Source organism: Talpa europaea (assembly GCF_964194135.1).
Source record: "Talpa europaea genome assembly, chromosome: 7".
NCBI lineage: Eukaryota > Metazoa > Chordata > Mammalia > Eulipotyphla > Talpidae > Talpa > Talpa europaea.
Window position 1 is genome coordinate 19991119 of NC_140074.1, and position 72089 is coordinate 20063207.

A 72089-nucleotide genomic window follows, 5' to 3' on the forward strand; every position below is an offset into this window, starting at 1 on the left:
GAAATTGTCTGTTAACTGTAACCCTTACATTTCCAATAAGTCAACAACCCAAGGCCCACTCAGTAGCTTCCGCTTTGTTGTCATCAGTACAGCTTTTTCCTGTAGAAAAAATAAATTTCTTTGAATTCATGCTATAATGACTCAGTATCCTCAAATGTGATAACAGATTCCTCAGCTTCTAGGGAAATCATAAAATTCATAAACAGTCCAAATTTCACTTACTTGAAATAAGTTCACTCTAGAAATGAGGTAGAATGCCACAGAAAGAAAGTCAGTATGGTATGTGGTGGATATGGGGTACAGCCCAGCCACTCAAATCAGTCAATTGTCTTTCACGGTAAAGACAAATGCAAATACACAGAGAAGCAGTCTCTACCTGGTGCCAACATTACACAAGTAGAACAGGTGCATCCACTCCTCCTGGTGCACAACCCAGCTAGACACACCCAAACTTTCCCACTCACGGGGCCACCAGGGCAACTCTGAATTCAAGTCAATAGAAGCTTATTGCCATAGGGATAGGTGAGAGCTCATGTTGATGCCAATCAATAAATGCATGATTACCCAACAAGGAAAATAAAGAAGTAAAGCAAACACACGCACCCATACCTACATAATTCTTTTGAGAAAGACTTGAAGTGGAGAAACTGGAGTTAAGAAAGAATGGTATTAGTTCAGTAAGTATGAAATAAGCACCAACACTCTCTGATGCAACTTTCTGAATCCAGTACGACAATCTGCAATGATGAACCAGCAAAATAAAATTCCAGTTGCCCTCAACAGCACTCATTGTTTACTGTAAATATATTAGTTAGACCTCAAACAACTGGAAAAAAACTAAGAGAAGTTATAGTACTATATTGATGATAATAATAATAATAGTTACCATTTTTAAGCCCCTTTAAAACGCAAGACAGTTTGCTCTATTTGGCTGCATAGTTTAATCTCAAAAAAAGTTTTGTAAGATTTATTATCTCCATTTTACACATAAAGAAACTACATCAAATCAAAATAAGACTCTTTCTCAAGAATAACCACTAGAGTTAAAGAGCCATAATCAAACTCCAAATGAACTCTTTCTACTATTCTAAAGGTCAGTAAACACTGACCCTTATGTCAAGTCTGTCCTGCTGCATGTTTTTGTAAATAAAGTTGTATTGGAACACAGGCATCCTCATTCACTTACGAATCCTCATAGCTGCTTGGATGCTAAAACAGCAGAGCTAAGTCCCTGAGACAGAAACCACATGGCCCCAAAGGCTAAACAATTTCCTATATAACTTTTAGAGAAAAAGTTTGCTAATCTCTGCACTGGAGTATGCCTTTAGGAATTTTTAAGGGTCTCCCTGGTGGCACAAGGTGTTAAACACAGCACTGTGAATCTATCCGCAGTCTCTGCAGCACAAGTTTGATCCCCAGCCTGCCAGGGAGCTACCCACATGGTGCAGCAAACCTCTCCTGTCTCGCCCGCTACTCCCCTCAGCAGTGTATTTCAGTCAATCTGCCTGTTCTGTTCCCCACTCTGTCTCTGGTGGATCCTCTCACCCAACCCCCACCGCACCCCTGACCTGTACCCCAGTTCTTGTATGCATAAATAAATCAATCTTTAAAAAGAAAAAAAGGGCATCCCCAGTGGCGTAGCGGGTTGAGTGCAGCACTGTGAAGCTGTAGGCGGCCTCTGTAGCGTGGGTTCAATTCCCGGCCGGCAAGGAAGAAACCCACATGGTGTGGCAGACCTCTCCTGCCTCGCCCACTGCTCCCCGCAGCAGTGTATTTCTGCCGTCTGCCTGTTCTGCTCCCTGCTCTGTCTCTCCTGAATCCTCTTACCCTCCCACACCTCTGGTCTGTACCCCAGCTCTTATATGCATAGATAAATAAATCTTTAAAAAGAAAAAAAGTAGGTATGGATGGTTGGACCATGTAGCATCTCACAGTTCAACTATAGACAGTGATCTGCTGGCTGCATTCTGCAGAGATAAAGAATTTTCACCTAAGAAAGCTAACTTTTAACTTTCCAATCAGGTGTTGTACCAGATCATATAATTGTTATTATATATTAGGCTTTATGGACAGCTCTGTTTTTAATTACAAGGTTTTTATGGAAAGACAGGTTTCGGGGTGAGTCTGCCATCTGACTTGCCAGCACTTGTTAAAAGCTTTTATAGTGTGACTCATTTATGTGTGTGTTTGTGTGTGAGTGTGTGTGTGATTAGGAGCGTTATTAAATATTGCTGACACATAGTGAGGAAATTTGTGCTTCAATTTGTCCACATATACATCTACCCTACTATCCTACTACCCACTGTATCCCTTCATAAAACACCTCTCCGCTATTTATCAAGGGCGAGCTTCAGATTATTTTCAAGGTTTTATGCAAATAGAGCCACTCAGAATGTTCTTGCCTAATTTATTTTTTTAAAGATTTACTTATTCATGCATACAAGAACTGCGGTGTAAGAAAGAGTTGCGGGGGGTGGGGGTGAGAGGATTCACCAGGGACAGAGTGGGGAGCAGAACAGGCAGATCTACTGAAATAAACTGCTGAGGGGAGCAGCAAGTGAGACAGGAGAGGTCTGCTGCACCATGTGGCTGCTCCCTGGCCAGCCAGGGATCAAACTCAAAGTGCTGAAGTGGGTGGATAGCTTGAACGCACTTTCTTTAACCCCTGCGCCACCAGGAAGGCCCACTCTTGCCTAATTTCTACTAGCAACTTGTACATGTAGAAAAAAAAAGCAATAGTGCTCAAGAGTGAAAACCTTTTAGGTAGTGCAATGGGTGGGAAAATTAGAGGAAATTGGTGAGCTATTGTAAAGCATGGATGTTATTTCCTTGTGCTCAATGTTTTTAATTTTGTTGAGAGAGTACCTCAGAAAAAAATAATCTTCACACCAAAGGTAGCAAGTGGTACCATCAGTGCTATAAATTGCCTACAAGAGAAAAGAGACAGCACGCATGAGTACACAAAGTTCATAAAAGAATAAACACAATCTTACAAACAAAAAAATGTGAACAAAGTGAGATGGAGAGCAATGAAGCAACTCCATGATGAGTCATTAATACCAGCAGTCAAGCCTTCCTTAGTTACCTCCTTAATCTGCACATGAAGTCCAGGGAGGAGCATTGTGCAAAATTATAAATGATAACATTTTGCAGATGTGCAGAGATTTTCTTTTGTCTTGCTATTGATTTTAAGTTTCCCATTGCCCTATTGATTAAAATTACAGGAAAAATTAACAGGAAAGAAGGAAAGGGAAGAGAGAGGGTAGGAAGGAAAGAAAAAGAGAATAGGAAGAAAGAAAAAGGGCCAATGTTAGATTCAGTCAGCCATCAGAACTGTAAGCATGTAGGGGGGCCACCCTAGTGGCCTAGAAGTTAAGTCCCAGTGCTACCACCTTGAAGGACCATGGAGCAGCAGACCTCTCCTGTCTCACTGGCTGCTCCCCTCAGCAGTGTATTTCAGGAGATCTGCTTGTTCTGTTCCCTACTCTGCCTCTGGTGAATCCTCTCACAAACCCCATCCCCGCACCTCTGGCCTGCACCCCAGTTCTTCTATGGGAAAATAAATAAAATCTTTAAAAAAGCAAACAAACTAGGGGCCTCCCCCGTGGTGCAAGGGGTTAAGTCACAGCACTATGAAGCTCTCTGCAGCCAGTGCAGCAGGAGTTTGATCCCCGGCCAGGGAGCTACACACATGACGCAGCAGACCTCTCCTGTCTTGCCTGCTGCTCCCCTCAGCAATTTATTTCAGTCAATCTGCCTGTTTTGTTCCCCACTCTGTCTCTGGTGTGGATCCTCTCACCCCCCACACCTCTGGCCTGTACCCCAGTTCTTGTATGCATAGATAAATAAATCTTAAAAAAAAAAAAAAAACTAAGCATTTGGGACTCATGCACATTCAGTGTTCATTGATTCCACTTCTGCTGAGTCATTTCTGGAAATGACTCCAGTGGGTTTGTGTCACATATTGCTGAATAACAAATTTAACCATGCCCCAAAAAGAATAGTCTAAAATGCCTCCATGTCATGTTTCTGGGTATGGGCTTAACTGGTAGCCCCACCTCACAGTCTCTTACAAGACAGCATTCAAGGCATCCATAAAGGCTAGGGTCTCCTTGAAGGCTCTGATAGGAAGGATTTACTTGCAGTCACACATGACCATAGACAGAAGTCATTTCCTTGAGGGATGTTGAACTAAAGGCTTCAGTTTCCTGCTGGAATTGGCTGAGGCTGCCTTCAGGCCTGCCCTCCTGTGGCAAGACAGTCTCCCTCCTACGACAGCTTGCTTCATCAAAGTCAGCAAGAGTGAGAGGTTTCAAGATAGCAGTCACAGTCTTTTGTAAACTTAGCGGGAAAGTGCCACTTCTTCTAGGGTGTCACTGTCTAGTGGTTAGAAAACAGTCACTCAATAGGCAATAGCTGCCTGCTAAACACATGATTGAATGAACATAAATGTCATATTCTTCTAGAAACTTTCCCACCTAGTCTATGTTCCTACCTACTTGCCTATTGTTTAAAAATAGTTCGATTTCACCACAATTTCTAAGAATGAACACAAGACTACCCTTGTCTTAGAATTTGACCATCATATCTTCAGTTTAATGATGGTGTGTTCACATCAGCGCTTGTTGGAAGGTTAGTGAAACACATTATACATAGAAAAGGAAAAACGTAACCCAAAAATTAAAATAATAAATAAATATCTGAACATCCACAGTGATTTTATTGTTACCTGAAAAAAAACATGGTTTTACAACTCTGGCTGCTGTTTTGACTCTTGAGAACTCATCACTACAAAAGGCTGCTGCCTTCCTTAATCTCTCTGCCAATGGTGATGATTTGAAGCAGTTCTTTGACTCTCAAAGTGCTTCACTATAAATGTCTCTCTCTCACATACACATCCAAAAGGAAATTCACTTAGTTTCTAGTGATTTGCATGGAAAATCCATCACCCAATTTTAAAAATTTTTTAAAATTTATAAATAAATATAGTTTGATTTCAGCTAATAGGTTTTGATTTTCTGCTGTTCATAAGAGAACTGGCAAGCTTAGTAAAATCTAAACTTACCCAGGGCCTCCCTGGTAGCACAAGGGGTTAAGTCTCAGCACTATGAAGCTATCCGCTGCCACTGCAGCATGAGTTCAATCCCCAGCCAGGGGAGCCAACCCACATAACAGCGCAGACCTCTCCTGTTTAGCCCACTGCTCTGCTCAGCAGTGTATTGCAGTAGATCCACCTGTTCTGCTCCCCACTCTGTCTCTGGTGAATCCTCTTTCACACGCACACACACCCCCCCACACACACATAACTCTGGCCTACACCTCAGCTCTTGTATACATAAATAAATAAATCTTTTTTAAAAAATAAACTTACCAAGTAAGTAAATAGTTCTAATGTGAACAGATGAAAAAAGAAAGCTGAAGGAGGGGTCTTCGCAAAGCATGACTACTAGGTAGCTGAGACAAGCACAAGTTCTATAGGCTGCCTACTAGCACCTGGCAATCTATTCTTATACTCTTTGTTTGCTTGTTTCATTTTTTTTAAGATTTATTTATTTATGCATACAAGAGCTGGGGTACAGGCCAGAGATGCGGGGGGTGAAAGGATTCACCAGAGACAGAGTGGGGAGCAGAACATGCAGATCTACTGAAATACACTGCTGAGGGGAGCAGCAGGCAAGACAGGAGAGGTCTGCTGTGCCATGTAGGTTAGCTCCCTGGCCGGGGATTGAACTCATGCTGTAGTGCCTGCAGATTGCTTCACAGTGCAAAGACTTAACCCCTTACACCACAAGGGAGGCCCTCTTTGCTAATTCTTGACTTTCTTTTGAAACTTTCATTTCAATGCCTGGTTCCCACATCAGATACAAATTGAGATAATAGTGTTAAAATAAAATCCTAAATGATCATCATAATGATACTAAATGTTTACAAATAACACTTTTTAAACTTTCATTTCAATCATACTATGGTTTACAATCTAGTTTCAAGAGTGAATTATGAGTAATATAGGAATAGCAATATGTTATCAAATCTTTTTGCTAGAAAATTTAGGAATGAGTTTCTTGCACAAAATACTACTGCTTATGCTATTTTCTGAATATGTTTTTCTATAATTTGTGCTAGAAAATTTATTTCTACATTTGTTAGTATAAAGCAGTCTGAATTAGGACTATTCATTCCTCTCTGTGATCCAGATCCAACTTTCTAACATTGAACATCTCCACCTGTATATATGACACCATGTTTCAAGTTCAGGGTCTGTGAAACTGAACTCAAGATCTTCACCTCAAACTGTAAACTCATCCACTGCCCCTTATTATGATCAACTCTCCAGTTGCACAAACCTGCCTAACACCTTCCTCTCCCTCATTTGCCATCTCAAGTTATTGGTAAACTCTGTTGAAGTTAATATATCTTAAAACATTCTACTTTTCTCCATCAGTAATTTTTTCAAAGAGAGTTATGCAATAGGGCATTTTGGATATTTTTGGTGATTTTTTGGTTGTAATATGATTTAGAGTCCCTGCTAGCTCAAAGATGAGCCAAAAGACCCACACGCCTCATAGATCATTGAATTTTTAACAAGCCATGGAATTCAAGTAGATAAAAATATGTGTAAATATTTGAGCTAAGAAGTAATTATGTTTTGTATATAAAACTAAAGCCTCAAAATATGACTAAATATGTAGCAATATTTGATCCCCAGTACCCATGTGATTTTTTAAATACCATTTTCCCCTAAAAAGAGTCAGCACTCTTTTGAGAAATGTTGATAAGTATGTACAGTTCAGGGAATATATGAAATAAAATTGAATGTATTGTGATACTAGAAATCAACAACTCTTTCAAAAACTGATGGAGATATATTTAAAAAATTCAGGAACCAATGTGCACCGGCCAAAGATAGGGCCTGACATCAGTAAGAATGATAAATTATAAATGATAATTACAAATCCATAATTATACATAACTTAAAGCCATTAGTCACTTTTGGGAAATACTAGGGATTCATCTCATTATTTTGAAAATGTATAAATAAATTTGAAGACAACATATGTATCCTGCCTGTCCTATATGTACCTGAGGTCAACCAGGTAGATAATAGAGAAAACTTTTTCTTTATATTAGCATTCCTGCTAGTAAATGAAAAAAAGGATGATAGAATTAGAATATTACCACTTGCAACCCCAAAGAAACAATAGATCTAAGAAATAATTGCAATGACAGCTAGAACCGTAGAAAAAGAGACAGCCAAATTGTGTGCTTCTTGGTAGATTTTAATATTACTTATGCAGTGGGGTTTTTTTTGCCAAAATATAAAATTTGAATCACATTCAGACTCTAGATATAAATAACACATTACAAAAACATAGGCTGACAGCAAAAAATGTTAAATGTCATCATGATCAACATTCTGCCAAGTCCAAACTTCATTAAAACAGAACAATCCAATTCCAACAATAAATTGAAAGGAAAAGGAAAAAAAGAAACAGGGAACCCTATGGATTAAAAGACAAGGGTGTCAATTTCAACCAATTTCAGTTTTGTGTTGAACTTATTTTCATCCTCACTCAAATAAATAAATTATTGATAACAATTTAAAAAACTAAAAAGTTAAATGTACAAAAATTGAACTGAATTGTTTCTCCCTCAAACTGATATGTTAAATTTTTAACCTCCAAATGTAGAGGAATCAAATAAGGGATCAGGAAAAAAAATAACTATAATAAAGTAAAAATCAAAATCAGCAGGCAATCATAGACCAGAGACATTCTGTAGTGAAGGAGGAGGGAAAAGAATCAGGACAGAGGAAGGAAGAGCACAAGGGACTCTGGTGATGGTGCACAGGTGAATTGGTGGTGGGAATTTCACAGGGAAATTATACATTGTACAAAAATGATGGATGATGTAATAAATATATATATAACAAATAAATAAAACAATGAGTAGAGGAAGTAAAATAAATAAATAAATAAATAAATAAATAAATAAATAAATAAATAAATAAATAAATCTTTAACCTCCAATATCTCAGAATGTGATCGCACTTGAAGATAGGACATTTAAAGAGGCGGGTAAGTTAAAAAAGAGTCTGTCGGGGTGGGCTTTAATCCAGTCTGGCTGGTGTCTATATAAGAAGATGGTGTTTGGACACACAAAACAGATACCAGAGATTTACATGCTGACAGGACAACTATGTGAGGAAGCAGCAGGTGAACAACCATCTGTGATCCTAAAAGAGGTACCTCAGGAGAAACCAAAACTGTGAGAAAAACACATTTCTATTGTCTAAGCCACCTATTCTGTGGTATTTTGTTATGGCTTAAAAAATTAATATAGATGTTTAAAGATTGAATAGGCTCATCAATCAATGAAACTTAAGAAACTTATATGGGTACATACCGTCAATCCTGGGTCAATAAATCTCAACTGACACAATGAAGAAAATCAAGCTTTCTGGTGAGAGGTATGCCAAATATAGTTTTAAAATGCACAAGAATGATTCAGAATTTCCTTCTCTCCTCATTAGAAACACTGTCTTAGATCTAACTGGATGCAAAAGAACACACAAATGTGTGTTCTGTTATGTCACCACTTCTATTGGCAATTCAATTGATTCTACTCACACATTTACAGTGAGTTCATATATAGTTTCACCAAGTAGAATATAAACATTATCACTAAAAATCTGCATTATTTGTAATATTAGAACTGATTCTACTCATTCTCTTCTATCTAGATCCATGATTTCATGCCAGTTTACCATTTATTTACTATCTTCTTACTTATAAATTGTCCATACTAGTAAAACATCTAGGCAATAGTTCCACATTTCAGCTGCCCACTGTATTTGTTCCCTTCCACTTCATCTCTTAAATGTGTTTGAAGCATGAACAACAGGTTGTATTTCATCCTAGAGACAGCTGGGTTTCAGGGAGAGGTAAAATGTTTCATTATCTCACTCCATTGTACAAGACAAGTGTGCTATTGTATTACATGTGAAATGTCACCTTTGAAGTCAATTAAAGGTGTGCAGTGAGATGAGCCATCTGGAAAACACAGTGTAGACTGGAAAATAATTATAATCCAGTTCATTTGGGTGCTTTCTTCCCGCTTAAGCCTACCATGTAAGTTGCTAAAAACACTATGTAAAGGGTAGACAATCTGATGTCACACAACATAAACCCTATCTCCAAGGATAATTAGCTGTTATGCAAGTTACTTAACTTCTCTGATCCTTTTGTCTTGTCTGTAAAATTGAGGTACAAATGTATGTTGCATAGGGGCTTTAAGAGGGTTAAAAGAAATATTTGTACATCACTTGGAACTAGTAGACAATAAGTATAACTTCTCTGTTCTTTTAATATAGAAGGTACTTAAAGCCATTACACAGAGAACATCAAATAATCCAATAAACATCTGGAAACCGTTCAGCAGGCTGGCTTTGTAAAGAAATCCACTGAGCTTCCATGCGTTTCCTTTGAATTGCAGAGAAGAAGAAAAGCTTTGGAAAATAAAGTGTGAAGCTTCTTCAGTGATTCTCTCTCTCATTGTGGAGTGGGTTAGGACCACCCCGACACGCTTAATGCGGAGGCGCTGTCCGTGGTGCTAGTAATCCCGCAAACCCCTGGCAACACGTATCCCACCCTAATTTCTTTTCCAGTCAACGTGCTAAAGAAACTCCCATCTGCTTTGTGGGAATTTCTCAGGCTTTCTGCTCACTAAGTTTCCCCCTGTTTTACCACACTCTCCATCTATGTCCCTTCAATTTAAAAGCATTTCTTCTCATCTATTTATCAATTGGAAGTAATTTCTATTTTTCAGGCACGTTAGCCATGCTTACTGTTTAAGACGGTGACTAAAAATTGGTTCAGGCTACCTTTTCCTAAGATTTCTACTAAGTTTCAGAGAAATCCAAGACTCAAAGCAAAAACAAGAAACGATTTCTGAGGCACTCTTTATAGACTCTCCTCATCAGACAACTCCTCTAAGAAACTTTCCCTGAACACCCATCATGAGTTAAGTTCCCAGCTTGCTTATTCCCAAAGTACCCTACAGATAAATCTCTTAGTAATTACATTTCATTGAAACTACTTAGTAGTTTTGAGTGCCACTAGTGAGCATTTCTTAAAAGCTAAGATCCATAGATTATTCAACTGTGAATACATGGAATGTAGGCTATGCTGAACTAAGATTGTTGAACTAAATTGAATTATTAGCAAGATTAGAGGGAGAGTCTCAATAACACTCCCTTAAAAGGTAACCTCCTGGGGCCTCCCCAGTGATGCAGCGGGTTGAGCACAGCGCTGTGAAGCTGTCCACAGCCTCTGCAGTGCGGGTTCGATTCCCGGCTAGCCAGGGAGATCCCCACATGGTGTGACAGACCTCTTCTGTGTTGCCCGCTGCGCTGTCTCTAGTGAATTCTCTCACCCTCCCACACCTCTGGCCTGTACCCCAGTTCTTCTATAAATAAATAAACCTTAAAAAAAAAGGTAACCTCCTTTGTTACATTTGGTTGTGCACTAAATTTCAGAGTAGCAAGGCTGCTCTGATGAATATATTCTGTGTTGAGTCCATCTGCCACCACATTCTCCAATATTAGTCTGGTGACTCAGCAACTCAGAATGACAAGCAAAAAATCAATGCTATCTATTTTCCTTTTTCTCCTCCCATTCTACCTACATAGCTGTAGTCCCCAATATAATGTGCATGGGAACTGGACCACAAGACTGCTCAAAAACAGCACATCCATGCTGTTCACCCAAAAGTAGACACACACTCTTCTGGCAAGACCAAGGAATTGAGCCAGCATCAACAAATAAAAGGATGAAAGTGAAAGTTCAAGTAAGAGTGAAAGGTAGAGGAATGAAGAAGCTGCAAACCAAGAAACAGAGGTGAGTGTGAGAGAGAAAAAAAGATCTTCTTAATGTTGCCTCCTTCCCTCCCCCCATACAGGTGTATTTCAACTTTGCTAAAGTTTAGTCAGTAGATCCTCAGCTGTAACCACACTTTCATGGACTCTACTGCCTATAAAGAACTCTTCCTCATGCTACAGTGTGGGGTAGGGGTGAAAATGGCCAAGTCAAATTAGCGAGAAGAAACATGTGAAGACTCTCGTTTGTGAGTGAGAGAACAATTGCCCTCCCTTAAAGACTGGCTTCTTCAGCACACTGAACCAAAAATGATTTTGTAAATAAGAACCATTCAGTGTTAGGAGAGGTCCACTCTCATTATTCCTCACCAAATGTTTCAGGAACAAATACCTAACTTATAGTTCTCTTCCTATTATTTCAACGGAGCATCAGTTGTAATATTTTAAATCTTTAAAACAACAAATATGTTAATTCAAACTCACCTCCAAAGATTAGGAAGAAAGAGAAGCACTTGGCCTTTAAATCTTCAGAAGAGTATTTAATGACAGGTTCAGCCTGTTTAATGACAGGCCTAGCACCACACCCCGTTTTATTATGTTTCATTATTGCTGCATAAATGTCCTTTATTATTCATGATAAATAAAAGTTAAATACATGTCGAGGTGGGCTTAAATAGGTAAGAGTGCAAACAAAAATATACTATACAAAATGTCACGAAACTGGGATCTCAGATTTTATATATGTAAAATCTTACATATACTAGGTTGCCATATTAATCATAAACATAATCCAAAAATGAAAAGAGTAAAAAGCACATCCAAAACAGGATTCTCAAGATTTTTCACTGAGACTGATTTTGACTGATTCAAATAGGAAGACACACCCAAAAGAAAATTGCTAAGGTTGATGCAAGATGTGAAACTAATGAAGTTCACGTACCGCCTGGGGATGAATTTAACCTGCATGACAGGTGCAGCGCTGTCAGTTTCAGACATCTAAAGGGACACGGAGTTATTTTAAATGCCTTTCTCTTAGTCATTTGAATACACAGGGGACGACTAACGCCTCCAGAGTGAAACCACTTGGCCCGGGGGCTGAAGGAATAGAAGTCCTCTGCTCCGCCTGCTGGAGGGAGGGAATTCAGACTGAGTGCATTGATTCAATATTCCAAAACTTACGCTTTGCTGGACGCTCAGCAAACCCGGGTGTAGCTTGCCTGGGGGTTGACGCATGCGTCCTAGCACCGTGTGGGCTGGCTCCCCACCCCCCTGCTCCCCGGTCCTGTGACGTTACTGCGGGTTTGGCCTTCCCCGCCCCTACAACGGGACGTGCCCGCACAAGCCTGCAACCAGGGGCGGTGCCTAAGGGGGTGGGGAGAGCTCAGCCGGACAGCCCAGCTGAAAACTGCTTCACTCCCGTCGGCTCTCCACTCTCGAGAGCGTAACTCTGCAGTGAGGACGCTGCAGGGAGCACTCTGCAGGGAGCACTCTGCAGGGAGCACTCTGCAGCACCCGGCACTCTTCCGCGGGAGGAGCAGCGGCTGCACTGGGTTGCAACCCTACCCGGGAGCGAGCCGGCGCGTCCTCTGCTTCGCGCTGCCAGGAAAAGTCCATTTTTACCACCAACTCTTGGGCCACCTCACGGGCCCTCCAGCCGCAGGAGAACCAAGAGGACCGGAGCGGAGCTGGGCTCTGAGCTCTCCCCGCTGAAGGGTGAGCGCTCCAGTGCAAAGTGGGGAAGGAGGATCTTGCAAAACACGGGGCCGAGGTGGATTGTTCAGTCCAGTTTGCGTCTGGGGACTGCGGAATGCGCGAGGAGAGCAAGGTCATGCTCGCTGATGGCGCCGGCGATGGGGGCCTGTCCAGTGCCGCCGCGCGCGGGCAAGTGGAGACCGTGAGACAGCTCCTGGAAGCCGGTGCGGATCCCAACCGAGTCAACCGTTTCGGGAGGCGCCCGATACAGGTACCAGGGGCGCCGGGGCCTCGCCGGCAGGGGGCGCACGACGCGGGGTGCGGCCCGGGTCGGTCTCGGCTGGTATGGAGAGGGCCAGCTTGGGGGACCCTCGCTGGAGATGTGGGGATGAAACAGAAACAGGTTTTCACCTACCAAAAACTCTAATGAAAGAGATTGTCAAGCGCACTGGTTGACACTGTGGTTTTCCTCTTACTGGGGGCGAGGGAGACGCCTGTATTTTCTCTCTCTCTCTTGATCAGAGATGCCAAAGTTAGATTCAGTTGAAGACGAAAGAAGGAAAAGAAAGGTTATTGAGAAGAAATGTTTTTGTCTTGTCTCTGTCTACTTTCGACGATAGAGATAATTAGCTTACATGTTGCACAATCCGGGTTGGGTTTAAGGACTCAGACAAATCCATAGCGCGCGCACATACACACACACACACACACGCACACACACACACACACACAAATCACCGTGAATGTTAAAGCTGCTATACAAAAGTCTCTGTATTCTTTCCTCATAAAGGCGAATTGAATGCAAAGACATAAAACAGGATACCTCAGCAGAAGTATTTAGTTCCTTTTATGTTAGCAATCTCTTGATTGTTACACAAGGAAAAATATGCTATAGATTTTTATTGTTTAATTACACTGAATGCTTGGATTATAAAAGCGTCCCTGCAGCAACTTTAGGTCTTTTTAAATGGTGAAGGATCTTCATAAATAATTAGCCTCTGCAATGTTAAAATACATGCATTCAATATGTTTAACTATTAACCCCACTCCAGTTAGTACTGATATATTTTTTAATTCTTTTACAATACCAGGTATTGTTTTTTATGTCTTACTGTTAACTATTATGGCCATAAGACTCCTTCCAGAGTCAAGCTATTATTAAGGAAATCTTATTGATGTGTAGAATATAAGGAAAGTATATGTTCATTCCTTTTCAATTTTTAGAAAATTGTTTTAAGAAATGACGTATAGTTTAAAACGAGAAAAATAGAGTTAAATGACTCTTAAGGATCTCACATTATATCAGTTGTAAAAAGTTGTATTTATAATTTTAATTCACCATTTTCTGAGATGTTAAGAACTACTTTCCTGTATATATGAAGTACCCCTTATAGCAGTTGTGGAAATAACATATCATGACTTTTCAGAGAAGAAATAGATGTTTCATACATATTAGGAAAAATATTGTATTTTAATTATATGGTACATTTTAAAACACATAAACTCACAAGAACAAATAACGCCATTTTGGACATTCAGTTATTGAAAAATGTTTTATTTTTAAGATAAGAAAGTAAATGCTTGCATAATATACATGCATACAAATAGAAGCTATAGGATTACTGCTCCAAAGCATCCTTTTTCTAAGTTGCTCTGATTTGACTAACATCCAAGCTCTTTTTGTGTATATTAAAATATTTACTATTTAACATGTACAATGTAAATATAATATTTACATGGCATTAAATATATCACCCCATAAACTTTAACCCTTACCTATAACATTAACTTAAAATCTTAAAAATGGTGAACTATTCATTAAAAACAAATCACATTTCACCTTATAATGCTATTAGTGACTGTATTTACTTTTTCTCTCTGCCTTCAATTGTGGCTCAGATTATTAGACTATATTCCGTTTACCAGGAATATTGCTCTGATTTGACTAACATCCAAGCTCTTTTTTGTATATTAAAATATTTACAATTTAACATGTACAATGTAAATATAATATTTATATGACATTAAATATATCACCCCATAAACTTTAACCCTTACCTATAACATTAACTTAAAATCTTAAAAATGGTGAACTATTCATTAAAAACAAATCACGTTTCACCTTATAATGCTATTAGTGACTATTTACTCTTTCTCTCTGCCTCCAATTGTGGCTCAGATTATTAGACTATATTCCGTTTATCAGGAACCACACATGATAGTAAAAAGCAAAAACTTTCCACAGTGACTTACTCGGAGAACTAAGCGAAGTAAACCTTTTCTTAAGCTTAGCTTTTTCTTATTTTCTCCTCTAAAGTATTACTCTTAACTTTAAAAAAAAATCAGCTGACTGCCTATTAAATTTTTCTAATCTGGGATTAATGGGGGGAGGGAGCAAGTGAAATAATGTAAGACTTTAAAAGCCTTTAAATACTATCGCTAAATAAACAAAAAATGATTTCCATGTTTCAATAGAAATAACCTCACCCACCCACAATAACAATTAGAATTTTATCACCAGGTCTTTCTTGTCTCTGCACATTTGGGGTTAAAATAGAACTATACAATTGGGGCGAGTAGAGTATACAATTATACAATGAGGGCCAAGAAGAGGCACTGATACTGCATCAGTGAAGGAAACCACCACACTCGTGAAGCTTTCGGGTGCCCCTGAATAGGTGGGCACTCCAGGAACAGGTCCTTCTTTAAAATGGCTCAGACCCTGCCTACGCCTATTTCTTGCTGCCCCCACCCAAACCTTGAACACTCCAATCGCTCTCTCTCTCTGCCAGGTCATGATGATGGGCAGCGTCCGCGTGGCCGAGCTGCTGCTGCTCCACGGTGCGGATCCCAACTGCGCCGACCCGGCCACCCTCACCCGACCTGTGCACGACGCTGCCCGGGAGGGCTTCCTGGACACGCTGGTGGCGCTGCGCCAGGCGGGCGCGCGCCTGGATGTGCGAGACGCCTGGGACCGCTTGCCGGTGGACCTGGCTGAGGAGCGTGGCCACCACGCCATCGCCCGATACCTGCAGGCAGCTACGGGAGACTGACCTTGGGTATAATCCCAGCCAAAGGACTTTTCTTTTTCTCCCCAGTTCCCCACCCCAACTTAGGTAAATGGAGGCTGCAAAGGTGGAGCAGCAGAAAGCCCAAAAGCCCTCCTGAGCTACTCCACTTCCAGCAAGACGGGAATGCATTTTCCTTTTCTTTTTTTTTTTTCTAACTGGCTCCCTCCCTTGACTCATTGTGAAACCAAATGAGGAAAGGTGGGACAAATGGATTTCCAGCGAGATTTCGGAGCGAAATGTGAAGTTTCCAAGCGTCCTTTAACTTTTCTTGGTTTTCTGGCGGTAAGTGAAGGTGAAGTCCGAGAACAAGCGGGTGCATCAGGTCAGTGTGCCTAGAGTCTTCACACTGGTGAAGCTGCGGTGCGGGCGGAGGTGGGGCAGGCAGTTTGCCTCGCTGACTTTGAAGGAGCGCCCTCCCCAAACCCCCATTTCAGGCATTAGGCTCCTACTAAGGAAAACCTGAAGACTGAGGACCAGACATCAGTGACTGTTGACGTGGGTGTCTGTAGGAGCCCAAACTTTTAAATGCTGTGCAGTTACGCTGCATGCAGACTGATTACTGGGAGCCCTGGAGACTCGCGCCCAGCTCCACCGCATAGTGAGAGAAAGAGAAGATTCCGGAATCACCACGCCTAATTTGCAGGCATATTATGAAATTTCTGGTCAGGATGACGCCCAACAGGTCTCCAAAGGAACTGGGCACTGGTTCTTGCTATTTGTTACTCAGCGGAGGTGAGATTCCTGTGGTTCCAGGCATCTGTGCACAGAATGAAGGTGAATAGTAGCCAAACAACTGTAGCGTTAAATTGATTGCTGCGTCTAAATGCAATAAGATACAGAAACAACTCTGTGAATTGCCACTTGAAAAGATTTTGAGATAGTGTGTACTTCTGAGTTCTTCAGTAATAGTCTTACTTAATGGGGTGACTTAAAACAACAAAGTAACTCTTGGCCCTTAGAAAGGAGAGGTGGAGGAACTTCAGTTCTTAAATGATGCTGCAGCACAGTGGCAAACTCTTAGTACAAACACCTAGAATATTTTCATCCTTAAACTATTTATTTCTTCGTTAAATTTTCTGTTTCCTTTGTTAGAGTGTCTCAGGGGATCAAACTATGAAATAGTTAAATCTTTTAGGGATTGGTGCACTTGCCCAGTAAAGTTCCTTGGGATAGTTCCCAAAGGGTTGCTGAGCAGAGTAGACTGAGTACAAAACTGTTGAAAATATCTGATGATGGCTTGTGGAATGTCTTAATATCTGCTGAAACTAAAGGCACACTGCTCTGCAATTAAATTTCCAGTGCTGCTTGATTCATTACAACTTTGGAACTGATAATTCAATGCTTTAAAAAAAAAAAGTTTGGAGTCCAAGATGTTGATAACTTAGATTAAAAATGTGTGTTCATGGATTTCCCACTAACTCCTGAGAAATGTTAAAAACTCAAAGGGTTTCACTTCTAACACTCTCTGTAATAATTGTAGTGATACCAACAACAATTTATAAAAACTGCTTACACCTATACCATATCTTTAGGTAGGCAGGTAGGTAGGTAGGTAGGTAGATGATTGATTGATTGATTGATTGATAGATAGATAGATAGATAACTGAGAGATTTGCAAGAAGGGATTCCTTTCAGCTAAATAAACAAATCTTCTCCATCAATTCTTTACTCCCCAAATAAATACATTAGTGCTCCAAAGCTTATAGATTAGTTTGGTTTTCCCATTGTACCATTCTCTTCTTCAAAATTATTGCTGGATATAAAGTCAACTGATTTTTTTTTTTAAGCAGAAACATGAAGGACTCCCTTATAAGTTTCTAGGGTACTTTTTCTTTCTATAATATCTAGTAAATCTAAACACATTGTTTTAAATCTATTTTAAAATGTTGACCGTGTAGAGAATAACCTCCTAAAGAAAGGCCTAAAAATACTTTGGAATGAAGATAATGCAATCCCCATTTTCAAATTCAATTCTTGTTATCACATGAGCTCCCAATCATTATTGGCTACAAGAATAGTACTTCTAAAATGTATGGTTTTTTGTAACTACTAAGAAGCATTCTCTGTAAAAATCAAGTCATCCCTTAAAATCCTACATTTGATTTGTGGAATCTCTTATTTTGTCTTCTAAGTTTCAAGATTTGCTAATTACATAAAGCTGTGTGTTGAAAAATAATATCTTGAAATAAATATATGAAATATGGATTTCATTCTTACAAAGAAAGTGTGGGTTCTGGTGGCAATGTGACATTAAAAACTAAAACTACAAAATGTGGCTGTGACATTTCGTATAATCCTCTGTATATCACTAACCTCCATTAAATAAAATGAAACTGGAAGTGGGTGTCTTCAAAGCAAATGGAGGCAAAGGGAGCTGTTAACTGATAATGCTGAACAGCAAGAGAGAAGTGAGAACCAGTATGCACCAGGAAAGGGCAGGGATGAGACTCTTAAATAGGCATTTTTTTCCATTTAAGTTTTTATAATTAAGTTCTTTTGATTTTTTATTTTTCTCTACATTTCTACATAGAGCATGAAATTAAAAAACTGCTCATAACTACAATGGAGAAGAGAATTAAAAAGATTATTATTATTATTCCAAAGATTAATTTGTTGTTACTAAATTTACTGCATTGTTTACCTTTGTGAATACGAGAATTCAGGGTTTGGGAGGAAATGTGGTTGTGGAGCTTAGAGTAACATGACATTTTTTGCTTTAGGCATGTTTTTTAAATATATAAAGCAAAGCCACAACATTTTTGAAAATCAGTTACCAGCTGGTACACTGAAATGGTAATTTATTAATAGATGTACAAGTAAATTCCTGCAAACAAATATATCTACTGTACATATACACGAATCCTGCTTCTGCCTCTAATGTGGAATTATAGAAAAATACACAAATTCACTTCTGTGCCTAAAAAGATAAGCAGTGTTTTATGAATCCTAGATGACATTCATTCCAAAAAGATCTTCAAGTGAAATAAATTCAGAATTCACTAATTTATTAACTTGGCCTCATTTTTATATTTCCTTTTACAGCCAAATATGAAAAGCCAAGAATGACTTACTACGAAAGCAAAATCTACTTAAAATTTCCTGTGCTCCAAAAACGAAAATTAGTAATTTTATATCTAAGGAAACAAGTTTTTAAAAGGAGAGCTGAAGATTCATAAAATCCCAATAGTTTTGGGAAAGTGTGTATCTAGGAATGTTTTTATGCTATTTTATTTCTGTATTCTGGCAAAAATAATATAGTAGCCAGGATCAAATAATTCATCTTATAAAGCTCTATAACTGACCATTAGTGAATAAATACTAGTCTAACATAGATTTACATTGCAGTTCTATCTTGCCTATCCTTTATGGGAATGTTAAAAACAAACTACTTCTATAACATGTAATAGTCAGTGGTGATTTTTTTTTTACCACTTCTATAATTACCTATTAAATATTTTTTAAAAAACAAAAGGTATGCCTATTTTCCTGTTATACTTTACCAGTAGTTATTTTGTTTTTGTTTTTATAATAGAGTATAACTTTTCCAATGTTCAATACATTGTCACTCTACCAAAACTAGAGCAAATAGAAATAATGATCTACAAAAATAATAGAAGCCATCTCAGGAAGCACTTTGAGACTTGGTGACTTCCTTCCAAAGCAAATGCAAAAGCCAGTGTCATTCTAAATACAGTGATCTGCTTTCAGACTAGCCAATTAATGAAGAATTCTATGTCACTGAAATGTGTACATGCCAGCCATTTCAGGAGGCAGAGCATGAGATGCAAGGAAGCAACAAAAAGAATAAGAGGAATATGCTCCTGTTTTGTTGAAGACGGGTAATTGTTCAACAGAATTAGTAACATGAAACCAGAACAAACTGTATATTGTCTACATGCAGATGGGGCTTGTAAAAATTTTCCCCTACCTTCTTGATTATCTATAAAATTTCTCTCAAGTTCAGTTATAACAAATGAGATTATTCCTTATTTGCCTCTTGAATCCCCTAGCCAGATTTTAATATCATTCCTTGCATAAGGAAAAAAAATTTATAAAAATAGTAATTTTATATAGTATCCCCTTATTAAATTTGCTTTGGAAAATTTGCAAAAAAATGCAAAGGAAAATTTGCTTTGAAGCCAGTGCTGCTAATAAACTAAAAACTAGCATGGATTACATATTAAGTATAAAAATATAAATAGCATTAATGTGGAAACTAAACACCCAACTTTAATTTACTGATTTGAAGTTTGAAAACCAAACCAAAGATTTTGTTGGGGGGAGCAGGGTGGAGGAAATAACTTTGAAAGATGTATTAAGATGATAGGCCAACTGTCTCACAGCCATCACATATCTACATTATACTGGAAGTTTACAAAGGAGCCCAAACACCTATTAGTCCTCTTCCCACTCAGAAGCTCCTGGAGAAAAATTGAATCAGTGCTGGCACAGAAAATATTTTACAACAGAGGCAAAGTCAAAACTTAAAAACTAATTACAGTAATTAAGCCACGCATGATTTCCCTTTCATATTTGGCCTCCTCCCAAAATTCATAATCTTCTGTTTATACTCTCACTGGACTCCTCTATATTATGATATGACTGGGGCTACTTCCGTTGGACCTGCTCTTATGTGACTTCTGGATCTCCATTTCATTTTAGACAAACTCCCCTCTCTCTTATTATTCGTTCACAAATTTCTACATTTCTTTGCCTTAGCTAAAAAGTATGTCTCCCTGAGAATTCTACTTTTGTTAGCACCAGATCGTAGACACTAGTCTGTACATGTGTCTGCACTTTCGGTGGCTTTCAATAAAGTCCTAAATCAAATATATATAAGGATGACCCACTGCTTTTCAAGATTTGTTCAGAGTTTGTCAGAGTAAACTTTAAATAATTTCATTGTAAGTTATTACATACTTTGTAATGACTTTATAACTAAAACAGTAAACAGTTTATTTTGTTCACAAACCTACATAGGAGTATGAGTCATCCGAGGAGTAGAGGAGTGGAGTGTGCCAGACATATTTATAGCCAGTAGCCATCTGGGGGTTGTGAGTTGTTAAGCTCTGCCACCTTTCTTAGGGCACCACAATACCCCTTACAGTCCTCTGTCTTGCCTCCCAACATGACAGCTAGAGTTACATATTATAACCTTGCCTAAAATGTTTATCACCATCTACTACTCTCTAATCTCTGGACTGTCTTTGATATATCTCCTATGGGACTATTCAAGTATCTCAGGAGACTTTTGATCTGTTTTAATGCCATCATAAGCTGATAAATTTAATGTCATCTCTTTTCTAGGGAAAAATTAGTATTTCATGTTCCATTTACCCCCAGATAGTTATTATATCAGTTTAGTGATGGTGTACCCACCAATCATGGGGACCAACATAAAAGAAATGGTTCTTAATAGAGACTCCATATCAGAAACCCCCACAGAGAGGTTCTAAAACTCAGGTTTACTGTTTGTGTGCATATAGACACAAATATATATTATTCTTGCCAAACTTAAATGACTTACAGAAGTGGAATTACTGAGTCAAAGGGCACCTATATATGTATATGTATATATGTTTATATATACATAAATATATGCATACATATATAACATATACTTCTCTATTTATGGATCACATGTACTATACATATATATATCTCCATCTACATATTTATGTATGTTAATCTTTGCATACCTACATGACTGACAAGAATGGAATTGCTGGGTCAAAGCATACCTATATGCACATACAATTTTGATAAATATGGTAAAGTTGCCTTCCAAAGTGACTGCACAATATCATTACTATTACAATAGTATATAAGGATGACTGTTTCCTGAGAATTTTGCCAACATTATCACTCCTTTTTGTCACACCTATAAATATGTCATTGTTTTTGTTTTATTTATTTGATAAACTTCCCATTATATTATATGCTCATTTTTATACTGGCTTACATTTTCCTCATTTATGTATTTATTTATACTTTTAGAAGTTAATCTTTTGTCATTTACTCAAATAATAGTTTCTAAATCTTGATTATGGTGTCTTTTGTTTTATATTTTTGAGGTTTTCAGCTAGAGAATGTGCAGTATTAGGAAATTTTCATGGAATTTTTATAATCATGAATTACCTGAGGGGAAAAGCTAGTGTCCTGCAATACCATGGGGGAGCAGGGGGCAGGTGGCACAAGATAAGATATATTAAGTAAAATGTCCTCTGAAATGAACTTGCCCATCCAAAACATTTATTTTCCTCCATTCAAAACCTCAAAAGATCTGCAGTCAGGTTTTTAAACCAAGAGAACAATTCTGCACAAATGATCCACTGAGCTCTCACTGCCTACTGACTCCCACCTTAGCACAACAGAAAGAACACAGGCCTATAGTCTAAGACCTTTTTGATGACGCCAGCCTTTATTGGCCACATGTCCAGGATTTGAGTCCCTCTAGGCCTCAGTTTTTTCACCTGCGAGATAAGGGTAGTTATCCCAAATTCAAAGGGCCACTGTGAAGATAAGATAATACAAGTGCAAGTCCCAACACATAATGCTGCTAGTGTTTGATGATACATTTAAAAAAAAAAAAAACATAAAGCCAAAAGTCACTTGGAATTCCAAAAGCCTTTGGAATGCTGTGAATTAGTCACATTCATTTTGCAAAATGAGAAAAAGGAAAAAAGTTGTTTTTCTAATGACTTATTTTCATAATTGCCTTTTGCTTATTCTAATATTAAAATTGATAAAGTTCCCCTGCATACCACAACTAACAAAAAGCAGGTGTTTGGCAGCAGGGGAAAACCAAGATGTGATTTAAGCTTGTATTTTATTTTTTTTTTATATTCACTGAACACAGACTTACTGTAAAATCATGTTATTCAATGGTCTTACTCAAGTGGCAATCCTTTGAAGTGGGCAACTCCCCTTATGCCCAGAAAAAGTTTGGATAGTAAGGAAATGGTTGTAAGTTAAAGTATACAGGCCAAATCAATACATATATGTCCCCTGAATGAGGTCTGGTACACTCCTCAGTCACAATAGAATAATGTTTTCTTTAATTATATGTGCCAACTTGGAGAGGCCATGATATGCAATTCTTGGGGCAAACGCCTGTCTTGATATTGCTGTGAAGGTATTTTTAAAAATATATTAATAATTAAATCAAACAGAATCTGAGTAAAGCAGATTATTCTCCATAAATTGGGTGGCCCTCATCCAATCAGTTGAAGGCCTCAAATGAAAATATTGAGGCTCTCAAGGAAAAGGAATTCTGGTTCCAGACTGCCTTCTAAATCAACTGAAGTATCAACTCATCCCTGGACTTCCAGTCTGCGGACCTGCCCTGTAAATTTCTCAATTACCAGCCCACACACATGGGTATACACACACACACACATAATACATATACACAACTTAACTACTGGTTCTATTTTCTCTGGAGAACTCTAATAATATCAAGAGATGTGCAGGGCCTCCCAGAGGGTCCCACATGTCGCGCAGACCTCTCCTGCCACCCCTCTGCTCCCCTCAGCAGTGTACTTCGGTCCCTCTGCCTGCTCTGCTCCCCGCTCTGGCTCTGGTGAATTCTCTCACCCTCCCGCTTCTGACTGTACCCAGTGCATGTATAAACAAACAAACAAACAAATAAATAAACATGCCTCTATTAAAAAAATTAAAAAAAAGAGATGTGCAATATGGGTCTTCTGATGCCCACCCATATATTTACTGGCACCTTTAATCACTCTCTCTCTTCCAGGAAACCCTTCATTTCTCCACTTCCTAGGGCCTTTAAATGATATTTTGCTAGAATCAAGTAGCATTTTTTTCCACCAGGATCCTTTCTCCAATCTACACACCCTCTAAAGTGTCCCTCCTCTGTTGGCCATAAAATGCCCTTATGAAATGCCCTTATTAAAACGGTATGTTTTTACTAGCCCATCTCTCCTAATAAAGTTTTTCTTGAGGGGGAGGGACAGTGGGAGTGCTCACCAGTATTGAGCAAGGCAATCGCAGGATCTAGCTGCCACTTAACTCACATCCTACAAACAACAATTACATAAGTTATGTAAACTAAGAGCTGCAGGGGAAGGGAGGAAAAGATGATAAGGGAAAGTATCTCTGGTGGAGACTAGAAGAGACCAGAGGAGAAGGAGCTAGCCTCGTGAAGAGCAAGGAGAAGGTTCATCCTAATAGAAGAGTGGCAAGCACCTCCAGCTTGGGTCTCAAGTAAACCGAATGAATCTTATCACCGGAGAAAGCAGAAATGCATTTGTGAAAATCGAGATAAACATTTGGAGTGGCTACTTAAGAGTGGTCTCTAAGTCTCACTTCACCCAACTTGGGGGTGGAGACTGGTGCCGGTTAGAGAGGTGGCAGAGCCCTGCCTCCCGTCCTTCTGTTGCGTTCCAATACCGGGACTTAGAAAACCCAAAAGTCTCAATTTCCTTGCCCAGCCAGGGAGGCGCTTGGCGTCTGATGCGTCAGGCAGCCTAGGGTGCCACTTCTGCAGCTAGGCCACGAGGCCAGGCCAAATGTAGAAGCCACTGCCAGGAGGGCACCTTTGGGGCTCTGAAGGCTGGGCCTAGCCCCACACCATCTGTTCAGCCCCTGCCAGCCCCGGGGCGCGCGCCCTGCGAAAGGTTCTCGACGGATTCCAGCCTTCTTCAGGCCGGGGAGGTCGGGGCCCCGGGGCAACCCAGCCCGCCTGCAAGTGGCGTGTGCTGAGCTCCACTTCCCGCCTTCAGAGAGCCCGCGAGCTCGCGTCGGAGCCCAGCGCTGCCCAAGAACCCGGAGCCTCCAGGCGCGCTCTGCCCCCGGGCAGCTGAGTGCTGTCAGGCCTCCTCAGTGTCCTCCACTCACCCCCTCCTTCATGCTGCGCCTTCCTTTCCTTCCCCGGCTTATCCTGTTCTGAGTGGACCACGCAGGAAAGCGGGGCGGGGGGGGGGGAATTTGGGGGGGGGAAACGGGAGCGTGTCCAGAAAGAAAAGAATCAGTGATGTGCAAGAAAAGAGGAGGGAGAGGAAGGAGAGGAGGGGTAGGGACAGACACTGCGCTGAGAAGTCCGGGAGCGCGAGGAGAGGGTGTCCTGGCGCTAGGCCGGAGGAGGTGCCGGCTGCTCAGCCGCGGGCCTGAGAACCAGCGAAAGCGGGGAGTCCGGGACCGGCGGGGAGCAGCGGTGGGGGAGGGGAACGCAGCGGGAGGAGGAAAGAGGAAGCGTTCGGCTGCGTCTTTTAAATCGAAAATAAAAACAGCCCGGCTGAACGGACGGGATTCTCTGCCCGTTGCGCCCTTGGCAACGCGGAGAGCTGGGAAGAGGGTTAGGGGCGCCTAGACTCAGCAGGGACCCCGGGTTTGGGGGTTCGGCTCCGCCTACCTGGTCCGGCGCCCCGCTAACTGCTCCAGAGGCGCCCCCGCCGCGCAGTGTCCAGATGTCGCGTCGGCTCCAGGCAGCAGTTTTCTTCAATTCTGCTCGTTTTCCAAACCTCGAAACGGACCGGAGCGCCATTTCTTTCAACACTGACAACCGGCCTGCTGAATGGGGCAGAAGGCAGCGAGACGACCTTGCTTTTCTTTCCGTTTCTCTTTGCAACGATTCGGTTTGGAGACACAGAAGCCCCTCGGCGGAGGCCTGGCGGCACACAGGAAGGGACGGAGGGGTGCGGGGGCACGAGCAGGACAGACGCCGGGGATCGCGGCGGTTCCTGGTGCTGTCAGGTGACGGATGTTGCTAGAGGGCGGGCTGCTTGGAGATGCAGTTTGCGTCCGGCCCTGGGGCTGCACCGCGTGGCTCACCCGCGCGCAGGGTGGCATGGTGGGGGGGCGCGCTGACAAGGCGGGAAAGACCCGGCAGGGTGGAGACCCAGAGGAACCTGGGGCGCTCGGGGTGTGCGCGCGGCCCGCCTTTCCCGCGATCGCCGGGCGCAGAACGGTTCAGAGATCCTCGGAGGTTGCGCAGACGGCGGAGAGGGGAGGGACCCGGGCGCGCGCCCGGAGCGCGCTGTGCGCCTGCGGGGCGGGGATGGGCTGGGGGCGGCGCGTGGTCTCCGTTTGCCCAGGGGGCGGACGCGACGGTGCCTACCTCCGACTCCAAAAAGGCAGCGCTGCAATCGCAAAGGTCGGCGGCAGAGGCGGCAGCAGGATTATGGTGCGCAGGTTCTTGGTGACGGTGCGGATTCGGCGTGCGGGCTGCCCGGTGCTAGTGAGGACTTTCGTGGTGCAGATCGCGCGGCCCTCTGGAGAGGGGGCACCCCGGAGTGTGCGGGCCGCTGTGGGCCTCGTGCTGATGCTAGTGAGGAACCAGCTCAGAGCACGGCAGCCGCATCCCAGAAGATCAGGTAGGAAAGGCCTCGAAAATTCCCCCGGCGCGATCGGCCCTCGGACGTTTTCGGTTGGTGTGATTTAATGTACAGATAAATCATCTTTCGGACGAGGTGAACAGGCTGTGGTTACCCGGGATGGAGGCGCCTGCCTTCCCTCTACCCCCTCCCCCCCATAGGGTTACAGTTAGAAAACTGCACAGGTTTCCCCTTTGCACACCCAAACCGCATGAACCTCTAGGGGGGGCCGGGGGAGTGTCTAAACCTACCTTAGAAGCCAGTCACCTCTGAATTTTCTAGAATTTCCTAAGTGGGAGTCAGTAACACACACACACACACACACACACACACACACGAGGAGGGAGGGGTGAGAGAGAGAGAGAGAGAGAGAGAGAGAGAGAGAGAGAGAGAGAGAGAGAGAGAAGAAATATACAAGGTGTATTTTCTCGAGAGAAAGAGACAAAAGAAATACAAGAAATGTACTTTGTTGTTTGGCCCTGGAGGAAATTTGCTCCTAACGGTCCTACTTTTCTGAAGGCCGCCTTTTTGCTCTCCAGCCTTCCTGCCCGCCCAATCTTCCCGCCTTCCAGTAGTGTAGCACCCGAAAAGGGTGAGGCCTCCACGCGATTGAAGTCTTCCCTAAATAGTCATTGATGCGAGGATCAGTAACTGCTAAAGTAGCAACACTTTAGCAATAGACAGATTTTCGTAGTGCACTGGGCCTGGCCTTGAAACTGTTTGGGACAGTATCCTTATTTTTAGCAGAAGACAGAACACCAGTGATGAATCTGAGCAGTCCCAGCCGATCCTCTTTTAATCAGCTCGGGAGGGAATTAGTTTGTTGTTATTGTTGTTGTTTTTCCCTTACTGAGGCCTACCTCTTAAAAAAACAGAATCCTAGGTAATTTGGCCTAACATCTGATCAATCTTTACAAGGTTGGTGTAATTTCTTATTACCAGGATAACTGAAATATGTGTACAAGTTACAATATATACGATCTGAATTAAAACTCGGATACCAAGTGTAAAAACAATTTTTTAAATTATTTATTTTTTACATCATTGTTCATTTTTAAACAATATTTGCTTCCCCTTCCACGCAAGTGGGTAAAAACAATTTAAAGAGGCTGCATTTTGAGACATTCCCTGCGGCATCATTTCCCCAGTAATATAATTTTTTTAAAAAGTAAAATTGATGGCAGAGGGGATTATTTTTATTGTAATGTTAATAGAAAAAGTTTACATGTAAATGTTAAACTATTAAAATTATCAGTGTTTAATTGGATGCCTTAATTAGGTGTGCATTTTCTGTTGGCAAAACTCCACAATATATAGAGCAAATACATTTTCATATTATTATGAAAGTTTAGGTAAGAATCAGTATAAGCTTGTTAAGAACTGTTGCTGGACTTATTTTAGTTCATTTTACAATTTTCACAAAATGTTGGCTTTTTAAATAGTGCTTTATTCTTAGCAGCAAACATTTAGCCACTATTATTTTTAACATCATAGTTGCTAATGGTACTCTCTATAAAGCGATTTTATTTAAATTATTTGGTTGCTTCTAGAAATCTGTGGCATCAATGTCGGATATTCTATTTAAAAGCGCACATTATAATAATGTGATGTGATCTGCTCAGATTCATCACTGGTGTTCTGTCTTCTGCTAAAAATAAGGATACTGTCCCAAACAGTTTCAAACCTTAAGTTAGAGAAAATATTCATTTTATAGTATATTTATTGTATAAAATGTTAAGATATAAAAATGGTAGGTTCATTTACAGGAGCCATTTATTTCCTGTTATCTAGACATAAGTCAGTTTTCAGGAATGATATGCAAAGTTATTTAAAAATGCGTTGACCATACAAAAAGCCAAATTTTCAAGAAAAAAATTTCCAAAGGCAGAATACATGACTTAGATACTATAGAATATGTCTTGAAAATATATGCAATTCGCCCACAGGTGAAATTATACACATATAGATACCTGGAATTATTAGTTGTAAATGATGTGTATATATTTCATATTATATATTAAATCTATGATTGTATCAGTTTAATAACCTAAGCAGATGGTAAATATTTTAAGACTCATATAAGTCCCTGATCATCATGGTGTTAAAAATAATTGGTGTGAATTATTTAGTATTAAAACAAATATGTAAGTTGTTATTAACATATTTTAAGTAACATAAAATATATTGAAGTATATATTTTTATTTTAATATATTATGGATAATATTTATATTGCATTTGGTATATTATATTTAATAAATGTATACTAAAACAAATACATAAAATGACATATTTTCATTATGAGTTTATTTTACATGACTGGAAAATGTATATAATAAAGTTCCACATTAGTAGTTTCTTATCCACATGTGCCTGATTAATTACATTAGTTGATTTGCTACTTCTATCTTGGTGGGTTTATAAAATATTAATTTTTTTATTGAATTAGATACTTATTTGTTTGGGAATTCTGGGGAGTGGTTGTCCTATCCCAGCAGAGTGTCCTCTCAAGGTAAGCACTGTCGAGTTAGCATAAATTATTATTTTCAACATGTACATGATCCCCAGCTTATATTATGTTCTGAATGAACAATAACCCTTTCAGAAATCAAATTATAATATTCATGCACTTTTGAGGGTACTCTTCAATTTTAAAAAGTCCATTGTCATTCTAAATTTGGGACGATTGACATAGCTAGTTACTGTCAATGTTCATCATATTTTGCACGTCTGCTGATTACATATTAATTCATTACAAGTAACCACCATGGTAGAATTAAGCTAAATCATTTTTGCAACAGGTAAATAATCCTATCAGTCAAGTGATCATAATCTCAAAAATATTTTCATGAAAGAAAGCTGAAGCCTCGTCCGCCCAACATTTTCACTGTTAAAACATTTAGTACCTTTTGCGAACCATAACAATTTCATTTGCTGCCTTCACACTAAACACCCTAAGCCAGAGAACCCTTCAGTCTGTTGCAAAGTCCAACTTTATAAGTTTTTGTTATTTCTAAGATTTCAATTACATCGACAGTGGGCATTCTTTCATTTTCTAAATATACAATTATAATATTAAATAGCTTCAAAAAAAGTTATTCTCTAAATTCTGATTTTCACATACCTGATCATTAATAATGTGTCTGTTTATTGGCTGACAAGATTAATGCACTTTCTTTTTTTTTTTAATTTATTTATTTATGCATACAAGAACTGGAGTACAGGCCAGAGGTGGGGGGGGGGTGAGAGGATTCACCAGAGACATAGTGGGGAACAGGACAGGAGGAATGACAGAAATACACTGCTGAGGGGAGCAGCAGGTGAGTCAGGAGAGGTCTGCTGTGCCATATGGATAGCTCCCTGGCTGGGGATCGAACTGGTGCTGCAGTGGCTGTGGACAGCTTCATAGGTTGTGTTTAAACCCCTTGTGCCACCAGGGAGACCCTAATGCACTCTTTTAATCAACTCACTGGCAAGGACATTTTCAGTGTGTATCAAGAACCTCTAAAATATCTGTACACTTTTATTCAGTTATCCCATATGTAGACATCATCTTAAGGAAAGAAAAAGTGTGTCAAAGATAAATTCACATAAATAGTAGCACAAAATTGAAATTTGCCAGAATTCTAGCAATAGGGTATTTTTAAATGACCATACAATTATACTATGGCACTATGATCTGGAGTATTCCAGACTCTGGAAAATTATGGGTACTCATGTTTTTAAATAATTTTTTTCTTCTTTTTCTTTAAAAAAATAGTTTTTACACCATTGTTCATTTTTAAAAAATATTTGCTTCCCCCACCCCCTCAGGTGTAGTTCCCACAGAATTTCCTTCACCAATGCACCCCTGCACCATCACCTCAGTCCCCTGTGCTCCTCCCTCCCTCCCTCCCTCTGATCCCTCTCCCTCCTCCTCCCCTGCAGGATGTCTCTGATTTATAATTGTCTGTTTTTGCTTTGTTGCCTTTTGTATTGTTATTATTTTTTTTTACACTGATGTCTTATTTGGTTCCCCTATATCCCTGCTATAAGTGAAACCATCCGATGTTTTTCTTTTTCCTTCTGGCTTATTTCACTGAGCATAATTCCTTCTAGCTCCATCCACGTTGCTGTGAATGGCATGAGTTTATCTTTTTTGATTGCTGAATAATATTCTATTTTGTATATGTACCACATCTTCTTGATCCAGTCATCTATTTTTGGGCATTTGGGTTGTTTCCAGGTTTTACCTATTGTAAATAGTGCTGCAATAAACACAGGGGTACAGGTGGTCTTTTGAATCAATGTTTTTGTGCCCTTTGGGTAGATCCCTAGGAGTGGAATTGCCAGGTCATATGGTTATAAATAATTTGAATACAAGGTAAAATAATTTTTAAAGCAAGATTCAAAACACTAAACAACTGTTATTCTTTTATTTCCCTTTTCCTCTAAGTCCATGTACACACACACTGTTTATGTACTAAAATATTTATAATGGTTTGCTCAAGATGGAGGGCTAAGAGTTGCTGATTTTAATTTCTTTGTTATATTTTTTAGTTTTCCAAAATGCTGTGATGATTGCCAGTAAAGGAAAACAAAAAAATACTAATAATAAAACCCACTTTATTATCAAGTATCAAGGCCTCTGCCAAAAAAAAAAAAAAAAAAAAAAAAAAACAAAACCAAGGGCCCAGTACAAATCAACTAAGAGCTTGCTTAACCTTAGATGGGGAGGCAGTGAAAAGGGTAAGGAAGCTGAGTTGTGCAAGTATCCTAAACAGGAAGGTGGTTTTAATAGCTGGGGAAAGCTCCACAGAGGGTTGTAACTGCACTCTCAGGCGCCCGAGATGCCTATTCACAACATAGTTCGTTTGAAAATAAAGGGTAAATATATGGTAAGTGGGGTAAATACGAAGGATATACCCGTTTCCAAGTCCCTGGGGCTTAGGCCTCTGGACCTTAGTGCCCTCTTTTGGGGGGTCTCTTCCCCCAGCCCTTTCGGGCGAGACGTCAGGCTCGCCGCCTCCCACAAGGGAATAGGTTCTCTTGGAGCGTTCCCAGCACCCCCACAGAGAGCTCAGGTAGGAAGTGAGACTCCAAGCTGGTCGGACCTCAGCTCCCCACCTCCCAGCTTCCTAGATCCTGGTGTCCCCCACCCTTTCAACTTCTAGAAACGCGGCGGCGGATCTGGGTGATTTCTTAAGCCGCTGGGTTAAACCCCCCTAGCAAGAGTTTATTTATTTTTTAAAAGATTTATTTATGCATACAAGAACTGGGGTACAGGCCAGAGGTGTGGGGGGAGGGGGGTGAGAGGATTCACCAGAGACAGAGTGGGAAACAGAACAGGCAGATCTACTGACATCCACTGCTGAGGGGAGCGGCGGGCGAGTCCGGAGAGGTCTGCTGCGCGTAGTGGTGAAGCTCCCTGGCTGTAAACCGAACTGGTGCTACAGTGGCTGCGGACAGCTTCATAGGTTGCGTCTTAACCCCTTGCGCCACCAGGGCAAGAGTTTAAATACGGATCCTTTTCACCTAACTGGGTCAACACACTCCTTCTGCCTTTAGCCTCCCATGTTACTCGCCACTCACCCCAAGGGCTTCCCCAGGTGCGATGTGAGCAGAGTAACTGTAACTGCAGCCCCGGGGTGCACGTGAAGCAGGACTGGTACTCCACTGGGTCGGGGAGTAAGCGGGAGACCGGATTCTGGAGGAGTGCAAGGTATGAGAGGAGGTATCTCTAGGTCACCTCCCCAGCTGGGAACTAGCTAGACCCCCTTTCAGGAGGGGAGAAAACCGAGTAGGTCAGTGTCAGGCCAGGGGCATTTCCACATTTCCACGTGCATTTCCAAGACACAGGGACCTATTCCATTCTGTTCCCTTCCACCATACTATAGACCAAAGCATGTTTAAAGGCCTAGCTCTCTTTGTTTCTCTGTCTGGGGTGCAAAAGGGTGGAGAGAAGGACCCACGGTGGTTTTTCCGGAGTCGATGTCTCTCAACTGCCTTCTTACACTGCAGCTTTCCTCGCGTTTGAATTCCACCTCCACCCCCAGTTAAAATATTCAAATGAAATCCTTTGCTATTATGAAAAATGTCAGTAACTTACAAAATCTACTTCTGTGACAGTAAAACAACCAGTAGAGGAAAATGTGGGAATAAATAAGGACGATTCCGTAGGGAATGGAAGACTCCGTTCCATCCTAGCAAATCTCCCGGCCAATTGAGGACCTCCACATTCACCATATCCTACGCGCTGTTTCCACTAGTATCAGGCAATCTTGCCTATACCTAACCAGTGGATTTACTGTGGTGTAATTACCACTGTGTTAACAATTGAACTTAGTGTCTAAAGCATTTGTTTTTTTTTTTAAAGAAGGGAGGATGGAAGAAATCTCCTAGCGTTGCAGTGTTTAAGAGCTGTGAAATGATTGTTGCAATTGGGCAGAATCAAGTGATCAGAAAGAAGGAATAAAAAGGAACAATTTAAAACCAGCTACTACAAAATTTGAATTTCCAGTGCATCAGAGGTCTTTTAAAAAAGAATTAAGTTCATTTTCATTTTTATAAGTAACATAATAGCTGTGTTCATGAAGATGTAGCAGTTTTATCTCAAGTGACCTTTTAGTTCTTCAATTAGCTGTTTTTTCCCTTTCCCTTTCCAAAATTTTTAGCAAATGGTTGGAAAGCCAGTAGAGAATTTTTTAAGTAAGAAAGGTTTGAGTAGATTCAGAACTATATGAACAAATATACTCAATCTCTTAAGTCAACTGAAACTAAAAAATTGTGCTGTCCGTATTAGACATAATAGATTTATTTATAATAGATGTATTTATTTATAAATAAATATTCCTTTGCATTCTTAATTTAAGCACAAAAGTATGAGAAAAGAAAGAAGTAAAGCAAAGTTTATCAACAGCCTCATTTTCTAGGCTGATGCTTAAAATATGCTTTCCCGGGCAGGCTCCCAGAGAACCGGATTGAAAGATTCACCAGTACCTACATGTTAAACAAGCACTTGGGGGTGATTCTGTTAAAAGTGACTCACTGGGATGTTATTTAACAAATATATATAGCCAATGTTGCTTTTTCAGCATTACTTTTTGCTTACTAAGTTAGAGATTTAAATAAAATCAAAATTTTGGAGTCAGTCACACTTTGGGTCAAGAAAGAATACTGACAATCAGTAATCAGCAGAGGAGCTGTTTCACCAAATGAAGGAGATACCTTATTATTATCTTCTCCAGGATTGGAAAAGATTATCTCTTAGATACTAGATTTTTATTTTAGGAGCAAGGATGTAACAGGATATTTGTGCTTTAAAGCTTGTAGCACAGGACAGAAGATTTCCACACAAGACATTTATAATATGTCTTTTGAAAATATTGTTATACTTACTCTTGTTTATGCAGGATGAATATCAGGTGGGTGGGTGGGTAGGTGGATGGGTGGATGGATGGATGGATAGATGATAGAACATAGATAGATAAAAAAAAATAGATGGATAGATGATAGAACATAGATAGATAAATAGATAGATAAATAAGGGTTTTTTTTTTTCATTTCATTTCATTATCTGAACCAGAAGCAAAGTTGGTAACCATAATAGCCTAAAATTACATAAGAGAGGAAAAACATAGAAATGTTTCACAGGCTTAAATTATATTTACTTGAGATCAAGGCAAAATGTAGCCATACAGAATAAAACACTTAAGGATGAAATAGATCTTTGTGTTTCTGTAAAGGCACATTGTTGAGGAGGGAACTATAGATGAATAATATAAGCTAAAATTAATTTGTAATTCTTAGAAAAACTAATATATCTCTCAAATTATCATCATAGTTTTTCTGTTTTTAAACTACAGCTTGTCTAATGTAACACAAGAGAGGAAATTACATAAGAGAGGAAAAATACAAAACATAAAATGTTTCACAGGCTTAAATTATATTTACTTGAGATCAAGGCAAAATGTAGCCATACAGAATAAAACACTTATGGGTGAACAGATCTTTGTGTTTCTGTAAAGGTACATTGTTGAGGAGGGAACTATTTATGAATAATAGAAGCTAAAAATAATTTGCAATTCTAAGAAAAACTAATATATCTCTCAAATTATAATCATAGTTTTTCTGTTTTTAAACTACAACTTGTCTAATGTAACACCAATGACCTTGCTGATGTATTGGGAAAAAGCCTGTTTTGCTTTCTTTTTTTTTTTGAGTGCCACCATTTTCTTGCTCTGATTCTCAGAAGGCCAGATCGACTGACTCAGCAGTCATACAACTCTTTCAACCACTTTAAAGAAACAGCAGCCATCCATCCAAAGAACAATGACTCTCCCCCCTCAACTGCAAATCCTCCCACTCTGTAGATTAAAATTCTTTGTGAAATAACTGTTAAATGTCCATAGAACATGGGGTACTTGGAATTTTTCTCCATTCAACTTACATGCTGAATAGTAAAACTGAGTATGTTTTATGTGCCAGATGATTTTTAAAAGAAATTGAAAATTGCTTCCAGAAACACATGCTCAAATTTGCTTTCTCTTTTCCCTCAAAATAATTATAAGTAGCTTAACAGTAATGAAGCATGTCTACCTCATTACCTCATTTAGTTGTCACATTATCCTTATGTTTTGAGGGTTTTTTTTCTTATTTCATGGACTGGAGACTGAGCTGAAATAGGTTGTATGGTCTGCCAAAAATCATTGACAGGTTAATTCATGCTATTGACTGTGGGTGTGCTTGTTGCCTTGGATAATACTCACCTACCAATGTATGACTGCCTATGGAGTAACAATGACACATATATGTGGATAGCTAGATATTTAGTATATGTTATTTATATATTTATGCATATTTCAATTTACATATATATTTTAGAGAGTTTTGGTTCTATCTCATTTATTTAATTGTAGTTTTATATGTCCCTTTGGTTTCTGATTTACTGGTTGAACATGTTTCTGTAAATCTATATTGACCAAGAGAATAAAAAATAAAGCAATACAATAACTGAAGTTCTGTGAGCTCTAAAAGTCATTGAATCTCATAATAAAACAAGGAGATTAATTTCCTTAGAAATCTATGTCTTTCCCAAATAGAACAAACTAAAAACTCCCTTGAATATTAAATGGGTTGTTTATTCCCACTCTAAGAGAAGTAAGTGGCAGTATATGGGGAACCAATGTATGTTAGCATACTTGAAGCACAGAGTAGAGAAACATCATGTCTTGGAATGCACCACTTGTATAAATATAATTTCTTGCTAGTGTGTGGTTAGGACCAAGCACTTAAAACTCTAAGTGCTTCCATTTTGTCATTTAAACCTGGGAGGGTACCCTATCTTATTTATCTAAAAGAATTACATTAAATAACACATGTAAAGATACATTGTAAACTTTCAGTTGGCACATTTATCAGCTATTATTAAAGTACCTAATTAAACTAATGTGCCCCTAAGAGCACATTAGTTTCCTTTTACAGTAAATGCCTGCTTAACAAGAATTTAATGGTGCAGTGTAGCTGGTAATTCCTGAACTCCACTTTAAAAAATATACATATCATAACAAAAATAATTTTTTTATTCAAATTCCTGGCCATCTTTGCTGGTCTTTACAATAACTTTAAACTCTTTTAGTATTCATAATCATTAAATAGATATTAAACAATATTCACAAACCTCTGTTTTCTAAGATATCAGATTAGTTTTAGAACACTGAAAAAATATTAACATGCTTTCCATTTGTCCACAAATTCAATAATCCAGAACAAAAATTTCTGGAATGACCACTGAGGTATTAGAACCTTAATTCCTTCAGAAATGGTTGCTACAGTCTAAATATTTGTATTCACAGTTTTGGCACAGAATTTCCTAAAATTCTTTGGTATGAAAATTGTGTGTGGAGATAGAAGGAAAGGCAGAAACATTGATGTCATCATCAAAGCCTTCAAAATATCTGCTTTGGAAAGTGATCAGCACTTATTCATATTTCCCAGAATATCAGAGACAAAATTTATTAAACATATCCTTTGGGGCAAAAGTGACTTAGGTATATAAAATTGGTACAGAATAATCATAAAGTGTATTGTTATCATTGCCTTTTTGTAAAATGAAGTCTGGAAGTTCTACTCTTACCTGTAAGAAAGGAAAATATAAAACTATACCCTCAATCCAGAGAGTCAAATAAAACGTGTTAAATCCATAGGGGAGGGCCTCCTCAGGTTGCGCAGGCGGTAGAGCCCCAGCGCTGTGAAGGTGTCCGCAGCCTCTGCAGCGCTGGTTGGATCCCTGGGGCCAGCGAGAAGCCCGCGTGGCGCCACGGACCTCTCCTGTCTCTCCCGCTGCTCCCCTCGGCTGTGTATTTCAGTCAGTCTGCCTGTTCTGTTCCCCGCTCTGTCTCTGGTGAATCCTCTCACGCTCCCACGGGTCTGGCCTGTATCCCAGTTCTTTTATGTATGAATAAATAAATCTTTAAAAATCAATCAATCAATCCATACGTAAAAGGTGCTAAAACATGAATAAGGTAGCATTTCCTATTTATACCTTCTAGAGGAGTTTAATCATCTATTAGTGAAGAACATGACTTGAAAAAGAGTGGTCTAAAAAAAAAAGAAGTGGTCTAATACACTAGAAAAAAAATTTTTTTAAGATTTATTTATGCACACAAGAACTGGGGTACAGACCAAAGGTGTGGGAGGGTGAGAGGATTCACCTGAGACAGAGTGAGGAGCAAAACAGGCAGACTGACTGAAATACACTTCTGAAGGGAGCAGCTTGCAAGACAGGAGAGGTCTGCAGCGCCATGTGGGTCACCTCCAGGCAGGCTGGGGAATGGAACTCATGCTGCAGTGGCTGGCAATAACTTGATAGTGCGATTTTTAACCCCTGAACCACCAGGGAGGCCCCTATACAAGAAAAAAATTTAATGATTTTTTGCAATATCATGAGATTGATTTCACAACTCTCAGACATCCAGGAAAGGCCCCCAAAATAAACAAAGCAGTAAAGCTATAGACCCTCAAGAAGGTGGGCTAATTTTAAAGGATAGTTGTGAAGAGGAAGACAAACATTTCTCCACTGAAAGAGGAAAACTTTACCATAGAGGATGCCCCTGACACTAGAGTATCCTCCATCATTAAACCCAGTCAATCATGAGCGCTCAACTCTACCCCAAGAATGAAAACTAAATACACTATTACTTTTATATGAACATCAACAGTATCTTTGCAGTCTAATAGCACGAATGTGCATCCTCTGCATTAAGTAGAAATGGAATACTATATATGTTCATGGTTAGCAGTGAAGAGGCAACAAGTGCTTGGAAGGAGAAAATCTACCCATGGAGAAGGAAAAAGGGGTAGGTTAAGAAGTTTAGAGAAGGTTACTTTACAATTCCTCAGTATTGCCTATAATTTTTCCACTGTATCTCATACTTAACCTGTACACCAATGGGCAGGGTGAGTTGCATTGAATGCAGAGAAATATTTAACATAGTGACACACTATTGTCATTTCCCATCATTTAATGAAAGTTTTCTTGGAAGTTCTTTTGTTATAAGAGAGCCAACAAAGAAGCACTATTCTCAGGGGGCTAGAATTAAAACAACATAGAATTAATCATAGGTTAATTAATCATTAACCTATGATTGTTAAACATAGGTTAATCGCATAGAATTAACCTTTTGAAAGTTTTTGGAGTTTATTTGTTCAAACTAAAGATATCTGCCAGAATGCACAGTAATAAACAAAAAAATACTGAACAAGAAGTTGATTTGGCACCCAAAGCAGTGATAGTGAAGGCAAAGATAAACAGCTGGGACTACATCAAATTAAAGAGCTTCTGCACAGCAAAAGAGACAATAACAAAAACAAAGAGAAACCCCACCGACTGGGGGAACATTTTTGCACACAACACTAATGATAAAGGATTGATCACAAAAAAGAGCTGATGAGACTCAATAACAACAAAGAAAATAATCCAGTCAAACAATGGGCAGAAGAGCTAAAAAGAAACTTCTCTGAAGAGGAAATGCAAATGGCCAACAGGCATATGAAAAAATGTTCAACATCACTTGTAATCAGGGAAATGCAAATCAAAACTACCATGAGATACCATCTTACACCAGTGAGAATGGCACATATTAAAAAAAACTAGCAACAACAAATGCTGGCAGGGTGTGGAGAAAAAGGAACTCTTCTGCACTGTTGGTGGGAGTGCAAACTGGTCCAACCACTATGAAGAGCTGTGTGGAGATTTCTGGACCTACTAAACATAGAGCTTCCATATGATCCAGCAATTCCACTCCTAGGTATTTTCCCAAAGGACACAGAAACATCAATTCCAAAGAGCACCTGCACCCCTATGTTTATAGCAGCACTATTTACAATAGCTAAGCTTTGGAAACAGCCCAAATGCCCAAAAATAGATGACTGGATCAAGAAGATGTGGTACATATACACCATGGAATATTACTCAGCATTCAAAAAAGATAAACATGCAATTTGCAGCAACATGGATGGCGCTGGAAGGGATCATGCTCAGCGAAATAAGCCAAAAAGAAAAAGAAAAATACCGGATGGTCTCACTCATAGCAGGAATCTAGAAAACTTAAATAAGGGACCAGGAAAATGAATAACTATAAGAAAGTGAAAATCAAAATCAACAAAAAACTATGAACCAGAGACACTTTTTTGGGGGGGGGGCGAGAGGGGAGGATACTCATACTGTTGAATAATATGAATATTATGTAATATTCTCCAAATGAATATGATACCTCATACATATTCTCCAAACAGAGAAAGTTCCATTTATTGAGAGTTTACTATGTGCCTAGATTTTTCTATATCTGACATTTTATTTCTTTTTTTAATTTATATTTTTAAGGTTTATTTATGCACACAAGAGCTGGGGTGCAGGCCAGAGATGCGGAGGGTGAGAAGATTCACATGAGATAGAGTGGGGAGCAGATAGAGTAGGGATCTTCTGAAATACGCTGCTGAGGGGAGCAGCAGGTGAGACAGGAGAGGTCTGCTGCACCTAATTGAGTCAGCTTCCTGGCTGGGGATCACACTCCTGCTGCAAAGGCTGCGAATTGCTTCAAATGCTGTTAACCCCTTGTGTCACCAGTGAGGACCCTGATATTTTATTTCTTATATAACCATGTGAAGTATATTTTATTTTTTCCACTTTGAGAGGTAGGGAAAGGCAATTCAGGATGTTTGTATAATTAATTCAAGCCTGAAGAGCTGATAAATGAGGGATCTGGTCTATTTTAGGATTAGGATTGTCTGTTTCCCAAGCTGAATTTATGTGTTCTCCAAGGTTTTTGGACATTCCCAACAATCATATCTGTCCAAGTCAGAGTAAATAACTGAGACCATGGAAAGAATATGGAGAGGCCATAGAAAGAATATGGGTCTGAGATCAGGAATGCAGCAAATACTTATTAACAGAGTAACTATGACAAATCAAGGTTGTGACTTTTTGTAAAGCACTTTTGCAATATCTGTCAAGAGCTTATACTTTTAGAAACTGAAATTGACTTCATAGTTGGGAACCACACCAACTTATTGTAGCAATTAAAAACACCTTAAATATCTGTCAAGAAAAGTATTGCTAAGAAACTAACATTTTTTTCAATGAAAGATATGGTAGCTATTAAAAATGGTGTTTATGAAGTGATTTTGCAGAACTTGGGAAAGTTCTTTAATGATAAGTGAGAGGGAAAATGAATTTCAAGTTTGTATTATAATCACAAGAACTGAGCTGGGGAAAAGTAGGATGAAACACTTCAAAATTTTAAGTTATTGCTTCTGGGTAATGTAATTTTTCATTTTCATTATATAGCTTATTCCTTATTTTTATAAATATGTGGGCTGCTATGAGGGGGGAAATCATTCAAAAATTAGGGGATTGGATTAAGTGACTTTGAGAGCACTTGAAGAACCAAATTTCTTTCATTATGTATATTGTTACCCAAGAATAATTCTACAGAAGCACCATAGTTCCTCATAAGAGGGTCTGTCACCTTAGTCCAGGATCTACAGCTTTATTAAGGGTACATTTCTCAGGGTAAAGGGAGCATTGCTGGCTTGTCCACTAATTGTACAAATCAGTCAACAGGAACACTTAGTGGAGAGAGTGTGGACATCTCAGACAGAACTAATTGGGAGCCTTGAGTTTGAACTCCATCTCCTTGTGCATCTATCAACACATAGGCATTGTATTTTTTTTAAGATTTATTTATTTAGGAATATAAGGAATATAAAAACTGGTATTCACCAGAGACACTGTGGAGAGCAGAACAGGCAGACTGACTGAAATCCATTGCTGAGGGGAGCAGCAGGCAGATAGGAGAGGTCTACTGTGCCATAGGTGGGTTAGCTCCCTGGCTGGGATTGAACTTATGCTACAATTGCTGTGGAGAACTTCATAGTGCTGAGTCTTAACCCCTTGTGCCACCAGGGAGGCCCCAGCACTGTATTTCTTTATGAAGAAAAAATAATATTCTCTATCCCATAGGAAGAATATATGTCACTTGGTTCATTTTCAATTGATAGTAGTCAACATGATTTTTTTGGGTAAATTTGAATTTCCTGTTGTCTCTATTTCTGTCTCTCCTGAAACATGCCTTATAAGGTGTGTATAGATGTTATATTGATATCTATCATGTAAGGAAATGAGAGCCCCAGGTCTACTTTCACCACTTCCCTCCTTGAGCAAGTGATACTTTATTCTGCTTTCAATCATCTAAGCAGAGGATATAATAATACATATGTCATTATACACACACACACACCAGATGGATCTTTTAGTTTTCTCAACTGGCTAAATCACTACAAATATATATAAATTGTTCACCATAAGACCCTTCCTGGGACCTCTCTGGTGTCCAAGGGGTTAGGTCTCCACACTATCACCTCGATGGCCTGAGTTCCATCCTCTGTCCAGGAGCTAACCCACATATTGGCCAGCAGAGCTCTCCTGTCTAACCCACTGCTCCCCTCAGCAGTGTATTTCCGTCAATTTTCCTGTTCTGCTCCCTGCTCTGTCTTTGGTGAATCCTCTTACACACATCTCTCTCCCACCTCTGACCTGTACCCCAGTACTTCTACACAAAAATAAATTAAAAAAATAAAAAAAGACCCGGGGCCTCCCCTGGTGGCGCAGCGGTTGAGCGCTGGGCTGCGAAGCTGCCCGAAGCCTCTGCAGCACAGATTCGATTCCCGGCCCCCGGGCGAGGGTCCCACATGGTGCGACAGACCTCTCCTGCCGCCCACTATTCGCCTCAGCAGTGTATTTCATCAGTCTGCCTGTTCTGCTCTCCGCTTTGTCTCGGGTGAATTCTCTCACCCTCCCGCTCTTCTGACTGTACCCAGTGCTTGTAAATATAAATAAATAAATCTTTTTTTTTTTTAAAGACCCTTCTCTGCATACAAAAGCAAACATTTACAAAGCAGCAAGTTAGGGAATGATTGTTTTCATGAGATTCAAATTCCACATTTGGCCTGAGGCCACTCTAGAGATGCCTTTAATAAAGATGCTTTTAATTCTCACATAGATGTAAAATCACACTTGTTTTGCACCAGTGTGCAAAGTTATCTGCTGCCTTACTCATAATACACTTTTAAGTTATCTTTAAAATGACCTTGGGACGATTAAGATAGGTATGGCTGATTCTATGTTTATTTAATGGGTTAAAAACTGAGATGAAAATGTATGACTTATCTATAACTACGCATCAGGTTAAAATTAAAGCATTTTGAATTATATGGATTGCCCAGTCCTGCTTGAGCAGGAAGTGAACAGAGATGGCATAGAGTACATAGCAGACACTATGACATAGTGGAGACCGCATGCAGCACCCCACCCCACCCCCACTATATAACTAGGAAATTGTAGGATTTCTCCAGGAAGGAGAGGTGCAGGGAGAGGTGCGACCCCAGGGTAGTGTGTGAGCCTGGTCTCTCGATCATCATGCAGCTCAGCTTCTAGCTCTTAGAGTGTGGGCAAACTCTCCAAATCGAAAGTCTGAGCTGATAAGATTTCCGACGCGGTGGGCTCCGCGCGCGGGAACCCAAGGGCTGAAACGTGGGGTTGGGGTTGGGGTCGGGGACGGAGCGTTAACACGTTCACTAAGGGAAGGGCCTCCTGTGGGCTCCCAACGGCCGGAACAGTCCGCCGTCCTGATTAAAAGAGGAAGCGTGACTTTGCCTACAACGGCAAGCACCGTGATTTCAGCTTGGCAGCTGGGAATGCTTTGCAGCTTTTTCAGAGCCTCGAGGCTGCACCGTGCAAGAAGGAAACGAGGGAGAAATTTTCCACTTAAGAGGGTCAGCTCCCTCGGAGGACATGGCAGTGCCTCTGCAGAGAAAAAGGGAGTTATGAAGGAGGAGCTCATAGTCCTCTAGAGGCGCTGCGCTTGCTCCGAAAGGTGGTAGGAGGCCAGGCCCTGCTGGCCTCTGCACAGCCTGGTCCGGCTCCGAACCGGGATCGCTTCTAGCGGGTGTCGCAGAGCGAACTGTCCACGGTGACTGCGCTTCTGCAAGGGGTAACTTCAGGGGTGCCATTTTCATCGTGCGATTGGAGAGAAAAGTCAACCCAGGGGTGGGGCAAGGTTGGCAAGCGCTGGCTCCGCTGCGCCGGGGGGGGGAGCGAAGGGGCGGAGCGGCAGTCACCAGACCAGACAGCTGGGGTGGCGCAGGGGGGAGGGAGGAAGGGAGCGAGGGGGTGAGAGTCTGGGAGCAATATGGAGCACGCGGCTGACCTGCTAGCCTCCGCGGCCGCCCGGGGCCAGTTGGAAGAAGTGAGGTCGCTGCTCCAAGCAGGGGCGCCGCCCAACGCGCCAAACCATCTGGGTCGGAGACCGATTCAGGTGGGTTTGCAGATAATTGCTGGAAGGAGAATAGTGGGTTGTTTGGGAGGATTGGGTTTGTAAGGGAGTCAGACCTAGTTGGCCTTTCGATTCCGGATAAAGGGGAGAATTCCTAAGGGGTTTTCAGATGGGGTCTGGCTTTGGAGACCTTCTTGGGGCGGCGCGCTGGGGGCTCTGGAAGCCTTCGGAGGAACCGGGCTGCACGTGGGGCGCAGATCTGTAGACGGTGTAACGATCGGAAGGGAAAGCCTATTGGTGTTCATATAGACCGAGCAGATCAGATGCAAAATTTATCAATGTTGAGGTGAAACGCAAGAGTTTAAAGCAATTTAAGATTTTCTGGGACTTAGAAACTTAGAACTCGCAGACCTCTGAACGGAGCTGATCAACTTCCTAGCTTGGCGGGGGAGGGGGGGTTCCCCTGCGAAATCTACGTATGTTGAAATAAACGTCGATTGAAATTATTCACAGCTATATATTTGTTGTGTTTGTTTTAATTTTAACCCAAAATGTATGTTTGCTGCAAGATGTTAAGAAATACATATGTTAAGAAAAATATTCTTGTGATCTCTCCTGAAATAAATGTTAGCCACCAGCGTGGCTACCCAGGCAGGGTGTATCGCCTGTTATTTTATTATTCTTAACTTACTTGATATAGATTATTTTGATAGCGTTTTTAATTCCTCATTGTTCAGAAACGTCATAATTCCCCTCTCCCCCAGTGGGCTTGGGAGGGAGGGAGAGGAGAATGGTCGGTTGGTTTTTTCTCCTCACCCCACCCCTTCACTAGCTTCCTAAATCTCAGTTTGAAATGAATTCTTTCTGGTAGTAATCACCCTAGTTTATCCCCAGCTTGAAACAGCGTTTCTGATTCTGAAAAATAAAACTTATATGATACAAATGCACATTGCAAAAGCTCCAATATTATAAGGCAAAAGGAAAGCAACTACTTGAGACTTCATAAACTTGATGTGAATCTTCCCTTTCCAAAACAGTGTTTCATAGGATGACTTTTATACACTTAACAAATAGATATAAAAACAAAACAAAATGCCTTAAAAGTTGAGATGATTTGGGATTTGAAGTGCAGAGTTTTGTTTTTTTATTTTTAAAAGATTTATTTATTTGCTTATTTATTTATTTATACAAGCACTGGGTACAGTCAGAAGCGTGGGAGGGTGAGAGAATTCACCAGAGCCAGAGCTGGATGTGATCAGGCAGAAGGAAGGAAGTACACTGCTGAGGGGATGAAGTGCAGAGTTTTTGAGTTGAGTGGTTGTAGAAGCAAAACAAGCATGATTCCTTTAAAAATAATTCATGCATGATTAATAATTTGATATTTTGAGTTCTGGAATACGTTAGAGGAGACTTTGTTTAATTACAAAGAGAAAAAAGAAAGTTGGATAATTTTTTGAACATATGGCTTTAAGCACAAATGTTTGCTTGATTTTATTTTTTGCTTTTATATTGCATTATGATTTAAATACTTAAATATTAGGTTACTCCTCAACCTTTAATACTGTGAAGTATAATAACATTTAAAACCAGTTTCATGCCCAAAATGGAGGACCTTTTTAAAAAGATTTATTTATTCATGCATGTAAGAACTGGGGTGTAAGTCAGAGATGGGTGGGGGATGAGAGGATTCACCAGAGAGAGTAGGGAGCAGAGCAGGCATAGCCACTGAAATACATTGCTGAGGAGAGCAGTGAACGAGCCAGGAGACGTCTGCTTGGCACGTGGTTTGCTCCCTGAACTGCCAGGGCGTCAACTTCGTGCAGCAGAGAAATAGACCTTATATGGCCATAACTTGATAGTGCTGTCTTTAACCCCTGCATCACCAGGGAGGCCCTGGAGGACTTTTTTTTTTTTACCCTATTTTTACATTTTCACCTATATTGGATAGACATGGATGTTGACTTTTTCCAAGAACAGGTTTTATAAAAGGTTGTAATAACTCTGGCATTGCTAGAATTCTCAATTATTTGTTTATTTGTTTAATTACAAAGAGAAAAAAGAAAGTTGGATAATTTTTTTAACATATGGATTTAAGCACAAATGTTTGTTTGAATTGTGGTGTCCTTAGGGTGGACCCTTTTATTTGGAAATTGACCCCATAATGTATTGTGTCTTGTACAAAACAAGTGCATAGTTGGAATAGTCAGTGAAATGGATTGTCCATTGTGGATGATTATGGCACTATTAACTAATAACAGTGTATGATTGTGGACACTGTTAAGTATTGCCAGTGTGAAAACTTTCCCATCTTATCTTTTAAAATAGTGATTTGTTCTAATACACTGTAAGCATTTTTTTCTTTTCTTTTTGGGGGGCAGCTGTAATATGGCTTATATTTTCTAGGTCCTTTTGAAAATTAAATCATTTTTGCTTTCTCCAGGACAGAATCAATATGGTAGACTATATTGTGGTTCCTTGATTTGGACAAATTAAGTAAATTGTAATACATACAGAATGTAACTAAAAGTAAGTAATCTGTAAAATCCCTTTTGCTATGTAATATAATGTATTCATAGCTTCGGAGTGTCACTGCATGGACTTAGAGGGGATACATAATTCAGCTTATCACAGGAAAGAATTTCAGGGCTGGTTAAACTAACCTCATTGTATGCAAAAATATGTTAAATCCAACATTCCAAAAACCTAAGGTACCTTTAAAGTTTTGCAAGAATCAAGGCGTTGGTTTATTTGTTGGTTTTTAACAGTGATCTATTTCTGGGCTTAATATATAGCAGTGAAATATAGGACATCTCCTGGCCTTGCATAATTTCACCTCAAAAGGCTATATAGTAGGGGCTTCCCTGGTGGTGCAAAGGGTTAAGATGGCAGCAATATGAAGCGACCCGCAGTCACTGCAGCATGAGTTTGATCCCCCACCAGGGAGATGACCCACATGGCGCAGCAGACCTCCCCTGACTCGCTGGCTGCTCCCCTCAACAGTGTATTTCAGTCAGTCTACCTGTTCTATTCCCCACTCTGTCTCTGGTGAATCCTCTCACCCTCCCACACCTTTGGTCTGTACCCCAGTTCTTGTGTGCATAAATAAATCTTTAAAAAAAATTTTTCTTGTGTATTAGACCACTCTTTTTCTTTTTTCTTTTTTAGACCACTCTTTTTCAAGTTATGTTCTGGCCTGTACCCCAGCTATTGCATGCATAAATAAATAAATCTTAAAAAAAAAAAAGGCTATATAGTAAACGCCATTTTGCCCCTCACCATTTCGCTGTTTGTGCCTCTGGCAGTGTTCTGTATGTGTAGCCGGAACTCCGCAAAAGTAACACAGTGGAATAAAACTTGTACTGAGAAATGGATTGAGTAGGGGCTTTACATATAGCTTATTTAAATGAACCCTATCTCCGCCGCTTGCCCCCAGCCTAACCACTCTGCTCTCTCTCTCTGCCAGGTCATGATGATGGGCAGCGTCCGCGTGGCCGAGCTGCTGCTGCTCCACGGTGCGGATCCCAACTGCGCCGACCCGGCCACTCTCACCCGACCCGTGCACGACGCTGCCCGGGAGGGCTTCCTGGACACGCTGGAGGCGCTGCATCAGGCCGGCGCGCGCCTGGATGTGCGCGATGCCTGGGGTCGCCTGCCCGTGGACCTGGCTGAGGCGTGTGGCCACCAGGATGTGGTCAGTTACCTGCGCGCGGCCGCTGGGGCCACCCAAGGCAGCGGTCCCGCAGGTATGGACGCTGCGGAAGATTCCGCAGGTGAGGGGGCTAATACAACAGTTTGAATTTTAAGAATTTCCGCCCTCCCCTCTTGCACTCCTTTTCGGAAGACCAAGTTGGCCCCAGGAGAGTAAGGTCTTGGGTCTGACCTCAGCTCACAACCTGCTGACTGATGGGCCAACCCCAGTCCTCGGATCGATCGCGCCGCCCAGGCTGGCAATAGCCAGAGATGGGCTGTTGCAACTTAAAGCCCATCTCCTAACCTAGCCCACCCCCACTCCCTGCAAACACTCTTCTCTGCAACTCAGAACCTAGATAGTGGAGCAATGAAGAGTCCGTGGGTCTTCCTCTGAACAAGGTGGGGGCCATGATTCCCCGTTAGCTTGTCTAGGTCGCTGGACCACACAATCGGTTGCTTGTGGCTGCATCTGGAAGTTTTATTGCAAAACGCTATTAAATCCTACCCTGTTCTCGCTGTGGTGGAGTTTTTCCAAAACTGTCCCGGGGTCTGAGATCATCCTCAATGGAGAGCCCCTCCAACCCGCATAGTCGGCGCGCGCAGGGATTTGCTGCACTCTCTGGGGAACACAAACCCTCTCTTAAGCTCTCCCCTCAAAAGTCCCAAGAGAGGGAGATAGGGAGTGGTTCTCTGTGCTCGCTCTCTATCTTTTAAAAAAGGATTGATTTTTATTTATTTACGAATACAAGAACTGGGGTGCAGGCCATGGGGGGGGCGGGAGAAGATTCACCAGGCAGACTGGGGAGCAGAACAGGCGGATCGACTGAAATACACTGCTGTGGGGGGCAGCAGGGGAGACAGAAGGGGTCCGCCGCGCCACCTGTGTTAACTCCCAGGCCGGGGGTTGGAACTCAGGCCGCAGTGGCTGGCCACAGCTTGATAGCGCTAAGACTTTAACAATATACGAAATTAACACGAATTTAAGGTAAACCGCTAGCTTGAAAACACTGAAATTTATCCGATTGTTGTTCCGAAGATGGGGGACTAAGTTTCCTGGGTCTTGGGGAAAAGACCGTGGAGAGGTTCGTACTGGGTGGACAGCGGAGACGCGCTGAAAGCTGCGCCTTCGGAGAGAAGAGAGTTCTGGAGCCTGCTCGCCTTCTCGCTCCTGCAACTCAAGATTGCTCTGGGCCCTTCGAGTTGCGCGGAGCAAGAAAGGGGAAGAGAATTAGACGTTTGACTTGGGCCACACGCAGATGAATAAATTGAGTCATCCTGCGAATTAAATAAACATTGATCCCAAGCACTCTTGCCCTACTTTCCGTTATTCCTCTCTTCTTTCTGCGCTTCCTTCCTTCTTTTTTTTTTTTTTTTAAGTTCCTACTACGTGGTCAATCGCGTTCTAAGTGGGACGCAAAAACCAACCAGACAAAACGAGAGCCCTGCCCTCCTAGCGCGCACATTCTGGGAATGTGTGTTCGGAGAGCGCGTTTGGCCGACTAATGTGATGGCTAAGAATGGGCCTCCCCGGTGGCGCAGTGGTTGAGCGCTGGGTTGCGAAGCTGCCCCGCTGGGTTGCGAAGCTGCCCCGCTGGGTTGCGGAGCTGCCCCGCTGGGTTGCGGAGCTGCCCGCAGCCTCCGCGGCGCCGGTTCAATCCCCGGCTGCTCCCCGCCACGCCACCGGAGGAGGGTCCCGCATGGCGCGCGGACCTCTCCTGCCGCCCGCTGCTCCCCTCAGCAGTGTACTTCGGTCCCTCTGCCTGCTCTGCTCCCCGCTCTGGCTCTGGTGAATTCTCTCGCCTTTCCGCACTTCTGACTGTACCCAGTGTTTGCGGCGCCGGTTCAATCCCCGGCTGCTCCCCAGCCACCGGAGGAGGGTCCCGCATGGCGCGCAGACCTCTCCTGCCACCCGCTGCTCCCCTCAGCAGTTTACTTCGTCAGTCTGCCTGTTCTGTTCCTCGCTCTGGTGAATTCTCTCACCCTCCCGCCCTTCTGACTGTACCCAGTGCTTGTATAAATAAATAAATCTTAAAAAAAAAAAGGGTAACTGGGAAGGGAAGCTATACTTAGAAGCGTGTTCAGAGAACGGGACTGATAAGAAACGATTAGCCACTAGAGGTAGAGGAACTGCCACATGCCAAGACTGCAAGCGCAATGAGCGTCGTGAGTATCGAGGCCCTCGTTAGTACGCGCTGCTGCATGGCGTTGTGTGCGTCCAGCTCTCGGTACGGGTTTTATATGCTGACTCTCACGCCCTTGCGGTCTCTCCAGCAGCCCGGAGCTCCAGAACAGCCAAACCGGCAGCGGACGCGCGCCAAGGTCAGGGAATCACCGACGCGCTGCGCAGGCTGCTGCTGCCCGCAGCGTCCAGACAAAGGCACAAGGCCTTGGGGGTGGCTATCGCCCCGAGAACCTTGTGCATATGTTTATGGGCACCTGGTGGGACTAAGGAAAAATAGAAAGGGAGGAGTCGCGTATTTTTCACTTTCGGCTTCTAATATATATGTTTTCTTTATACTTTTTTTTTTTTTTTTGCCGACAGCTCAGTGTTAAAGAATAGCTGAAACCCAAAACGCAGGACCTACACCAGCGCAGCAAATTCTCGCCCGCTACCTTCGCTTCCAATAGAAATGAGCTTTGCCTCCCGCTTTGTTTTTACAGAGAGTCCGCCATAAAGCGTTTCTTTATTAAAAAAAAAAAAAAGCAACACTGGTCGTGTCTTTTCATTGGGTGGGAGTTTACAGGAGCGTGTGTTGGGGGCCTGGGCATATATCTGAGCGAGTACTTCCTCTTGGGAGCCGTGCACTTGTGAGTTGCTTTGAACCCTTTATGAGCTAGGAGAACAAAACGGGTTACGTCGCCCTTCTTGCGCCACATGGCCAACAGATGACAAAGCTAAGGTTCAAATTGTAAAATGATTGTGTTCTGCCATTCACTCATTTATTTGATCAACGTTTTGCTAAGCACCGATGATGTTATCGTGCCAGAGCGGGTGGTTGGGCTGAAGAGACATATATCAACTAATAAACACGCAAACACACGACGGAAGCCTTTAACATCTATTTATTGAATTGACACCAGAGATTGTTAGACACACCCGGATCTCAGATGACAAACTATCAAAAGGCGATTCTTGGAATGTGTGGAGTGGGGTGATGAATGGATACTCCAAGGAGACCTAGGATGGACAGATTTTCCTATGGTTGGCCTTGCATTGCTTATTGGGTTCCAGTACCTGAACCCCCACAATATTTTGGATACCTCACCCAAAGAGTCACTGCAGGCAGGTGGTGAAACTGGTCCAGTTTTACAAGCCTCTGGGGTCTTTTGGGAATCCCCAACGAAGCCTCCCTGCTCCCCATCCCCCACTGCCTGCAGTTCTGGGACCTGCGCCTAGGGATTTAGCTCCTTTTTATAGCCTAACAATAGTCGTTGTTTATCCTTTCATCTGGTGAAGAACATTTCAAAGGTGATCGTTTCCACCTTTTGAAGATTGTGAAAGGTGCTGTGAATATTCACACAAGTGTTTGTTTGAATACTTTTTTCCTCCCAATTCAACCAGGAGCATAATTAATAAAATAATTCAATGTTCAACTTTTTGAGGAACTGCCAGAATATTTTCCACAGTCAGTTTTGATAGTTTGTGTATGTCTACGACTTTGTCCATTTCATCTCTAGGATATTAACCTAATTTCTTGGCATACATAGGCACCATTTTCTCATAATTTTCTCGTACCATCCTTCTGACTCCCTTAACGTCGTTATGAATGGCCCAATTATACAGTGTTTGTCTTTCTTTTTTAAGATTTATTTATTTATGCATACAAGAACTGGGGTACAGGCCAGAGGTGTGGATGGTGAGAGGATTCACCTGAGGCAGAGTGGGGAACAAACAGGCAGATTGACTGAAAAACACTGTTGAGGGGAGCAGGGGGCGAGGCAGGAGAGGTCTGCTGCGCCATGTGGGCTGCTCCCTGGCCAGTCGGGAGATCGAACTCATGCTGCAGAGGCTGCGAATTTCTTCATAGGTTGCGTCTTAAGCCCTTGCGCCACCAGGGAGGCCCCGTAATCTTTTTCTTAATGGAGGGTGGACTTGATTGCTGTACACCTTTGCCTGTTTTCAGACTTTCCACAAGTACAACTCTGACGCTTATCTTTTCGGTGTTTCTGCGTAGGGATGGGCACTTGTTAACTTCCCATTCTGCCATTTTCACTGATGTTAGTTCTTTTTTTTTATTATTGTTGTTTTGTTTGAGAGCAGAAGGACCGAATGCCTCCGATGTGCTAAGTTCCTTCCTCCTTAGGTGCCCCGTGACTAATGCTCAGTACCCCAGCCTGACCTTCCCACTCTCTGGGGCTCTATCCCGCACCATTTCTTAAAACGTCTTTAGTGTTAACACTCCCGGATGTCCCTCAAAATTTTCTCTCTGTGCCAACTTCACCGCCCCACCCCGGCGCGCCCTTGGGGGCTGGCTCTACAGCAGTTAGGGCTTCTCGCACTGAGCGCAAGCGCCGTAGTGGAGGCCGCAGAGCCAGGTGGAGCGCAGGGAGTTCACCAACACTTTGGGCTCAGATAGGGACCTACCTGCAAAGTGACCACAGGTCCGGAATCCTGCGTCCCAAAAGTGCGGGCTGAGCAATTCGAGATCGACTTTCTCTGATTTAAATAAGGGAGAAAGCAAACATACAACAATGAACAATGATGTAAAATATATAAAATGACTAAATTATATTAAAAATAAAGGGAGAGAAGGAGCAAGGGTTGAAAAGGAGAGAGAAAGAAGACAAAGAAAGGCTCTAAGGAAGATGGTTTCAGACTCTATAGCGCGAGGCTAGGCTTTGGGGGTTTTCCCTATAATGGAAAAAATTGGGGCCAACCAACGTGGAAGGAAAAAATATGCAGAAGCAGAGCAAGGCTATATTAAACTTCCTATAGTTGCGTTTACACAAATGAGATTGATTTTTCTCTTCTTGATTTTCTCTCTTCTCTTTTTGTACATGTAGTGTTGGCAAGGGTGTGGCTATACATTGCTGGGCGGGGGGAGTAAGTTTACATAACATCTATGAAGGAAAATTAACAGTATCTATGAAAAATTTAAATTCAGTAAAATTTAAAAATTTGGTTTGCGGTTGCACGTGTGTATAATATTCACCATAGTTTTGTAAGAATAAAAGATGTGAAACAATTTCAATAAGTGAGGAGAGATTAAATTATGAAGTTTCCTTAAATAATAAATACCTGATTTTGTATCCTGCTACTTTACTAAACTGGTTGATTATTTTGATTAGTTTTTCTGTGGAGTTTTTAGGGTTCTCTATGTATATTATCATATCATCTGCAAATAGTGATAGTTTGATTTCTTCTTTTCCTATTTGGATTCCTTGGATGTCTTTCTCTTGTCTTATTGCTTTGGCTAGGACCTCCAGTATTATATTGAAGAGCAGTGGTGAGAGAGGACATCCTAACTATAGGATATTTCTGGAAAGCCACACAAAATGTTGGTGACTGTTGCTTCAGGCTAGGGAAATAGATGAGGAGCCTGTATAGAGGGAGATTTACTTTGGACTGAGCACAAATATATTTTCAAAACTTTTATACTACAATTAAAAGTGACTTGTCTATATACTTACTTGTCTGTATACTTACTTTTAAACAACAAATTTGTATTAACAGCTGAAGTTACCATCTCCAATTTCCTCTAAGTGGCTTCATTGTGCCGGACTTGCTAGAGCTCCAGCATAGTCTGAACAGAAGCCATTCCTCTGAGGAGCCACTTCAGAGCAGTGGGGATCCTGGGTGCATGCACCAACTCTTTTCCTCTCCTGGGAGGGGCAGGTATCTGAGGAATTGCTTCCTGATCATATGTTTCTGCTGGGATAGGGATGCTGGTGAGACAGTGTCCTGAATTTCCACCAAATTTGGCCATTCTACCTACAAAGAGCCTTGCAAATAGTTACTAGATTTTTCAAAAAGGAAAAATTTCTGTGAATTGTTGTTGGGCCTCCTACTCTGCTATTTTCCTCACATTACTTCCATGTTACAATTCTGGCCCTAGAACTGAAAGACAATAATTTTGCCTTGTTTTAAGTTACTAAGGGCTGAAGTAACTTGTTACAAATAGGAAACTAATAGAAATGTGAAGGAATATGTGGTAGGCATTATTGAAAAAATGGCCTTCAGTTGACCTGCTTTTAAATTATCTCTTCAGCTTTGAGTGTGTGTGAAGCATCATATGTCATCAGTGAATTGAAAGCTACACAACATTAAGATGCAACTGAACACTTAGTAGAATGGCCTAAATCCAAAACACTGACACCAAAACATGCTGGTGAGGGTGTGGAGCAACAGAAACTCTCATTCATTGTTCAAGAAAACCCAAAATGATACAACCATGTTGGAAAACATTTTGGCAGTTTCTTACAATGCTAAATATAATTTCACCATATCACCCAGCAACTATACTTCTAGGTATTTATCCAAACAAATTAAAAGCTTGTATCCACATGGATACTTGCACACAATGTTTATAGAAATTGTGTTGGTAGCTGTCATATATTGGAAGCAACCAAGATGTTCCTTCACAAATGAAATTAGAAAATAAATAAGTAAACTGGCACATACAATGAAATATCATTCAGTGATAAAAGAAGTGGGCTATCAAGTTGTAAGAAGACATGGAACAACTTTAAGTGTATATGGCTTAGTGAAAAAAGGCAATGTGAAAGGCTAATTAAGAAATGATTCCAGTTATAGGAGATTTTAGCAAAGGCGCTTATATAGTAAAAAGATCTGTAGTTGTCCTTCAATGGGAATGAGAGGAGAAATAGAGAAAAATAAAATAAATGAAACACAGTAAAATGATTCTGTGTAATATTATAGTGATGGACATACAATATAAATGAATACAAGTATGAATACAAGTATGAACTTGGCAAAACCCTAGAACAGTGTAACACGTGTACATCAGTTCTCAATATCTGAAATCTTCATCTGTTTGTTTCTGATAAGTGACTATAGTTTCTGTGCACTTTCTCACACATGAATTATTTGGAATTTTGCAAGAGCAATTGTCTCTTTTCTATTTTATTTGTTTATTTAGTTATTCCTGAATTTGAATTGATCTGAATGTATGGGTATTTATTTTATACCATGGGTAATAACCCAATGCTACTTTATTTTGTTGCTCAAATTGTTCCAGATTTGGCCAGTAAGCTTTCAGTATATCCTTTTGACATAGATCCATGTAGGTTTTGTTGTTGTTGTTATTAGCACATCTTTACTTTCTGACATTACAAGATGATCTAGATTTGTCTGGCATATTACCTGCTCCATTTCTACAACTAGCAGTTTTTCCTCCAAAGAGACCTAGTTTCTTTTATTGGAGGAAGGCATTATAAATCAAGAACTGGATAGATGTGCTCATTGCTACTGGACATTCTCAACTTCTAAAGCCATGCTCCACCCCCCCCCCAAGGTTTTATTGAAGTATAATTGGCATACAGTGCTCTATCAATTTAAGGGGTATAGTACAGTGATTTGCCTTCATGTATCATGAAATGATTATCATAATAAGTTTAGTTGTCATCCTTCATCTCATACAGATACCAAATAAAAAGAATAAGAAAAATATTTTTTGAATGTGGTGAGAGCTCTTAGAGCATAAATATTTGTCCATAGCTATAAATATTAGAAAAGAAGCAACACCAAATATCAGTAGTAAAAGTATTATCTAAAGTGACTAGAAAAAGAGCAGCAAATTGCAAAAAAAAGTAGAAAGAAGGAAAAAATAAGAGGAGACATTAATGAAGTGGAAAAAATAGCTAGTATGGGAAAAAAGTCAACATCAAAAGTTGAATATTGAAAAAAGTTGTAAAATCAATAACCCCCTAGCAAGGGGCTTGATAAGTATCTTATACAATTGCACACAACTAAGAAATGAGAACTGGGTGCAGGGCAGACTCAGTTATTATGAAAAATAAATTGCATGAAAGAGCTACCATCATGTCTGGCACATAAAAAGTGTATAGGAACAGCTTCTTGATTTTGAAATCTGCTTGTATTAGTTTTTGAATTTTCCATAATTAATTACCACACATGGAGTAGCTTAAAACAACAGAACTTCATTCTCTTGAAGCTCCAGAGGCCAGAAGTCTGAGATCAAGTCAGTGGAAGGGTTAGTTCCTCCTGGAGGTATGGAGGGAGAATCTGTCCAGGGGCTCTATCCTGGCTTCTGGGGTTGTCAGGATCCTTGGTGTTCCTCGACTGGTGGATATATCACTCAGATCTCTGAGTCCGTCTTCACATGGCCTTCATCTCGTGGTTGTTCCATGTTGTCAAATCTCCTAAATTCAGAATAATATCATGGGTTTTTCTTTATTTTTAAAATTTTATATATATATTTTTACCTCATTCATTTTTGTACAATGTATGCATTTTCATCTCAGTTATAGTCCCTGTGAAAATCCCTCCACACATTCACCAGTGCACCATCAGCATAGTCCCTTGTGCTCTTCCCACCCGTTTTCATATGACTCCCTTTTCCCCCCCTGAAGAATGTCTTTGGTTTATAGTTGCTTCTTGATAATAATATTATGTTGAGATCCTTAATTTAATGATATCTGCAAAGACCCTATTTCCAAATAAATTCACATTCACAAGCTTAGGAGGTTAGGACTTGCACGTATCTTTTTGGCAGGCACTTTTCAACTTACTACACTGCTCAACTTATTAATTTTTCTTCTGGGCTCTAGAGAAGAGCAAAGGCAGGCAGGACCAGGGCTAGATTTTTCCAAGACTATCACCAAAGATGCAAGCCCATGCAAGAGCATTCCAGACATCCAGAACCTCCAGAAAATAAAATTGGAACCCTCATCAGATATGCACTTTTAGAGTAAATCTCAAAGAAGATAAGGACTTATCTTTTCTGGAATTCAGGAAAAATCCAGACAAGATTTCCTTCCCATAAAGTGGGATGAGAACACTAATAGGAATGTTCCCCTAAATAGGACCAGATGGATTAAGGAAGATAAATTGGGGCCTCCTTGGTGGCACAAGGGGTTAAGCATAGCACTGTGAAGCTAGCAACCCACATGGCACAGCAGACCACTCCTGTCTCACCTGCTGCTCCCCTCAGCAGTGTATTTCAGTCGGTCTGCCTGTTCTGTTCCCCACTCTATCTCCGGTGAATCTTCTTGCCCCCCACACCTCTGACCTGTACCCCAGTTCTTGTATGCATAAATAAATCTTTTTTTAAAAAAGGAAGATAAATTGGCACATTGGATTTATTTGGACTGGGGAAGGGGAGAAAGGGTACATGGAGTGCCGCAGCCTTCCTCAGCATCTTTCTGTACCTTTAGAAGCTCATAGAACACAGTCCTGGCTCACTATAACTAAAGAAAAACCACATTACTTTTTAATTTCCCAAATCACATTCTCACCCACAATCCCCATGAATTGACGCTACCCCCCTATAACATTATTAGTGCAATTCCAACTTTAAAAATGAGGAAATGAGGAATCTGAACGATCATGCAATTTGCTGACTGCATGAGAATCGTCCAGACCTTCAGTAACTATACTGAGATCCACTGCACAAGCTTCCCCAAATAAACCCATTACTATATTCATTTTATAAATGAGGAACCTGAGATTTAAGAGTGATACCATAGCTGACCCAATCACATATATCAAATGGATGATAGAGCCAGTATTTGATCCTTGTTCTGTTCAAGAGAACATGGACTATGCCCAATTGAACCTGACATTGCTCTAGAGAGGGTATTAGATTCCTTGGCCTTTCTCAGAATGGCTCTTGAGTTTAAAGCTGCTTTGTTTCTCATGCCTGTTTTCATCAATCAGACATCTCAGTATAAGTAAATATCCCTGAACAATTTCCAGTATCTCCTCTGTGTCTCTATAATAATAGTCTCTGTATTTAATAATAATGTCTTTGTATTTCCTTGTCCTTATCCCAAACCTCTTCCAGGCCCTAAATTTTTTACCGTGTTTCCTGATACTACCATTGATTGCATTCATTACCTAACCAGCCAATGCCCTATTTTTTTTTTTAGTTTTTGCTACTTCTTGGTAAAAATATGATACAACTTTCCTTCAAGGATGCTGAATATCCTGCAATTCTCCAAATTGGATGTTTTTGTTCTTTCTCACAAGGAACTTATCTGAAAGTCAGGAGGTGAATTTGAGAACCTCCTTGCCTTCCATTTTCTCTTCCTTAACTCTTGTGGATTGACTTGTATAGCCCCCAAATATATTTTGAAGTCTTATTCCCCAGTTGCTAAAAATGTTACCATGTTTGGAAGCAGGGTCATTGCAGACATAATTAGTTAAGATGAAGATTAGGGTGGAACCCTAATGTAACATGATTGATGTCCTATAAAAAGATGAGGTTTAGACACATATGCACACAAGGAGAATGCTAACACGAAGATGAAGGCAGAGATCTACAAGCCAAGAAACACAGAAGATTATTGCCAGCAAACCATGAGAATCTGGGGAAAGGCATAGAATAGATTCTGTCTCACCACACCAAGAATAAATAAGTCTTACTGACATACTGATCTCAGACTTCTAGCTGTTGGAACTTTCAACTATATTTCTGTTGTTTAAGCCTCCAAGTTTCTGATACTTCGTTTTGTTTTTTTATTTTTTTATTTTATTTTTAAAAAAGATTCATTTATTTATTTATACAAAATCCGGGGTACAGACCAGATGCGTGGTGAGAGGACTCGCCAGAGACAAAGCGGGGAACAGACAGGCAGACTGACGAAATATACTCCTGAGGGGAGCAGCAGGAGCAACAGGAGAGGTCTGTCGCGCCATGTGGGACCCTCACCGGCCAGCCGGGATCAAACCTGCACTGTAGAGGCTGCAGACAGCCTCATAGCGCTGCACTCAACCACCTGAGCCACCAGGGGAGGCCCTTGTTTTGTTTTTTCAAAGATTTAATTATTTATGCACACAAAAACTGGGGTACAGGCAAGAGATGTGAGGGGTGAGAGGATTCACCAGAGACAGAGTGGGGAACAGAACAGGCAGACTGACTGAAATACACTACTGAGGGGAGCAGCGGGCAAGCCAGGAGAGGTCTGCTGCGCCATGTGTGTTGCTCCTTGGCCTGAGGGGGATAGAACTCATGCTGCAGAGGTTAAACACAGCGCTGTGCTTAACCCCTTGCACTTTGTGCCACCAGGGAGGGCCTGTGATACTTTGTTTTTGCAGCTTTAGCAAACAAATACATCAATCCTCTGGTAAAAATTGTTTCATTTTAAAATAGACCATTCAACTCAACTCATCCTTCAGACCTCAGTTTCTAATTCCTCTAGGGTGCTTCCTTGATCAGAGTCTTTGGCATAAACTCTCATAGGACAATTTTCCTCCTTTTGGAGCACTTATTTACTTCAACATGCAAATACACAAATATAAGAGTGTTTGATTAATATTTGGCTTTACCACTAGCCCCTAAGCTCCGTGACCCTCGTGGAAGTTTCTGTTTTATTCACTGTGATATTCCACAGTAGGTGCTGAGCAAATATTTGTTGAAAAAATTAAACACTCCATTATTTTATAAATTAACTCCTTTTTGATGTATACTTCACAAGGATATCCCTTGAAATTACCTTTAGCAAATATAATCCACCAAGCCTTATCAGTCACCTGATATTTAACATGCATAACCTTTATAGATTTTGCTTAAAAAAGCTCTGAGTTTTGTGTTATCAGATAATTATTAACTTAATGTCATTTACGCTTGTCTCCTTTGACCACAATTTTGTTATTTTTTTAACTTTTTAATTTTTTGTGGATAGTCCTGTGGTGTCCAGAATCTTCTTCGTAGTCATTTAGCAGCAGTTGCCTTAGATACTTTTGTGAGGTTTCTTGACATCAATTGCCAGATTTTAATTTGTTGTTGCTGCTGTATGACCTTTCGACCATACTTCTACTTATGAATAGGTTTATTTTCTACTCAAGATTTTAGAAAATTAAGAGGTAGATTGCCTCCCATTATTTTCAGCCCCAAGTAGAAGAAATTGCTTTTTCCAAATAGTAACCACAAATATTATAGTTAGTGCTATCTTGTAATAGTACTATTATGCAATTTGGGCCAGATAATGCCTCAGTGATAAGTGTGAATGAGAGGGCCTCCCCGGTGGCGCAGCAGTTGAGCGCTGGGCTGTGAGGCTGCCCGCAGCCTCTGCAGCGCCAGTTCGATCCCCGGCTGCTCCCCTGCCACCGGAGGAGGGTCCCACATGGCGCGCAGACCTCTCCTGCCGCCCGCTGCTCCCCTCAGCAGTGTACTTCGGTCCTTCTGCCTGCTCTGCTCCCCGCTCCGGCTCTGGTGAATTCTCTCACCCCCCTGCGCTTCTGACTGTACCCAGTGCTTGTATAAATAAATAAATAAATCTTTAAAAAAAAAAAGTGTGAATGAGAGGGAATGACCACCTATGAGGTGCTTCTTTGATTTTTTTACTCTATAATTTATCTTCCTAACTGGAGCTGGTATGGCAGATCTTGTGGAGGGGTTTCAAACATGATGGCGGATTAAGATCCTAGACAAAGCAGGGGGAAAATATCAGAAATCAGCTGCATATCTGCATCTCTGCACATTCTAAAAATTGATTTAAGGGCCTTCCTGGTGGCATAGGGCTTAAAGTCTCAGTGTTCTGAAACTATCGCCAGCCACTACCTCTTGAGTTTGATACCTGGCCAGGCTCAGCAGAACTCTGTCTTCCTGGGCAGTGTTTTTCAGTAGATCCATCTGTTCTGCTCCCCACTCTGTTTCTGGTGACTCCTCTCACCTCCCACACCTCTGGCTTACACTCTAGCTCTTGTATGCATAAATAAACAAAAAAAATATTTTTATTTTTTAATTTTAAAAGAAATTTTTTTAAATAAATTTTTTAAAAAAAGATTTATTTATGCTTTCAAGAGCTGGGATTCAGGCCAGAGATGTAGTGGGTGAGAGGATTCACCAGAGACAGAGTGGGGAGAAGAACAGGAAGATATACTGAAATACACTGCTGAGAGGAGCAGTGGGTGAGACAGGAGAGGTCTGCTGCACCATTTGGGTCACCTCCCTGGCATGAGATCGAACTCATGCTGCAGTGGCTGCAGCTGTGGATAGCTTCATAGTGCTGCATCTTAACCCCTTGCCCCACCAAGAGTTCAAGAAATCAAATATTACTGTATGGTACTTTGGTATAATAAGAACCCCATCTGGTCATAGCCTTTCATGGCTGACAAAGAACTGCTAAAACCTTTTGACATTCCTGACCAATGGGTGTCTTTTGTACACTAGTAGCAACTCCTGTCTGGGACTCATAAATAGCTTCATGTTGGAGGTTAGTCACTAGAGAGAATAACTCATAAGATGGTTGGGATTTGCAGACCTCTCTCCCTCAGGGGAGGAGAGGTGGACTGGAGATAGAGTTCAATCACCAATGGCTTGGGGGGGGGGATGTAGCTCAGTGGTAGAGCATTTGTTTGTTTTATAGATTTATTCATTTATGCACACAAGATCTGGGTTGGAGGCCAGGGGTACAGGGTGGAGTGGGGGAGGGTTGAGGAGACTCACTGGAAACAGAGTGGGGAAACAGGCAGATCTTCTGAAATACACTGCTGAGGGGCGAAGCAATCAAGACAGGAGAGGTCTGCTGCACCATGTGGGTCACCCTCCTGGACGGGGGAATCAAACTCGCGACACAGTGGCTGCGGATAGCTTCATAGTGCTGCAACTTAATCCCTTGAGCCACCAGGGAGGCCCATGGTAGAACATTCAACTGCAATTATTAACAATGGCCAATGATTTAATCAATATTATCAACTTAATAAAAATCTCCATATATACCCTTAAACAATGGCGTTTAGAGGCTTCCAAGTTGGTGAACATATTGAGGTGCTAGGAGAGGGGGTGCAGGCCTGGAGGAGACATGCAAACTCTATATGACACACCATCCCACCAGTACCTAAGTTGTATCCTTCATGCAACATCATACAACCAACAAGCATAAATAGTTTTCCAGAATGCAGTGAGTCTTTAGAGCAAATGATAGAACTAGAGTGGGTTCACAGATATCTCACATTTATAGTGGGCCAGGCATAAATCTGAGTACCCTAACACCCCATTGCTGATGACATTTGAATGGAAGAAGTTTTGTAGGACTGAGCCCTTGACCAATGGGGTCTGCGCTAACTCTGGATAGTTGGCGTAGAATTGAGTTAAATTGTTGGATACCCAGTGGGCCCTGGAGAATTGGGGTTGGAAAACACCACATGTTTGATATCCACAGGTGGTGTAAGAAAATAAGACAATGAAAGTATGTAGTAAGAACTCACTTTTTTCTTTTTTTTTAAAGATTTTTACTTTATGTATGCATACAAGAACTGGGGTCTAGGCTAGAGGTGCAGGGGGTGAAAGCTTTCACCAGAGACAGAATGGGGAGCAGAACAGGTGGATCTACTAAAATACACTGCTGAGGAGAGGAGCGGGCGAGACAGGAGAGGTCTGCTGGGCCATGTAGGTTAGCTCCCTGACCAGGGATTGAGCTCATGCCACAGGACTCATTTTTAGTAAATTTTCTCTTGAATGTTATCTGCCACTCTTGCCTTTATTTACAATATCATAAAAAATGTAATAGTACATAAATTTATGTATTGACTTATACAGTAGACTGGCCTCCTACATTTATTTATTTATTAAAATATTTATTTATTTATTTATTTATTTATACAAGCACTGGGTACAATCAGAAGCACGGGAGGGTGAGAGAATTCACCAGAGCCAGAGCAGGGAGCAGAACAGGCAGAAGGACCGAAGGACACTGCTGAGGGGAGCAGCGGGTGGCAGGAGAGGTCTGCGTGCCATGTGGGACCCTCCTCTGGTGGCCGGGGAGCAGCCGGGGATTGAACCCATGCTGCAGAGGCTGCAGGCAGCTTCACAACCCAGCGCTCAACTGTTGCGCCACCGGGGAGGCCCCTACATTTAAATGTAAATATGTATTATACTAACATATGCACCTGGACATATACACAAAAAAATGTAACTCTAGGATTGTGTGTGTGTGTGTGTGTGTGTGTGTGTGTGTGTGTGAGACACTCGTCGGTGGCTGGGGATCAAATCTGCACTGCAGATGTTGTGGGCAGCCTCGCAACCCAGCGCTCAACCGCTGCGCTACCAGGGGAGGCCCTCTAGGGTTGTTATACCAGAGTTTTCTATTCAAAATTACCTAGGACAGCCTCTGATTCCTCTTTTCTAGAACAATTTCAGTAATAACGTATCTGGGACCAAAAATGGGATAAAAACAAGGAGGAAAATTATCCTCCTTGTTAAATTTTCAGATAAGAGTTATTTTAAAAACGTATTTTAGGGCCACCCCTGTGGCACAGCGGTTGAGCGCTGGGTGCGAAGCTGCCCGTGGTCTCTGTGGCTCCGGTTCGATCCCCGGCTGCTCCCCGGCCACCTGAGGAGGGTCCCACATGGCGCGCAGACCTCTCCTGCCGCCCGCTGCTCCCCTCAGCAGTGTACTTCGGTCCTTCTGCCTGCTCTGCTCCCCGCTCTGGCTCTGGTGAATTCTCTCACCCTCCCGCGCTTCTGACTGTACCCAATGCTTGTATGAATAAATAAATCTTTAAAAAAAAATGGTGTGCTAACAAATACTCATTATAAAAAAAACAAAAAAAACCATTTTATTATATTTTATTTATTTATGCATACAAGAACTGGGGTATAGGCCAGAAATGGGAGAATGTGAGAGGATTCATCAGAGACAGAGTGGGGAAGAGAATAGGTGGATCCACTGAAATACACTGCTGAGGGGAGCAGCAGGTGAGACAGGAGAGGTCTGCTGCACCATGTGGGTAGCTCCCTGGCCGGGAACTGAACTCATGCCACAGTGGCTGGCAATAGATTGACAGCACTGAGTGAGACTTTAACCCCTGCCCAGATAAGAGTGATTTTGGCATGAATATAATTTGTATTAACATTCATCCTAACTAATAATTCTAGGTTCTGATTTAGCATGAAACAACAACTTAGTTTGTTCCAATTCTAGATACAATTCCACCTTCTCCATTATGTTGCAAAGTAAATCACCACAGATTTAGCAACTTATAACACATTTATTTATTTATTACCTCACAGTTTCTGTGTGCTGGGAAGGAGTCCTGGTAGAACTTACTGGATTCTTTGCTTAGAGTCACAAGACTACAATTCAGGTGTTGGCTACGTTATGTTCTTATACCAGTAAATTGATATGTCAAAGGGTGCAATGCATTTAAATTTCAAGAAGGGGGCCTCCCTGGTGGCGCAGTGGTTGAGCGCTGGGCTGCGAAGCTGCCCTCAGCCTCTGCAGTGCTGGTTTGATCCCCAGCTGGCAGCGAGGGTCCCACATGGTGCGCAGACCTCTCTTGCCACACCCACTGCTCCTCTCAGCAGTGTACTTTGGTCCTTCTGCCTGTTCTGCTCCCCACTCTGGCTCTGGTGAATTCTCTCACCCTCCCGCTCTTCTGACTGTACCCAGTGCTTGTATAAATAAATAAATAAATCTTAAAAAAAAAAAAGAGGATTTCACCAAAAAAAAAATAAATTTCGAGAAGGGCTATCAGTTACCCTCCTCCACCCAGATTGTTCATTTATTCTCCCATTAATACCATCTCCATCCCTGGATATCATCAATCTTGTAAATGAGCTGAGTTTTCACATGCAAAGTATTTCATTTCCTCGGCACACACCTGTTCCTAGGACCAGTCAGCAGCATTCTATCATGGCACTCTGCATTAAGCAAGGTTTTTGGCTCTCTGGCAGGGAAGAATAATCTCTGATCAAGTATCCTGGGGAAGGTCACACTTTGACTTTTTGTTGTGACTTCCTGCTTCTGTGGGATTTGCTGGAGAATCTTCGCATAGACTGGGGTACTGGAGGAATCGGGCATTATTTGACTAATTCTATCTTGGGAGGAGAAAAGAGTGACTAGATACTTAAGTCAGAGAGAGAGGACGTGGGATAGAGAAGGAAGGAAGGAAAGAAGGAGCGAGAGGGATCGAGCCAGCAGAAAATGGAAGAGGGGTAGATACCAAATATAACAAAGATTTCCCTTGTGTAGAACTGTACTACAGTTTTATAAGATGCTGCTATTAGAGGAAACCAGATAAAGGATAACCAGGATCTATTTGTATTATTTCTTCACATTGCATGATAATCTGTAAGTTTCAAACAATTTTAATTAAAAAGTAATAAACTAAATATACTTGAACTATCCTACTAAAAAGTTGATCAATGTTTTCTTTGGGTGGTGAGATTAAAGGAAATGAAAAATTTCTGTTGTGGCTTTGTATGTATCTTTCAGATTTTCTATAATAGGTAGGAATTACTTCCATTATTTAAAAAAGCCTCACTGCTGAGAAAAATAAAAGCCCTGAAATCTAATCAAACCATTTGAAACACACTGATAGGTTGGTTTTATTATATGCAAACTATTAAACAATTAAAATATTATGTGACAGCCTGTACAGGTCACTACATTAAAACCTAAAGCGAATTAATCACTGCTGACCACTGTTGTCTAAATAGCCAAGATCTAGATTAATCTGACCCCCAACTTTGGCAATGTGCTTAGTTATCATGAGCTGTTTCTTCAGTAAGGATTTCCAACTCCCTACTCAACTGTTAACCTGACCATATTTCCTTCATAGAATCACAGAGCCTTAATTAATGGAAAATATCTGTGATTAAGATCGGTTTCAATTGCTTGGCTCAAATTTCAGTTGACAGGCTGTTATACTGATTTACTGGATTATTGCCAAGCATTCCTTAACAGGAAATGATTCAACTTCTTTTCTTGTTGAAATAAGTGCATGTGAAAATCAGAGGGCATAGTTCACTATAAGTTCTGGTAATTCTTTCCACTGATTTCAGACTTCTATTGTTGATGAGGATAAATCTGCTATCATGCTGATGAGTGTTCTTTTGTAAGTAACCTTTTATCTTTAGTTATTCTAAGATGAAATCTTGCCATTTGCAGCCATGCAGATGGCACTTAGAGGGATTTACACTGAACAAAGTAAGTCAGAGGAGAAAGACATATACTGGGTGATTTACTTTCATGTGGAATAAAAAGAAACAAAGGTACAGACAAAACTAAAACAAAAAAAGGGCCTCCCTGATGACGCAAAGGGTTAAGATGCAGCACGAGGAAGCTATCTGCAGCTGCTTCAGCACCAAGTTGGATTCCTGACCAGGGAGGGGAGTTTTGAGGGACAGCAAATCTCTCCTGTCTCACCTGCTGCTCCCCTCAGCAGTGATTTCAGTCAGTCTGCCTGTTCTGTTCCCTACTCTATTTCTGGTGCATCCTCTTGGCTTCCCCACACCTCTGGTCTGTACCCCAGCTCTTGTATGCATAAATAAATAAATAATAAATCTTAAAAAAAAAAAAACTAAACTGAAAAAAAAAAATCCAAGAAATCTGACTGTAGAATTGAGATCAGAGGGGAAAGGTGGGGGGTGGGCCCAATGGACTATGTTGGAGGAGTTTGGGTGCTTGGGTGATAGATGAGGTGTGGCAGGTAACATACATCTAAAGAGGTATGAACCTATATCCCTAAATCACATACAGTGTTGTAAATCAGCATTGTCTTAATAAAAAAGGACAGTTTTGATAAACCAACAAAACAAAATGTGTCTTTGTTTCTGCAGAAACAAAAGAATTTTACTTAACCTGAAATTCTGCAGTCTCATTGTAGGGACAGGAACAGGACACGGAGCAGGTTTTCTGATCCAGCAGATCCAGTAAAGGAGGAGTCCTGGAGCCCTCAGTGGCTTTTCAGGCTTTTATTGGGATTTACCAGGCATAGGGCAGGCAGGGGTGCTGGGGGGCCGGGAGGTGGCAGGCCTCCCAGCCCCCAGCAAATCCTCACTCTCTCTGGGCTCTCTCTGGCGATCTCTCAGCTTCTCTTCTTCTCTCTGCTTCCGTTCTTTCTCTGCTTCTGCTGGCGTCCCCGTGACCCCGCCCTTATAAACTCAGCCTCTCAGCCCAGGTGTGCCCTCTTCAGGTGCCCGCCATCAGGCATGCGTTCAGGACCACAGGGCTCCCTCATCTATCCTAATGGCAGGAGGGCAGAAAAGCCTGATACTTTTTACCTTACCCTACACCCACCATCATTTGTCTTGCTATGACCTTAATTTATCCAGCTTGGAACTTGTTTTTCCCAAAACTAGGTATTTAAATGTCTCTGCAATTGTGGTCAATGTTTCCACCTCTGTATTTCCCATTGACATTGCCTATCAATCCTCCACACTCTTGTTCTCCCTGCTCTTATATTAGATTTACGTTAGATTTGTGTTAGATTTATGTTGAATTAGATTTATGTTAGTTCCCCTACACTCCATGTCTTTTTTTAAATATATATTATATTATATTATTTATTTATACAAGCACTGGGTACAGTCAGAAGCGCGGGAGGGTGAGAGAATTCACCAGAGCCAGAGCGGGGAGCAGAGCAGGCAGAGGGACCGCAGCACACTGCTGAGGGGAGCAGCGGGTGGCAGGGGAGGTCTGTGCGCCATGTGGGACCCTCCTCCCGTGGCCTGGCCGGGGAGCAGCCGGGGATCGAACCAGCGCTGCGGAGGCTGCGGGCAGCCTCGCAACCCAGTGCTCAACCGCTGCGCCACCAGGGAGGCCCCACTCCATGTCTTTTAACATATCTTGCATATTCTCTCTCACCCCACTCCACTCCTCCATAGAATCAGAGACCTTCAATTAGTGGAAAAGACCTATGATTTCATAAGAGTTTTAATTCGGTTCAGCTGCATTCTACATTTCTTCAGGTCTATTATCCTGTTTACCTACTGGCTTCATTTGTGTTCATCTGCAGTTTATGCCTTCCGGTGGTTTCTATTTTCAATGACTGTATTATTTCCATAACTCCATTTTAAAAAGTCCACTGAAAACCACTTTCATATTTTTACTTTTAAATTATGACCATTGGAATGGATATCTCTATTATCTCAAGTCGCTAGGAAATTAACCATCTAGTTCATGGAATATTGCTCTCTTTTGAGTTTTGTATTTTGGAAAATGAGTTCATTTTAAGTAGAATTTTATCCAGAAAAATTCTGTGTAACCTAGGTTTTAGGTGACTCTCTTCAAAGCATTTTGCTTCTGTTTGTTTCCATCAATCTCAAAGGAATATGACCATATATAGTCAACTTCTTAGCTTGAGATATTTAGACCTGGCAACTAAAATAAATGCTAACTCAACTTGAAGGCAGACTTTCTCACAAGATGTCTCTCCCCATTCAAAACCACTATGGCAGCAAGTGGTACAATCTTTTCTTTCTTAAAAAAAGATTTATTTATTTATGCATACAAGTACTGGGGTACAGGCCAGATGTGGAGGGGTGTGAGAGGATTTACCAGAGACAGAGTGGGGAGCAGAACAGGCAGATTAACTGAAATACACTGCTGAGGGGAGCAGTAGACGAGTCAAAAGAGGTCTGTTGAGCCATGTGGGTGGCTCCCTGGCCAGGGATCGAACTCATGCTGCAGCGACTGTAGACAACTTCATAAACTGTGTCTTAACCCCTTGTGCCACCAGGGAGGCCATATGATGAAAGATTTTTAATCTTTCTAGTCTTGCATATTCTTGGAAAAGGCAGTGATTGTGTGTGTGTGTGTTTTAAGTAGGATTGTTAATGGAAAATTAGTAACATATCACCTACCTGTACAAATAGCTTTTTTTGAAGGTAAGCTTTAATTTATTGCTTTGTATTCATTCAGGAATAACAAATAAATCAAATTCCCATGATACTAGCTCTAAGCAATTTTCTATCATAAAAAGACAGTGTTGACGTTGGTATTCTTCTAAGTGGGTTGAGACAATTATATACTGAAAAGCTGGTGTTAAAAATAAAGTTATTGGGCCTCCCTGGTGACACAAGGGGTTGGGTCACAGAACTGTGAGGCTATCTGCAGCCACTGTAGTACAAGTTCGATCCCTAGCCAAGGAGGTGACCCACATGGCACAGCAGACCTCTCCTGTCTCACCTGCTGCTCACCTGTTCTGTTCCCCACTCTGTCTCTGGTGAATCCTCTCACCCCCCTCACCTCTGGCCTGTACCCCAGCTCTTGTATGCATAAATAAATAAATTAAAAAAAAACCCAAAAGTATTGATCAGCAGCAAAAATGACCAAAATGATCTCATGATCCACTATTTTTTCTACCCTGATTTTTTTTCTCTGCTTCATCCTGGCTGTGATGCCTAGTGCATATGTTTCCTTTTTAGTGTATCAGGATAATTTGTTCATTCTGTTCAACAATTACCCAGGCCCATGTGAACTGTGGGTAAAAAGTGATTCATGGAGGAAGGGGCACAGAAGTGGTTGTGATGAAAGAGAGTAGCCACTAGGGACACTGGGATCAAAGAAAGCCCTGCTAGCTGTTGAAAAGGCTTTCTTCTAGAGGCTGTGGACCATATTTTTTCTCTCTTCTGTTTGCAGGAGCATTTCTTTCAAATTCTACATATTATATTATAAGTATAGGACATTTTAGACCCTGAATAAGAGTTAAAACTGGATTTTTTTTTTCTAACTTGTTTCAGAGTAACTTGTTTGTACAAGCCAAGGATCCTTTCGCAGCAAACCTAACCAGGCCTCACACATGCTCACTGGCAGCTGTACTCTGAGCATACTCTTATGGGATCCACCCTCTGAAATAGCCTTGGAGTGAAGTCATCTCACAAAGCTGGCGCGCCCCTTTGTCACCACTGTCCACAAAACTACAACAGAACCCATCAGGAGATGGTTGTGCCAACAGCTGAATTACTCTTGTCCCCAATAACTTCCTATGATTATTGCCATTTTCAATTTTTCCTCATATATATCTCTGCGACTTTTGAATTTTATATTTTGGTGGGGAATTTCCATTTCTACTCAGAGTGACTAATTTCCTTTTGAAGTAAACAAGTAGTTTGTGTTGAGATCTCTGTTCAAACCTAATCATTTGCTTTTTAAATTGATGAATGACATATGATTAAAAGTCCTTACCATAGTAAAAAGGATTTGCTATTTCTGTTCACTCGTCTGGGCACTCTTAGGTCTACTCTTGAATCAAGTTAACTGATGTAAGAAAACTGCATATACAGATGTTCTATAAGCCTCTACTTGAAAACAGTAAATAAATACAGTATTTCACATATCTAATCTGGTTGAGGATATTTAGGTTAGTAAGTCAATATGGGCACAATTTGTAATCCCCGAACTAACTTCATTGATAATACACCAAACTCACAACTGGATGATCTATGGCTATTGTCAGAATAGTTGTTATCTCTTTGGCTGGCCAGCAGCAGAATCTTTTTTTTTTTTTAAAGATTTATTTATTTATACATACAAGAGCTGGGGTACAGGCCAGAGATGCGGGGGATGAGAGGATTCACTGGAGACAGAGTGGGGAATAGAACAGGCAGACTGATTGAAATACATTGCTGAGGGGAGCAGCAGATGAGACAGGAGAGGTCTGCTTTGCCATGTGGGTAGCTCCCTGGCCGGCCGGGGACCGAACTCGTGCTGCAGAGGCTGTGGATTGCTTCATAGTGCAGTGCTTAACCCCTTGTGCCACCAGGGAGGTCCCCCTTTTTTTTAAGATTTATTTATTTATGCATACAAGAGCTGGGGCACAGGTCAGATATGTGGGGGGTGAGAGGATTCAGAGACAGAGTGGGGAGCAGAACAGGGAGACTGATTGAAATACACTGCTGAGGGGAGCAGTGGGCAAGACAGGACAAGTCTCTGCACCATGTGGGTATCTCCCTGGCCGGGGATCGAACTCGTGCTGCAGTGGCTGCGGATAGCTTCGTGGTGTTGTGCTTAACCCTTTGCATCACCAGGGAGGCCCAGCAGAACCATTTTTTATGTTTGCAGAATAAATTTATTGTGTATATGGCCTACCACGCACACTATGCATGACGCACAGGAGCTAAATATGCCAGCTATTTACTTTCTCTTCCTCTTTTGCAGTCAGGCAAAGTCACGTGACATACGTTCTACCAACCAGAAGCTACCAGATAGGATTTGCCTCGCTAGTGACACCATCTATGTGGATGGAAATGGCAGTATTTGTATCCTGGAGGAAGCAGTTTTATCTCCAGATCAGTTCTGAAACATGCTTCAGTGTATTTTTCCTGGCAGCTTAGCCCTGGGTCAGTATCTTGATCCCTCATCAATTGCAAATTTATACCTTATTTTTTTATTTAATTCATCTGTCCTTGGACACTTAATTTTTTTTAAAGATTTATTTATTTATGCATACAAGAACTGGGGCACAGGCTAGAGATGTGGGGGGTGAGAAGATTCACCAGAGACAAAGTGGGGAACAGAACAGGGAGATCTACTGAAATACACTGCTGAGGGGAGCAGCAGGCGAGACAGGCAAGGTCTGCTGTACCAAGTGGGTTGCTCCCTGGCCAGCAGGGATGGAACTCGTGCTTCAGAGGTTGCAGATAGCTTCACAGTGCTGTGCTTAACCCCTTGCACCACCAGGGAGGCACCCTATACAGTTTTCTTAATACCGTTTGTTAAAGAGACTTTCCTTTCTACATCAACATTGTGGTATTGGAATAAAAATAGAAACATAGAATAAAAATAGAAACATTGGAATGGAATAGAATTGAGAACCCAGAAATAAATCCACACTTATACGGACAGTTAATTTATGACAAAGGAGTCAAATGCATACAATGGAGAAAGGAAAATCTCTTCAACAAAAACAATAGCCACAAACAAAAGAATGAAACTAGACTGCTAGTTGAATTAGGGCTTACTACATACATCTTATCAGAATCAATATCAGGTTTATAGCAACTTAATTCCTTTGCTATTTAGTAACATTACATAGCTATATTTCCTTTCTTCTGTTTTGTTATTATACCTATAAAAGTCACGAACCTAGTAATTCTTGGTTATAACTATTACCTTTACATTTACATAATTTTGTTTTAGACAAACATATATTTATAGGTTTTCTTATATTAACCTTCTTATTTATTATGTCTCATTCTCTTCATTTATTTTTACAGATTCAAATTACCATCTGGAGTTATTTCAACTTTGGAGCTTTTTTTTTTAAGATTTTTTTTTTTTTTTGGCCTCCCCGGTGGCGCAGCAGTTGAGTGCTGGGTTGCGAAGCTGCCCTCAGCCTCTGCAGCGCCGGTTCGATCCCCGGCTGCTCCCCGGCCACTGAACGAGGGCCACACATGGCGCGCAGACCTCTCCTGCCGCCTGCTGCTTCCCTCAGCAGTGTATTTCGTTACTCTGTTCTGCTCTCTACCCTAACTCTGGTGAATTCTCTCACCCTCCCGAGCTTCTGACTGTACCCAGTGCTTGTATAAAAAAAAAAAAAAAAAAAAAACTTAAAAAAAAAAAAAAGGCAGCGGGCGGCAGGAGAGGTCTGCCGGTGGCCGGGGAGCAGCCGGGGATTGAACTGGCACTGCAGAGGCTGCGGGCAGCTTCGCAACCCAGCACTTAACCACTGTGCAACCGGGAAGGCCCCCAACTTTGGAGTTATTTTACAACTTTGCTCCCATGCACCACCTTTTTGCTGTTATCAGTAATATATTTGTATGTTCATTTGCCTGATACTTTATACACACGTTGTTTTATACAATTGTATTTTAAATTAGGGAAGAAAATATGAAAAATACACATTGATGCTGTTTAGTCTAACTTCCTTTAGAATTTCTTATAAGGAGGGTCTGCTAGGAACAGATTCTCTATCTCTAAGTATCTTTTATAATTTAATTTTGTTTTTTAAAGACAGATTTGCTGAATATAGGAATTTTGGTATGCTAACAAGACAGGTTTTTTTTTTTAGACTTATTTTATTTATTTATGCATACAAGAACTGGGTGTAGGCCAGAGGTGCGGTGTTGAAAGGATTAAGAGGACAGATTTTATTTATTTATTTATTTTTAATAGTTTGTAATTACCTTTCATTTGAGTTGGCATCAAGTTCATGAATTTACAGAATTTTTTTCTTTTTTCTTATTTTTAATTTATTTTTTACGTCATTGTTCATTTTAAAACAATATTTGCTTCCCCCCACCCCCTCAGGTGTAGTCCCCATAGAGTTTCCTTCACCAGTGCACCCGTGCACCGTCACCTCAGTCCCCTGTGCTCCTCCCTCCCTCCCTCTGATCCCTCTCCTCCTCCTCCCCTGCAGGATGTCTCTGGTTTATAATTGTCTGTTTTTGCTTTGTTGTGTTTTGTGCTGTTATTATTTTTTTACACTGATGTATTATTTGGTTCCCCTATATTCTTCCTATAAGTGAGACCATCCGATATTTTTCTTTTTCCTTCTGACTTATTTCACTGAGCATAATTCCTTCCAGCTCCATCCATGTTGCTGCAAATGGCATGAGTTTATCTTTTTGATTGGTGGATAATATTCCACTGCGTATATATACCACATCTTCTTGATCCAGACATCTGTTTTTGGGCATTTGGGTTGTTTCCACATTTTATCTATTATAAATAGTGCTGCAATAAATATAGGGGTACAGGTGTTCTTTTGTTTTTTTTTTTTTTTTTTTATAGAGGCATGCTTTATTT

General features: G+C 41.1%; 2 protein-coding genes across 2 annotated transcripts; both read left to right on the forward strand.

Annotated features, from left to right (window-relative positions):
* Nucleotides 1-12680: 12680 nt before the first annotated feature.
* On the forward strand, nucleotides 12681-15618 carry CDKN2B (cyclin dependent kinase inhibitor 2B; the record flags this gene model as incomplete). The annotated part of the gene is made up of 2 exons (XM_084238756.1): nucleotides 12681-12836; nucleotides 15358-15618. The coding sequence occupies 2 exons, from the start codon at nucleotides 12681-12683 to the stop codon at nucleotides 15616-15618; spliced, it is 417 nt and encodes a 138-aa protein (XP_084094882.1).
* A 10162-nt stretch (nucleotides 15619-25780) lies between these two features.
* Nucleotides 25781-46451, forward strand: LOC311174411 (tumor suppressor ARF-like; the record flags this gene model as incomplete). Its single annotated transcript, XM_084238757.1, has 2 exons — nucleotides 25781-25973; nucleotides 46246-46451. 2 exons carry the CDS (start codon nucleotides 25781-25783, stop codon nucleotides 46449-46451), a joined length of 399 nt encoding a protein of 132 aa, XP_084094883.1.
* Between the last annotated feature and the right edge of the window lie 25638 nt (nucleotides 46452-72089).